The sequence below is a fragment of the Poecilia reticulata genome, chromosome 23 (genome assembly GCF_904066995.2).
Source record: "Poecilia reticulata chromosome 23, P_reticulata-male-v2, whole genome shotgun sequence".
NCBI lineage: Eukaryota > Metazoa > Chordata > Actinopteri > Cyprinodontiformes > Poeciliidae > Poecilia > Poecilia reticulata.
The window spans coordinates 14,836,967-14,891,694 of NC_088852.1; the positions used below are offsets into that span (position 1 = coordinate 14,836,967).

The 54,728-nt window shown below is 39.6% G+C and overlaps 5 protein-coding genes across 13 annotated transcripts; 3 read left to right on the forward strand and 2 right to left on the reverse strand.

Moving 5' to 3' along the window:
• The first annotated feature begins 1,117 nt into the window (after positions 1-1,117).
• Positions 1,118-8,924, forward strand: LOC145550225 (GLIPR1-like protein 1). 2 transcript variants are annotated; one of them, XM_081604232.1, is made up of 7 exons: positions 1,118-2,560; positions 6,471-6,654; positions 6,977-7,225; positions 7,724-7,836; positions 8,052-8,137; positions 8,245-8,271; positions 8,368-8,924. In XM_081604232.1, exons 2-7 carry the CDS (start codon positions 6,502-6,504, stop codon positions 8,532-8,534), a joined length of 795 nt encoding a protein of 264 aa, XP_081460358.1. In that variant the 5' UTR covers positions 1,118-2,560; positions 6,471-6,501; the 3' UTR covers positions 8,535-8,924. The 2 variants fall into 2 exon arrangements, with proteins under 2 accessions (XP_081460358.1, XP_081460357.1); XM_081604231.1 differs by lacking the exon at positions 1,118-2,560 and having other exon boundaries at positions 5,421-6,654.
• A 3,297-nt stretch (positions 8,925-12,221) lies between these two features.
• glipr1a (GLI pathogenesis-related 1a) lies at positions 12,222-17,813 on the forward strand. 6 transcript variants are annotated; one of them, XM_081604234.1, is made up of 8 exons: positions 12,246-12,348; positions 14,836-14,933; positions 15,198-15,381; positions 15,739-15,984; positions 16,602-16,714; positions 16,928-17,013; positions 17,137-17,163; positions 17,260-17,813. In XM_081604234.1, exons 3-8 carry the CDS (start codon positions 15,229-15,231, stop codon positions 17,424-17,426), a joined length of 792 nt encoding a protein of 263 aa, XP_081460360.1. In that variant the 5' UTR covers positions 12,246-12,348; positions 14,836-14,933; positions 15,198-15,228; the 3' UTR covers positions 17,427-17,813. The 6 variants fall into 6 exon arrangements, with proteins under 6 accessions (XP_081460359.1, XP_081460363.1, XP_081460362.1 ...); XM_081604238.1 differs by having other exon boundaries at positions 15,219-15,381; XM_081604233.1 differs by lacking the exon at positions 14,836-14,933 and having other exon boundaries at positions 12,222-12,348.
• A 538-nt stretch (positions 17,814-18,351) lies between these two features.
• On the reverse strand, positions 18,352-22,393 carry krr1 (KRR1 small subunit processome component homolog). Its single transcript, XM_008401375.2, has 10 exons — positions 22,244-22,393; positions 21,620-21,795; positions 21,050-21,184; positions 20,815-20,940; positions 20,406-20,489; positions 19,842-19,898; positions 19,363-19,530; positions 19,118-19,195; positions 18,867-18,960; positions 18,352-18,789 (listed from the first exon to the last, which is right to left on the reverse strand). Exons 1-10 carry the CDS (start codon positions 22,317-22,319, stop codon positions 18,638-18,640), a joined length of 1,146 nt encoding a protein of 381 aa, XP_008399597.1. The 5' UTR covers positions 22,320-22,393; the 3' UTR covers positions 18,352-18,637.
• Positions 22,394-23,168: 775 nt separating this feature from the next.
• Positions 23,169-54,243, reverse strand: LOC103459628 (uncharacterized). Of its 3 annotated transcripts, XM_008401374.3 has the most exons (19): positions 31,468-31,579; positions 31,331-31,383; positions 31,193-31,253; positions 29,960-30,114; positions 29,806-29,870; positions 29,601-29,694; positions 29,149-29,412; positions 28,763-29,056; positions 28,282-28,533; positions 27,843-28,157; positions 27,634-27,755; positions 26,883-27,099; positions 26,640-26,792; positions 26,001-26,191; positions 25,675-25,826; positions 25,327-25,584; positions 24,311-24,464; positions 23,485-23,602; positions 23,169-23,305 (listed from the first exon to the last, which is right to left on the reverse strand). In XM_008401374.3, coding segments are annotated over exons 1-19 (3,045 nt in total). In that variant the 5' UTR covers positions 31,470-31,579; the 3' UTR covers positions 23,169-23,180. The 3 variants fall into 3 exon arrangements, with proteins under 3 accessions (XP_008399596.1, XP_081460354.1, XP_081460355.1); XM_081604228.1 differs by lacking the exons at positions 31,193-31,253; positions 31,331-31,383; positions 31,468-31,579 and adding an exon at positions 54,170-54,243; XM_081604229.1 differs by lacking the exons at positions 31,193-31,253; positions 31,331-31,383; positions 31,468-31,579 and adding an exon at positions 32,480-32,568.
• LOC103459627 (cAMP-regulated D2 protein) lies at positions 32,743-47,352 on the forward strand. The gene is made up of 8 exons (XM_017302703.2): positions 32,743-33,198; positions 33,959-34,160; positions 34,401-34,534; positions 35,431-35,558; positions 35,735-35,853; positions 37,164-37,304; positions 37,487-37,659; positions 43,007-47,352. Exons 1-8 carry the CDS (start codon positions 32,743-32,745, stop codon positions 43,457-43,459), a joined length of 1,806 nt encoding a protein of 601 aa, XP_017158192.1. The 3' UTR covers positions 43,460-47,352.
• Positions 54,244-54,728: the final 485 nt, after the last annotated feature.

The window sequence follows — 54,728 nt, forward strand, 5'->3', positions numbered from 1 at the left end:
ATGCTATCTGCAAGGAGAGAAAAGATAGGAAAAGGAAACTGCTGAAGAAACCTGCTGTTCCTTTAGGTAGAAGCATCTAAATGAAACTCCCCCCTTCCGCCCTGGTAACAGCTTAGCAAAGCCATACTGAATTATTGCACCATGACCAGGTAATTCATGCAAAGAGAAAAGAACAGCAACCAATTATTGAGCCCTTATACTAGTAGAGTGCAAACTTTTTCAGCAACTCTCCCTCTTTGCTTTACAAATGCACCATATTTCATTAAAGGATATTAGATTAGAATGGGCTTAATAAAGATGTTTCCTGCACTTTTCATATCTTTATAAGTAAAAATATTTAATAAATCCATGTAGCATGTTCTCTTCACAATCACAATATTCTGCTAAACTTTGTGAAGCGTTTTCATATAAAAGCCCAGGGGAAAGGAAAAAAAAAAACCCTTCACATTTGGCTAGTAAATGTAAAATTTGACCTGCTTACTCTAACAAGGCCTGTGACGCACGCTCTAATAAAGAGTGAATTCAGTTCAAATAGATACCGAGTTATGATCTAGTAGCGTTTAATCCCTCAGATTAAAAAGAATACTCAAATGTTTGAAGATCTCAGGAGAACTAACTGTAGATTTTCATAAAGTCTACTTCAAGTGGTGAAAAGTCTTGGTCGGAGTGACAAAATGTGTCTATTGGTGGAAAAGTCAGATTTATGTGTGGCCACATAGTTACAAATCCAAAACTCCATTAAAAATTATCCAAGAAGTAGAAACCCAAAGATCCTGCACACACAGGCTGGCAAATATTCTAGTCTATTGTAGAGGAATATAATTATATTAATAGTTAAAAATTAATGGAGAATGGAGTTATGTTTCATTTCTTTATTAATGTATTCCATGAGTTTAGCACCTTTAAATTTCTCCATATTATCAGCTTTCCACTGCCAAGAGATTCAGCTCACTGAGCACAACCATCAGATTATACAGCTTCAAAAATCAAGCATTATTCCCAAAGGTGTCCAACAATCAATTGAACTAATTGACCAAAATATATATGACATTTAGAATAATATAGAACAATAATAATAATAACAATAACAAGATGGAGTCCTGTCTGTTTCAAGAGTGCAACTGTTAGAATAATTATTCTTAAATGTAAATATTATCTTTTGTCAAATGTCTGTTTAAAGTTTAAAAGTTCAGCTATGAGACATTGGTTGAGGGGAAAAGTTCAGCTCAAGTTGTGGGTCACTATAACCTATTACACTTTTTCTTTCCAGGCGCTTGTAAGAGGAGTTTCGTTTCTGCAAGCTGGTGCACTGCACCTTTTATGTTTGCTTGCCTGTAAGAACTGATCAAATTATCTCAACTGGTTTCTCCCCTCCCTTTAGCAGTTGAGATAGCATGTAACTAGGGCCTTCCTGAACTAAATAAAAAGCTTGTGAGAGCGGAACTGTTTTAGAGTGTAGTTGGAGATTGTGACTGAAACAGTTTCCGAGCACCCTCCTTGCAAGCATACAGCTCATATTTGTCTGTGTCTCTTTATTGCAGATTGGTGAACAAATGTAAGGTTTTAGACCCAACAGCAACATACATATGTTGTGCCATAAGTCTTTTTTCTTGTAAAAAGACTTTACCTTTCTTCTGAACACTATTGGAAAACTAAACAGAAGATTTTTCTGAGTGCCCGTGTCCCAGCAGTCGGATGGGGTGACCTGAAACACTCTCGACTGCCTTCTATAAACAAATGGCTGATAAAAGCATGTGCTGCCAGCACAGTGACCTTCATCGATAACCACGGGATCTTCTCTGAACGTCTCCACCTTTTCAGACATGACAGACGCCATCTCAATAAACATGGGATAAAGCAATTCTCTGCAAACTTAATTCATTTCATCAACGGGAGCACCAACACGGCCACACAACAACCGGCTGAAGGACGCCCAATTAGGATGGGACCCACTGCATATCAGGAACAGGCTGTTCCTAAACAAATAAAAAAAAAAAAAAACAACTGGAGATGAGTTGGTATGTAGCTTTCATTCTAAAAATGTAGATATCATTGATTCCATTGCCCTGATTAAAAGTGAAGGTTGTGACTGGTAGGATCAGAGGTGGGGACTCGAGTCATCAAAATCAACGCTTGAGACTTGACTTGAAAAAATGCTCAAAGACTTGGACTTGACTGACACCATCGACTTGGGATTTGACTTGAAGCCGTTTACTTGAAAAGACTTGATATTTCACTCAAGTCAAAAATTTAAAACCCTGCTCATTTTACTCATTTCGTATTAGCATGCGCAGACCGTCCCTCTGTTTTTCCACACTCCGTATGTATAGTGGTTTAGCTGCAGCACAACCAATCAAATTAACAGGATTTAAAAACAACAACGGGAAAAAGTGAATCGAAAAAACGCTCAAAGATATGCCCCTGTGAGTAATTTCTTTTGGGTACATCAATTATGAAATATCCAACTAAAAACGGAGTGAAACATGCAACAATTGCAAGACCAAGATCTCAGATAAAAATACAACTTCCAACTGTTCGGCATTTGAGGTTGCACAAAGAGGTAAGCGGTACATTTCTTTTACTATGAGACAACTGACTAGCTAAGGTCGTATTAGCAACTCTGGGTTACGTTGGTGATATTGCTCGTCTTTCACTTGTATGTTGTGTTTAGTCATGCTGTATCCACAAATAATGTGCTCCGTGTTAGCTCAGGAAGCTAATGTGCTCCGTGTTAGCTCAGGAAGCTAATGTGCACCGTGTTAGCTCAGGAAGCTAATGTGCTCCGTGTTAGCTCAGGAAGCTAATGTGCTCCGTGTTAGCTCAGGAAGCTAATGTGCTCCGTGTTAGCTCAGGAAGCTAATGTTCTCCGTGTTAGCTCAGGAAGCCGGTTATTTACTGATTTGCAGCTTTACTGACAAATGCACATTTCTCTGATTCAGTGTATCGCTCTCTCCCAAAATGAAAAAGATTTTTCCTAAACATGTGCAAAATGTAATGTTGACTGTATGTTCCATGACAGGGGTGTCCAAGGTGGGTCCTGGAGGGCCGGCATCCTGCATGTTTTAGTTCTCTCCCTGGTTTTACACACCTGCATCAAATGATGGCTCATTAGAAGGTCTAAGCAGAACACTGACTTGCTGAGGTTGTTGTTAGAACCACTAGGTAGAGAACTAAAACATGTAGGATGCCGGCCCTCGAGGACCGACTTTGGACACCCCTGTTCTATGACTTTGTAATTTTGTGTTTTTATAATGTAAAGCACTTTGAAATGCCTTGCTGAAAAGTGCTATACAAATAAAATAAAATTTGATAACTGAAGATGCCGCAGTTCTCCTTTAATTCACTTTATTAATGAAAGAAGTCAGGCTACAGAGGCAGAAGGTGTTGCGTCTTGTAGTACTCTGCTCTTGTGCCCGTTTTTACAAAGCGTAGAACTCCACCTACTGGCAAAATAGGAACACTACATGTGGCTCAAAATGCACCAGGCTCTCGTAGTGAAAAGCAGTGATGACGGCTAAAAATAGCCCAGTTTACAGCTATAAATGCTAACGCTCTCAATTGTTTTCACGTGCTAATGGTGGTAGTTATATAAACGCTGATTTACTGAAACCGCATAGAGTTTTTAAAGTCTCACTGGCTTCCTGTAGCTCAGAGAATAGACTTTAAAATACTGATGTTAGTGGTCACTCTGGAAGTGACGGGATCCTCCAGTTTGCAAACTGCTCGGACTGCAGTCCAGTCTGCTCGGACTGCCATGGTCTAAAGAAGATCTGATTCAGAAAAATGGTAACATGAGTAGAAAATTATCCCATTGCATCAGGGTATTTAAAGTATGAGGCAGCTTTCTTCTGTTTAGGTTGACTGATATTGATACGGAGAACAGAGTTAAAGCTCTCTCCCTTTTTGTTGACACCAACTGACAAACAGACTCGCCGTTTCAGAGTGGCAAAAAAAAAAAAAAAAATCCTAACAGTATTTTCAAGCCTCTTGAGGAATCAAGCTCTTTACTGTTGAACAGTTATACTCAAAAAGCTGGATGACATGCTGCCACACATGCATTAGGTCAACAGAACAACGTGGTGCTTGACTTTGATACTTTGTGAAAACAATGTAGCTTTTATGTATAAAAAAAAAAACAAACTAAAACTTAAGCAAGTTCACAATCTCTTACAAGCCGTTCTCTTACTGGAGTAAAAGGCTGTTAAAGTTCTGAAAGAGTACAAAGAAAATGAAATTATTTTGAAAGCTTAGCTAAAAGTTTTGGAGGAAGAGAAGCTAAAAAAAACAGGCATCACAACTAAGAAATTGCTGACGGGGTCAGCTTGACCAATTCAAGAACAACAACAGACTAACATGTCTCACTCACCTGACCGAATTACAAGGACATTCAATCCGACTGAATTAAGAAGATGGAAACAAGTGGAGGAATTAAACATGGAACCTGGTGTTATATTATCCCCATATTACCACAACGTTAGAACATCTTAGCCACAGAAATACCATCTCCTCATGAAGCTCATGAGGGCAACACAGTGGTCACCCAAATGTCTTCAGCAAGTTTCAGTTCCCCATTTTATGCACATAAGCAGGCATGTGAACTAAAAGTTGAGTTTTCCCTTTAATTAAATGTTGAAGGAACTCACTTAAATTAGCAGGCTTGTAATTAAATGGGAACTGCAACTCAGGTTGTCTGAATTTGTGAACCTGAATAAATTATAGAAAGTTGTGGATTAAGTACGGTCACTGAAAATTAAATATTGTTTCCGTTTTGCTGTATGAATACTACCAATTATTTATGGTTGTTCAATATACCTTCTCATGAAGCTGAAGGCAGGACTCAGAAATCCAGGATAAGAGAAAAATTTCAGTTTGATACAATGCGATCAGTTCAACCTGAATTAAGCCGTTTCACAAAGGCCAAACGTCAAGCCAGGCATAAGTAATTTGGGTAAATGTGCATCCACAGATTTCTTCAAGAGACCATGGTATGAACCACAAATTCACTGAAGCGACAACAGAAAAATTGTGTCAAACATTCCCGACACCAAATGAGCATCATCGTTTGATGGAGGATTATGAAAAATATCAGAGAAAATTGCTGTAATGGAAAATAAAAGATTGAATGCATAATCAGCTTAAAATATTTGTTTGACAGCCACTACTCTTAACTAAAGGATGTCTTAATTACAATCAATACCATTCAATGATTTTCCTGTCATTTGAACAACTTTAAACTTAAAAATGAACAGTGGAAGCCATTATTTTGGCCTGTGTGAATCTGACAGATTTCATTCATTTTTTTTTTCTTACACACCTTATCAGTATTTATACATTTATATACAAGGCAAACAACAATGTAAAAACAACCAAAAAACCGGTATTGGCCTGTATCACCCTTAGTTTATAATATGTTTAACTTCCTGTTTGAGGTAGGATGCTTTTGTTTTGAAATGATAACTTCCTGTTTAACATTTGGCGTATATGCAGCTTAACGGCAAACAAAATACAGGAGTAATGGAGCTTTTATAAAGGTATTTTATTAGCTGCTCCCTTTATAGCAGCACAAAGTATGTTTATTGACGTAAAAAGTGTATGTTTGAAATATCTGATTTAAACTGTGCTTTTGCATTCCAAAACGAGGAGTTATTTTAGGTTAAACGATATAATATTGGCTGTATACATTTTTTTTTAACTAAGCGGGTTTATCGCCATTAAACCTAATTATTCATCAGGTTCAACTTTCATGGCTCCCAACGGAAATTAGACAGTGGGGTAGTTAAATAGGATGAAAATAAAATATAAACTTCCAATTGAGTCATGATCAGAACAGGGTGAGAGCGACAGAAGAAACCATCGACAGACAAAAGCAACCGCTCAAATACTGAGGAGGTTGACACAGGGGCGCGTGCAGGATGACCATCATCACCGCTTACGCTCAAAACTATCACTGCACCTGATCCACATGAAGACAGCCACAACCCCAACATGCATAAACCGTACAAACCTCCTAACCCACTCCAATACCACATGAACGCGAGGAACAGAAACCGCAGATCTGTTCCACACAAGGCCCAACTAACACGCACAATGCAACACACACAAACTAAGCTTTTTTATGCTTATTAATGTAAAAGTGTGATGCACAACACAGATGGCAACTTCGATATAATGTAGTATATTTGAAAACGGTGCTAGACGTTTCATACATTGCTTCACTTTACTGTTTGAAATATTTCAGCTATTAAGCGGATATAGAAAAAGAGGAACATCTATTCCCGTTTTCATTTTTGCAAACTCCCAAGTAGAAAGTTTGGCAATCCCTGTAACATTTTATCACATAGCTACTTTTGAAACCTGCCAGCTGAAGCACAAGATACATGTAGAAATTGCCCACTAAGATTTCTAATAACCACACTACATCCTGTTTCTGAAGAGCGAATCATTTCCTGTGTTCGTTAAACTCCTTTCAGCTTACAGACGGCGTTTTGCAGAGAACTGGAGATGTTGCTGTGGGTCGTTCTTGTCCTGGATTTGGGGGTTTCTGCCGTGACGTTACCAGAAATCACGGATGAGAAATTCATCGCCGAGTGTGTGGAGGAGCACAACAAAGCCCGCTCAGCTGTCATACCACCTGCAAACAACATGCTGTACATGGTGAGTCCTGCACATCACACTCCTTTCTCACTGCCAAGAAAGGAGAACAGACTGGTGGCTTTGCATGATGTCATTGATTAAAACTGAAATTTGTTTGTAATTAAATGGAAAAAGTGAGAAAACACTGTAGTTTGTGAAGATCCAACAAGTGGGTGAAAAGTATCAACACAGAGGCAGCTGTGAGTGAATACACATCGCCTAAATCAATGAAACCACCAGTTTGGTCACTCATTTTTATAACTTCCTGTGTGACACTTAAAAGTAACTGAAGTAAAAAAAAAAAATTCTCATTTTGTTTGCGCATGTGCATGATGTCATAAAGTCATGGGATGAGGCATTGGCCATTACTGCCAGAGCGTGGGCGAAACATTGTGATTTTAAGCACAATGTCCACCTCAGGGAGGTCGGCCGCATGCACCCCACATTTACCTCTGTGGGAGAGAACATCTGGACGGGCTACCCACCGAATACGTTCAGCGTAAAGAGTGCCATTCAAAACTGGGTGGATGAAGACCAGAATTACAGCTACGTGGAAAACAAATGCACAGCTGTTTGTGGCCACTACACACAGGTATGTGCACAGAGACGCTGCTCTACAGATAAAACTGCTCTGTATGAAAATCACATACCCTTATTTAATTAGTGTCTGACATTAACACTGAACATTTCCTGTTTTAGGTCAGTTGGGATTATAGAAATAATTTCTATTAGCTAAACAGGAGAACAATGACAATTGTACATACATAAAGTTTACATATATTAGGATTAATATGCCTTGAAACACGTTATGATGTGATGACTTGAAAGTCTCCTGAGCTTTGCTAAATATGAAGGAAGATACATATATACATAGACAGACAGATAAATGTACGGTAAACATTTTACTTTGACAAAAGGTAAAAAAATAAAATAAAAAAAACATCCTTCTGGAATTTAGGTTAGCTTGGATTTTGGCAATCCAAGCTAACCAAAGACAGGAAAAGTTTTAATGTTGGGGGGGGAAAAAAAAAAAAAAAAGGTTGTGTTTTATACTATATGCAAGTATGTGCTATCCTTTGTCCTTTCTCAGGTTGTGTGGGCACGAAGCTACAAGGTTGGCTGCGCTGTTGTGCACTGTCCACACGGTGTCAAAAACTTTCATCATTCTCCGAGTGCCATTTTTGTATGCAACTACGCCCCAGGGTAACTTGATCTCTTTCCTTATAGACTTTACATTGATACATTACAACATGTGGTATAAACCTGAAGTGGTTTGATGAAGCAGGAAATGGTTAACCATCAAATGAATCAGCAGCAACCACATAGCATAAATATCTAAGCAATATCTTAAAACCTGTAAATACACTAAGGACAGGTTTGACTCCAAAGGTTTTTGAACCAGACACTTCCTTTTGCAGTGGAAATATCATCGGACAGCAGCCTTACGCAACCACTGGAAATCCATGCTCTGGATGCAAAGAAGAATGTGACAACAAATTGTGTCGTAAGTATGACATTTCTATGTTTAAAAGTCATGGCCATAACAATGCAAATATTGGACTAATTTCCGAACCGGGAAGACTTTGCTAAAGCATTTGTGTTTTGCTGCAGGTAATCTACAACGAGAGTCCAGAAAAAGTATGTGACTGGGCAGAAAATCCAGAATCCTATCAAAGTAAAAGTGACCAGTTGCACTCTTCTGTAAATCTAAAAACAGATGCTTTGGTCTCCTAGGTTACAACTGGGCTCCGGACTGGGACACTGCTACACCTAGAAGCAGCGCTGCACCTACCAACACTTTTCTGGATATCCTGATCGTGCGGCCCATCGGCGTCATCTTGACGTGCATTGCTGCATACGTAGTTCATTACTTTTACCCCAATCTCTTCTGTTATGAGTAGTATTTTGGTCTGATGGGAGACCCAGATGGATGTCGTCCCACAATGACCTCCAAATGTACTAGTGGAGTATGCAAATGATATTGCCAAGCAACACAATTTTAGAGCACATCTCTATTATCTCAACTACAACATGTTACCACAACATTATATTTGTGATTTTTCTGTGGATGACACTTGTACAGACAAAATCTACCATACAATAGCACTTTGAAGTGTTTGACCTAAATCTGAATCCCCTTTAACTACCAGTGCTGCTACATTCAGATGTGACAATCAGTTTGGTTCTGAACATTGAAAGCTGCTGGTGGTGGTACAATGGAGTGAGGAATTTTCTTGGAATACTGATAAGATAGCAACTGTATGGCAATAAAAATCACAATCTCAAAGGAATATTTCAAACACTTTGTTGAATCCATGTCAAGAAAAAAAGAATGTAATTCTGAATGCCGAAGGGCATCCTACTGGGTAAGAGTTTACCTTAGACCAGTGGTCAAGGGCTAAAGTCTTGCAACTTTTCTTATGTTTAAAGGTTTATTTTTGGCTCAGGCACTCTTTGAGAGTGGGGATAGGGTTAGGTCATCAGGCCGGGACTCAAACCAGTGACGTCCGCTTCGAGGACTAAGGTCTCCATACGTGTTTTGCCCACAGCAAAAGCACAACCTACAACTTTTAGATGTGTCCCTTGTCCTCGACACTTGAATTAAATAATGAAAGGCCTTCACTATCATGCAATCTAGCGCTACATTAGCTAATGAGCTAATGTTGGAGCCAGGTGTGCTGAAGCAGAGACACATCCAAAAGTTGCAGGACACCGACTCTTGACGAATATCCTAGAACTTAGTAACCATCACCTTCTGGTGAAAATAATAGCATAATGTGTAGTGTAACATTGATGACAGAACTATTTAACAGTATTCACATCATTAGAAAAAAAACTTTAATTTTACATTACTGAGTGACTCAGCATCCTCAGTGACAAGCAAAAACTGATGAAAACTGTTGAAATAGACAGGGAAAGAAGACACCTTACAGAGATAAGAGAAACTTACAAAAGGCCATGTTGATAACCTGGTTTTGGGAGAAGTTAATAGAGTATTTAAAGATGCAACAACTCTTGTTTGAGTCTTCACCAGAATATTATCTGACTTGCTGAGTATATATATATATACTGCTCAAAAATAATAAAGGGAACACTTCAGTGTTCACTTAAATGTTAAAGTGTTCCCTTTATTTTTTTGAGCAGTGTATATATAAATAAATAAAAGCATATATATATATATAAAAGCAGAGATTTTATTTGTGCCACTTGTTTTATTTATAAACAAGTGGCATTTTTTGAGAATGGAGGTCATTCAGACAGATGGGGTGTTTTATTCTCAGCAGGAAGAGAAAAGCAAAGGGATCTTAGAAAGTAAAGAGAAAAATTCAAAGTGCTAAAGGGTTTCCTCCAGTGTATCATAAGCCTGGTGGCCCACCATGCTTTACTAGCCCCCCAAGCCAGACTAAGCATAGCTTGTTTGTGTTTTTAGGAAAATGATAATAAAAATAATAATAAAAGAGCCAGATTGCAAGCATCTATGTTGCTCTGAGCATTTCACTGGCAAAGCAGATTTGTTCCTAAAAGATAGGTTTATGATTGATGCATTTGAACGCAGGAGAGCGGACCAATTAAACAATTGGTGCCTCTGCGTGTTGCCCCTGAAGTTTACTTAAGCAATCCAGTTTCACTCAAACTGGACACAGGCTGACCTGTATGGATATTTACATAAACCCCCTGTGAGGAATTATGTTTCTTTGGCGAACTCCACATCAAGATAAGAGCCTAAACCCCATCGTGTTAGCTCTGGCTGTGCAGCTTTATGTGAACCAAAGGAATAACGTAGTCAGAGGTGCACGTTGAGCAAGTAGTGAGGATGATTTATCTTTGTGATCAAATAATTATGTGTGGCATTTACATCCCATCTCGCTGCCCAGCATGTTGCTCCATCTTCCCTGTAAAGTTTATGTACGTGGTCTCGGTTGGCCAGAGCGTTTGTGGTTAACGAACCAGCACTAACCTCATCATGTGGTGAGGCTGGTGAGGAGCTTTCGCGCAAGTCTCGTAGTCACACATCACGCTGGTTTTATGTTTCATTATTGTTTCTATTATTATTTTCCCGGTCACATGAAGCATTAAACAATATCAAATGCTTTGTCCAATTAGTCAGCCAAAGTTAGTGCGTGCAGCCACACAGAGATCTGAAAAACCATAAACTCAAGCAACCAAAACACTTTCTGTGGCACCTATTAAACTCAACAAATACAAAATATAAGAAGTACTTACGTCACATTAGCAACATTAAATTAAATATCCCGTTTGTTGCGCATCTCTGCGCAGTGCAGCAGATTTAACTCATCATGCAGGGCCGGTCCAAGGCTGTATGAGGCCTGGAGCAGAATTTGACTTGGGGGGCCCCTCTTCCTGCTAAAAACATCAGCACAATAGGTTCTGTGTTAGTTTTAATCTGGGAGAGGGCGAATAGTTTAATTGGCCAACCTAAAAACAATTGGTTATAATTGCAGTTTACTAATTTGTATTTCTGAACAAACAGAGCTCAATCTCAAAGATTAAAGTCAGAGCATCAGATTGTAGCTGTGGTAACAAAACAAACTATGAAGATTGCTCTTTGAACTTTTACAAAGTAAACTTGCCAGCTCCTTAAAAGTTTACATTTAAATGTTAAGCAATTTAAAACATTTTAATTCATTTATGCTGAAACCATTAAATCAAACTTAGCAGCAATGATAATTTCAATAAACAAATGTTACATTTATACATCTGTAGTCTGTGTTAAAATGTTAGCATTCATGGGGCCCTGAAGTGCTGGGTAGGCTGACTTTATTAGGATTAAACAAAAGTGCAAATAATTGATATTCATTTTAAATCGTATTTTTTCAATGTCTTCCTGTAACATAATTGGCAACATTTTTACATTTCCTTTCTATTTAACATCTTTTAATACAAAAACACGGTGGACTGCCTCAGCTACCCAGCCACCGGGCTTTGCGAGTTTTCTGGGGGAAACCTATAGTGCTGATTCATTCACAGATCTGGAATTGTAGGTTGACTTCTGTCAAAATTACTAGCAACAAGCAGATATTTTACACCACACTCAGAATTTTAAAATTGCACTATGTGCAAATTGTGGCAACACACATAGTGCAAATTGGATGCACATTTGAGTAAATGTGCATCCACAGATTTCTTCAAGAGACTATGACATTAACCACAAATTCACTGAAGCAACAACAGAAAAATTGTGTGCATCAGATCTCCCACCAAATGAGCATCATCTTTTGATGGAGGACTATAAAAAACATTGAAGAACATCACGCAGAGAAAATTGCTACAAAGGCAAATAACAGAGTGAATGCGTAATTAGCCTAAAATATACATTTGACAAACTTAACTAAAGGACGTCCTAATCATACCATTCAAAGATTTCCCTGTCATTTGCTCAAATTAACTTTAAACTTAAGAATGAACAGTGGAAGCCATTATTGTAGCCTGTGCGAATCTGACAAAGAAATCATTCATATATCTTTTTTGTTACACATCTTAATATATACATTTTCATATAAGGTTGATAATGTAAAAAACAATCTCGCCTTTAGATTATAATATGTTTAACTTCCTGTTTGAGTAGGGATGCTTTTGTTTTGAAATGACAACTTCCTGTTTAACGGTTAGCGTAAATTCAGTTTAACGGCAGAAAGTTGTAACGGAGCTTATAAAAAGGTATTTTATTAGCTGCCCCCTTTATAGCGGCACAAGGTACGTTTATTGACGTAAATAAGTATGTTTGAAATATTGTGCGATTTAAACTGTGCTTTTGTTGTTGTATTCTAAAACTAGAAGTTATTTTAGATTAAACGATATATTAGCCGGTAAAATTATTTTTTAACTAAGCGGGTTTATTGCCATTAAAGCCAATTATTTATCACGTTTAACTCTCATGGGTCCAAACTGAAATTAGACGGTGGGGGAGTTGAAAATAAAATATAAATTTCCAATTAAGCCATTATCAGAACAGGGTGAGAGCAACAGAAGAAACCATCGACGGACAAAAGCAACCGCTCAGATACTGAGGAGGTTGACACAGGGGCGCGTGCAGGATGGCCATTATCGGCGGTTACGCTCAAAACTATCACTGCACCGGATCCACACGAAGACAGCCAAAACCCAAACACGCATAAACCGCACAAACCTCCTAACCCACACATGAACGCGATGGGCATGGCACAGAAACTAACGATCTGATCCACACAAGGCGACACACACACAAACGTATATGCCCGCATAGCTTTTGTCTTTTTATTAACAAATTATAAAGACAGGAAAGCAACGCCTACTTGTGTGATGAGGAGGACGCCGATTCCCAGGTTCCTGTGGTTTATTTGAGACTTCCCGCGGAGGATGTGAAGCGACTTCATTTATACTCTGTGACAAACGTTAGGACTAGATTTAACTGCTTAACTCTCCCAGTGCAGCGTGACCCAGAGGAAGAGCGGGCCGGCAGACGATGCCCGTCAGCGGCTCAGTTCCAGAAACTACTAAAGAAAAAAAAAAAGTAATAATAATAATTTAAAAAAATAGAAAGCTCATAAAAGCGTACACATGCAGGATAAAAAAAAAACTCAGTTGGGGTCGCATTGACCCCTCTTAGAAATACGTCAAGGTTAAAATGTAGTGAAAATAAAAAGCACAATACCTATCTTTTTTCTTTTGGGGGTGGTAGGGGAGGTTCCACTCTGAGAAAAATCTCAAGGTACATACTGTTATAAAGCTGCACGCGCCCGTGATTACTGACGTAGAAACAAGGTAAGCTTAATCAGACGAATACGAATCAGCTGGGAGACAATGCAGGGCAGAAAAAGTGGGGGAGGGGGAATGATTAATAAACAGAAAACAAAAGTATCAACAAAGCAAAAAATAAAAGGCCCACCACGGGGATATATCAATGTCTATGGTAAGACCCAAAACAACAGTAATGAACAACACCCATGGGTCATGACATTAAGGCGATGCAATATTAGCATATGTAAATGTCATCATTTCATTAAAGTAATGAAATATATTTCCCTTGTTAAATTTAATTTAGATAGAAAAAAGTTACCATATCCAAACTTCAATGAAAAGTGCTTAACCTGTTGCACACATGCACAAAACCATTCAGGTAATAAAAATAAAATAATAATGCGTTGGATTTTATTTATAATGTCCTTTGTATGTTGAGACCTCAAAGAGCTACAAAGATTGAAAAATAAAACAAGCAATTAGAGTTAACAAAAGTACATAAATGAATAAAAGAGGTTAAAAATAGACATCTAAGAACCAAAAATGTTGATAAAAAGAAATGTCTTAAGTCGTCTTCTTAAACTCTTAAGACTTAAGCAGAAAGCGTCAGCACAGAACGCCCTAAATCCCCATAGTCCCGAGTTTGATTTTGGGTATGTGGAGAAAGTTGAGCGAATTGTGTTTTGTGGATTAAGCAGTTGTGTGGGATAGGTTGGGGCATTTGCATAAATGCACTGGCGTGTGAGGATTAAAATCTTGTATAAAATAGTGGGGGAAACATGAAGCCAGTGGAGAGAGAGGAGGATGGAAGTAATGTAGTCATGAAAGTGCACTCTTACCAGGATCCCAACTGCAGAGTCGTGGATGTACTGGAGCCTTTGCAGGCTCTAACTAGGAATTCTAACAAAGGCATAGACCAGTTTTTGTTGTCTGAGACGGAGAGAATGGGACAAATTTTGGAAATGTTTCATAGATGATAGGAGGAGGTCTTGCAGAGGTGGTTGATATGAGATCCCAAAGAGAGATGGGGGTCCTTCTTTACACCAAGATTTGTGACTGCTGATTAAAGAGGAATACCGGACCCAGAGAAGAAGATGCTGGTTATGGATGGTGATAGGGTCTGACGAGCAGTGACCCAATCTAACAAAGGCATAGCTCAACAGCTTCAGTTTTGGAGCTGTTGAGTTAGAGAAAGTTGTGCTCCATCCATATCTCTATCTCCTCTAGACAAGTGGTGAGTTTTGAGAATGCTGGTGGTGAAGAAGGCAGGGTTGGTACTTACATGAAGCTGTGTGTTATCGGCGTAAGCAGTGAAAGGAGAAATTATGATGGCTGACAACCTGGCCAAGGGGAAGAAAGTAAAGGATAAAGAGGATAGGACTAAGGACTGATCCCTGAGGACCACCACATGTGACTGTCGATTTGCTGTGAAGTGACCCATGGAGATGAATTCTGTCCCGTTAGGTAAAACTGGAACCAACAGAGGGCAGTGTCAGTGCATTAAGTGTAGAAGTGAAGCCTGTTGAGTAAGATGCCATAGTCGACTGTGTCAAACACAGCAGGTAAGTGCAGGAGAACGAGGGGGCAGGGAGAAACTACACTGAAATTTTTCATGCAGGTTATTGAGTTTCCAAACTCCCAAGTGAAAAATTTGGTCTTTTGGCAATCCCTGTAACATTTTATCACATAGCTTTTTTTGAAAGCTGACAGATGAGTTGGACGCACAAGATACATCTAGAAGTTGCCCAGTAAGATTTAAAATAATCTACTCTATATCCTGTTTCTGAAGAGCGAATCATTTCCTGTGTTCGTTAAACTCCTTTCAGTTTACAGACGGTGTTTTGTAGAGAACTGGAGATGTTGCTGTGGGTCGTTCTTGTCCTGGATTTGGGGGTTTCTGCCGTGACGTTACCAGAAATCACGGATGAGAAATTCATCGCCGAGTGTGTGGAGGAGCACAACAAAGCCCGCTCAGATGTCAGACCACCTGCAAACAACATGCTGTACATGGTGAGTCCTGCACATCACACTGTTTCACTGCCAAGAAAGGAGAACAGACTGGTGGCTTTGCAGGATGTCATTGATTAAAACTGAAATTTGTTTGTAATTAAATGGAAAAAGTGAGAAAACACTGTAGTTTGTGAAGATCCAACAAGTGGGTGAAAAGTATCAACACAGAAGCAGCTGTGAGTGAATACACATTGCCTAAATCAATGAAACCACCAGTTGGTTTCTAAGCATAACTTAGAATTAGTTCTGTTCATGGTCATTTTTATAACCTCCTGTGTGACACTTAAAAGTAACTGAAGTAAAAAAATAATAATGTTTTGTTTCATTTTGTTTGCACGTGTGCATGATGTCATAAAGTCGTGGGATGAGGCGTTGGCCATAACCGCCAGAGCGTGGGCGAACCATTGTAATGACCGACACAATGTCCACCTAAGGGAGGCTCATAAAATGCACCCCACGTTTGCCTCCGTGGGAGAGAACATCTGGACGGGCCCACTGGATAAGTTCAGTGTAAAGAGTGCCATTCAAAAGTGGGTGGATGAAGAAAACCATTACAGCTACAAGGGAGACAGATGCACATCTGTCTGCAGCTACTACAGACAGGTATGTGCACAGAGACGCTCCTCTACAGATAAAACTGCTCTGTATGAAAATCACATACCCTTATTTAATTAGTGTCTGACATTAACACTGAACATTTCCTGTTTTAGGTCAGTTGGGATTATAGAAATAATTTCTATTAGCTAAACAGGAGAACAGTGACAATTGTACATACATAAAGTTTACATATATTAGGATTAATATGCCTTGAAACACTTTATGATGTGATGACTTGAAAGTCTCCTGAGCTTTGCTAAATCTGAAGGGCAAAGGTTGAAACTTGCAGTCTGCAAAGACCACCTCAAGTGTAAACTTGTGGGTTCGAAGGACTTTGAATGTTGCTGCCACTGTGTGTCTGAGGTGTATGAGCACACATTCCAGGTGCAAACCAAAATCCCTGCAAACTATTGGGAGATGGACAGATGGTAAACATTTGACTTTGAAGAAAGGCAAAACATTTAAAAATGCACCCTTCTGGAGCTCCGGATATCTTGGATTATTTCATTCCAATCTAACCTGAGACAGGAAAAGTGTTGTTGGTATTTACATCAGACAGAAAAAAAATAAGGTTATGTGTTTTATACTATATATGTAAATATGTAGTATCCTTCCTTTCTCAGGTTGTGTGGGCACAAAGCTACAAGATTGGCTGCGCTGTTGTGCATTGTCCACAAGGTATCAAAAACTTTGACGGTCTTCAGGGTGCCATTTTCGTATGCAACTACGCCCCAGGGTAACTTGATCTCTTTCCCTATAGACTTTACATTTGATACAACACATTACAACATGTTATAAACCAGAAGTGGTTTGCTGAATCAGCAGCAACCACATTTACTCTTTCAGTACAAACAACCAAGCAATGTCTTAAAATCTGTAAATACACTAAGGACAGATAGAGGGAAGGTTTGACTCCAAAAGTTTTTAAACCAGATGCTTCCTTTTGCAGTGGAGATATCGATGGAATTCATCCTTATGCAACTACTGGAAATCCATGTTCTGGATGCCAAGGCGAATGTGACAACAAATTGTGTCGTAAGTATGACATTTCTATGTTGAAAAGTCATGGTTATAACAATGCAAATATTGGACTAAATTTACCAGAACCACATTTCCGAACCGGGAAGACTTTGCTAAAGCATTTGTGTTTTGCTGCAGGTAATCTACAACGAGAGTCCAGAAAACGTATGTGACTTGGCAGAAAATCCAGAATCCTATCAAAGTAACAGTGACCAGTTGCACTCTACTGTAAATCTAAAAACAGATGCTTTGGTCTCCTAGGTTACAACTGGGCTCCAGGCTGGGACACTGCTACACCTAAAAGCAGCGCTGCACCTACCAACACTTTTCTGGATATCCTGATCGTGCGGCCCATCGGCGTCATCTTGACGTGCATTGCTGCATACGTAGTTCATTACTTTTACCCCAATCTCTTCTGTTATGAGTAGTATTTTGGTCTGATGGGAGACCCAGATGGATGTCGTCCCACAATGACCTCCAAATGTACCAGTGGAGTATGCAAATGATATTGCCAAGCAACACAATTTTAGAGCACATCTCTATTATCCCAACAACATGTTACAACATTATATTTGTGATTTTTCTGTGGATGGCGCTTGTACAGATAAAATCTACCATACAATAGCACTTTGAAGTGTTTATTGACCTAAACCTGAATCCCCTTTAACTACCAGTGCTGCTACATTCAGATGTGACAATCAGTTTGGTTCTGAACATTGAAAGCTGCTGGTGGTGGTACAATGGAGTGAGGAATTTTCTTGGAATACTGATAAGATAGCAACTGTATGGCAATAAAAATCACAATCTCAAAGGAATATTTCAAACACTTTGTTGAATCCATGTCAAGAAAAAAAGAATGTAATTCTGAATGCCGAAGGGCATCCTACTGGGTAAGAGTTTACCTTAGACCAGTGGTCAAGGGCCAGAGTCCTGCACCTTTTCTTGTTTTTGGCTCAGGCACTCTGAGTGGTTAGATTGGAATAGGTAATGAAAGTAGGGGAAGACGTGGCAACGGTCATCAGGCCGGGACTCAAACCTGTGACATCCACTTCGAGGACCAAGGTCTCCATACGTGTTTTGCCCACAGCAAAAGCACAACCTACAACTTTTAGATGTGTCCCTTGTCCTCCACACGTGAATTAAATAATGAAAGGCCTTCACTATCATGCAATCTAGCGCTACATTAGCTAATGAGCTAATGTTGGAGCCAGGTGTGCTGAAGCAGAGACACATCCAAAAGTTGCAGGACACCGACTCTTGACGAATATCCTAGAACTTAGTAACCATCACCTTCTGGTGAAAATAATAGCATAATGTGTAGTGTAACATTGATGACAGAACTATTTAACAGTATTCACATCATTAGAAAAAAACTTTAATTTTACATTTTTGAGTTACTCTGTGTTCACAGTGACGCATAGTCTAAGCAAACAAGAAATTACATCTGTCCAAAACTGTCGAAATAGACAAGAAATGAAGACAAGAAAGGAAGAAACATTTATGTACATCATCTCTAACACTTTGCATCCTGAAATCTGGGAAGAATTTAAACCCTTCCAATCCTCTTTCGGAATGCTGCAACTGTCCAACAATTACCAGTCCTACAGTACATGTTTATATGACGGGACTTGGTGAACTGTTAGCCTTTGTCTTTTGTTTTTTTCTTCTTTTTGTCTGTGGTGCTGCTGGTGGGCGGAAGAGGGATCACAGGTGGAGCTCCCAGTTTTTTCGTTTTGGCCTTTTTCACTTTTTCCTTGATGGCTGCGATGTCCAGTTTTCCTTCTGTGGGAACTGTGACACAAACACTCAAGTGGTTAATCAGGACTTTACAGTCACCTTACAGAGAGAAGTCCTCTGATCTCAGCTACCTTTAGCTGTCTTCATTAACGGCTTCTCTTTGGGAGGAATGAAAGCTTTGTTCCGCTCTTCTTGCTTCTTGGTCAGCGCTTCCGCTTGTTTTACCTGAAAAAAAGAACAAACACTATTGTTACATTTCTTCAGGGTGATGCATCTTTACTTCATATGTTTCAGTTCTTTTTTAGCAAATAGTTAAGAAAGTCTCTTTTACATGAAAGTGGCTGCAGTTAAGCAACAGAAAAAAAATGAACAAATGGGTTACCTTAATTTCCCCCATCTTCTTCCTCCTTTTCACACTTTCACGCAAAAAGAATTCACCCGAGGCAAGCTCCTGATCAACCTGTGATGGAATCCAAGCAGTTAAAGTCACAAATTTATCTCAATGCGAGATAAATTAGATACAAGACAGACATTAGGTCAGTTAGATGAGACAAACAGACTTAGGAGGTGTGATGATATCAAGGTAGTTGCACAAATCCCTTTTTTCACATGCTAACGCCACCTGACCTTGCTTTCTGGCTGTGGAGGAGGGAACGGGGTGTACTTCTTCACGCTCTTCTTCTTGGGTTCCTTGCGCTTGGAGAGGTTCTTGTGGCGGAACTTGGGCAGGAAGCGTTCCCAGTTCTGCATCCGCAGGTCTGGGTCTTTAGAAAGCTCCTGTTTGATCATCAATGTCTGACGGTTCAGGCAGTAAGAAAGAGAAAATTAGAGCGTTGACTGATGGAACAGAAGAGTAAAAGCTACAGAATGGTGTACTCTTTTAATGACCAGTGATAATGGCATTTCCCACAATTGTAAATATTTCCAAAACAATTTTTTTTTTATGCCCTCAGCTCCAGGTTGAGCCAGCCATGGCATTCAAACCCAGAGGGATTTGTTTCCGTCAGGAAATCAAGAACAAGGATGGAGAAACTCTTCATTGGACATGAATGTCTTAGACTTTTTATCCTTAAATAGGAAGATGTGTCTGAGAGCAGCTAACATACCTTGATGTTGTAGATTGGGTGGATGTTCTTCATGGTGTCCATTACCACTTTGCGTACCTGTGTAATAAAATAATTATTCTTTGTTCTGCGGTACTTTCATTACACTTAGAACCATAAAATATAAACTTTGCAGTGAATCAATTTATGTTTGGTTGAGTGTGCCTTTTAGCAATATATCTAATACTGCTAGAAATCCTGTTTATTTTCCTATACAGAGGCAGTACTTTGTAAAATAGACTTTTTTGAGCTTGTGATGACTTCCGGATGGTAGAGTTTCAGAAAGAGCAGAAGTTTTAAAGAGACAGTGGCCCAATTTCTCATGCGACATTTGTAACTTTTTTTTTAACAGTTCAGAGTTACTTGATTGTTTTATATGCTAAGTGATACTATTGACGGAAAATACATAATACTGCCCTTTTAAGTTGTCAATCTCAGCCTCTGTTAATAGCAGAAATGTATCAGAATCAAAGGTTTGATGTATGAAACTCTATTTTTGTTTAATTTAAACATTTGAGTTTTCCAAACATATTGCAGACTTACAGCAGGCCACTGTGACACACTTACCTCTTTTAGGCCATTGTAAGGCCCCAGTGCTGACACGGTGTTACCCTGCACCATCACATAGCAGTTGGTTAACAACTCTAACGCCTAGAAAGCAAAAGAAAAAAAGTGCATTATGAAAAAGATTATTTAATAAGTTAATATTTAAAAATTGGTTCTAGAATAATTTAGATTGTAATACAATTACAACTGGTAAACTGAATTGCAGAGGGGAAGAGAAAATATGTAGCTAAAACACTCTGCTGCCACCTGGTGGCACTTTACTAATAATTCGCTTTCACTGATGAATATATATATATGTGTTTTACAAGAAAGATGTAGAATATGTATATAGAGACAATATTTACACATGCTAAACTTTTTTTGTTGAATTGGCTCTGATGCAACAAGCCAAATTAGTTTTAGGTTTTACCTTTAAGGTGGAGCCCTTGGGGCCAATCAGCCGCTGCCTCCGCTTCACAAACCGCTCTCTGTTCCTCACCATAGTGCCAATTTTTATGATGTCACAGGCCACATCATCTTGTAATATGCGGACAGCCTGGAAACGAGCAGGATGACAGTGGAAGGTAATCCATGTTTTCAGAGGGTGGTACAGGTTAGGGACTGTGTGAACCAGGTCGGTTGTGATAAACAGCAGAGGCCTTTACCTGCTCAAATGGGACGCTCCTCGCCAGCAGCTTAATGAGGTCTCTGGCTTTCAAAATGGCGTACGGATCGAACGTCTTCTTGGTGGTGCTGACGGTGACACTTCCCTCGATCAGGTCCAGAGAAACTTTGATGTGCTGAAAGAAACAAGATTTAGAAACATTTGGACCGCTGCTGGGAGTGGGCTGAAAACCCTGGCCCTGAAGCAATACCAATATGACTAATGAACAGGCATCTGATTAAACCTAAGGCTTGAGCTTATTTTTATAATTTATTGAAAATAAAATAGTCCCAATTCCAGTCCCTGATCTCAGCTGTTCACACTAAAGCCAGCACAACATTTAATTTCAATCTGGAGTCAATATATTTTTTTAATTGACTCTTTGTAGCAAAAGACAAAGCTGTGTGTTCAACATGTTCTTTTTGTCAATACAGTGCAAAAATAAAAAAATTCACACAATTATTTGGTGTAAGATATTTCCATTAATCATCTTGGAAGTTACATTTTTCATTGAATATCCAACAAAAGCTCTGAAAAAATGGAAATCAGTGGGATGACTGTGTGTACATACCAAGTCTCCCAGAGCCTTCTCCACCAGCGGCCAGCACTCTTTCAGGTAAGCTTCCCTGTATTTGGGGAACAGCGTGGCGAAGCTGCTCTCCTCCAGCAGCCCCCTGGGGTTGTCCTCTCTGCTGAACGCCGGCTCCTTCCACCCATCAGGAACAGTCAGGAGTTCAGATTCATCCACTGCGAGGCACACAAGAAATCACATTCGGTGAAAGTATGTCACTACAAGTGACAAAAAGATATGTAACGCTTGTTGATACAAATTGCGCATCAGCCAGTCACAACTACTCAACGCATTTAGGCATCTAAACACCTCGTCAAAGGTTCACCTAATAAAGTTACGAGTGTCGATGGGAGTCCATTATATTTAAATCCCGTCAGAGGATCTGTAACAGACTTCTATATTTTTTAATGAGTTTCATTGTCGCATTGTTAACTTTATTATACAATATGTAAACAGTTAATCCACTCCATTTCGTAAACCGACTGGAGTGGATTACAGCGTGCGTCATGATGGGTAACGAATACGTCAACAAATTTGGAATAAAAATGTCTTCCATAAACAATTTTCTTTTGCTTCCTGCACTAGCAGCCAACAGTCTGGAACTCTGTAGGATCCAGAACTTACCTTGAACTTTGGCCTTTTTAGGGCTTTTAGCTGTTTGGGCTCCACTCATGCCGTCTTTAGCGGTGGAGGCCGCCATTGTTCAGAAACGGCGGAAGTGACGCAAATCTTTGCTTCTTCCTGTAAACGCAACTGTTTACAGGAAGGACGGTTTATATTAATATTTCTAAATATAAAACCGAGTTTTAGGCAACTTCCATCACTTGTATATAAACTGCATTATTTACAAGAAAAAAAAGATTTGGTTATATATATATATAATAAAATCAGTGTAACTGCATTTTTATATTAATAAAAAAATTACGTTAATTAGCTTCTATTTTTTTTCATTAGCATTGCCGCACCGCTCTCCATAGTAACAAATTGTTTTTTTAAACAACTATACATATTTACAGTATATAATATGAAAACATAAAACAAAAATTAGATTAAAGAGAATCTTCATAAGGTGGTTATGGTTTTTACTTCAGTTTCAGAGTTAAGATCCCAGAACAGAAATGCAGACATTTAAAAGCAATTCAACTTCAAATAAACATTTTGCTGGCTTTTGTCTCTTATTAATCTCCATTTTTTATTTTATTTGAATTTTTTTTTTTACCTTTTATGAATCCTTACACTTTATTTTGTAAACTTTGGAGGTTTTTCCTTGACCAGTCACAGAGCAACAAGTATGTGAAAAATAAAAGACCTTTATAATCACTGCTGTCTATTTTTCCCCAATTTTAATCTTCACTAATTCACCAGCATGGAAAAATATCAGGACATTTGGGTAGACCGCAGCAATCAAAATGTGGCATTTTCTATTAACTATGTTTTGTTTCTGTAACCCGCCTGTCCCCTCAAACAGCTTTCAGATAACAGTTAATGGCTTTGATTTGCGGGGGAGCAGTTTCCATGGTCACACCAACACAAAAAGGTCTCAGAGGTGATTTCAAGCTTTTTATTGAAGCCGTAGCTTCTCATAGTACATCATCACTGCCTTAATGGCACTCAATGAGAGCACAGAAATTCCTAAAAAGCTTATCAATGCAGCAATGATAACAATCATGCTCATGTGCTCTTCCCCTGAAAGAGAGAGAAATAAGTTTACCCGAAACACAGAACATTAGGAACATTTATTGTATGATTTTAATTAAAATATGTTAATTTGAAACAAAAAAAAAAAAAAACAGAAAAAACTACAAATTACATCAGGTGATCTTGTGTCATAATTCATTCTACTTAATCTGAGGCGGTAGACTCACAGTTGGACTTCACCCTCATGTTGACCGTCAGTGGTCCAGCAGACACAACTGCAGCTTGTTTCTCCTGTCTGTCCGTCTGGCCTGCTGACCTTTTCGGGCGCAACTGGATGCTGCAGTTCTGTAATTAAATAAGGGTCAGCTAGTTTCTTTTAAAGCAAGGCCACGACATATAAAAAGTTAAAGCTTGTAAATCTTCTCCTGTTTCACAGAAAGAAAAAATAATTCCTTGGATGATCAGAAGGCTTAAAAGAAATTGACCGACGTTTGTTATACAGCATTAGAATAATCAATTCTTCATAAACTGATATTAAAACCAACTAAAATAAAAACAAGTTTGGTTTTAATACGATTATCCTGAAAAAAAAAATTGTCAGTTTGATATCTTCAGGATCAAATATTTGGCTTGAATAAATATCCAGGATGTTGTGGCTTGCAAATAGATACGGGCTAATTCCCAGTACGAATGTATGGCAAGATTTTAAATAACTCTGCTTTCAAAGCTGCTAACATGTTTGACAAACTCCTCTTACAGTTTATCCTCTTAATGATGCTAAAGAATATGTTGCAAACTGACCAAATAACATACCAGCTGTGTCTTGGTACTGAGGTTTGAATTTCAAAGCTCAGAGTCAGAGGTCAATTGTTTGATTTGATCACCACCAAGGTTTTAATACAAGGCTAAATAAAACCCAGGATGTGGACAGATTAATCTGGATTTGAAGACGCCTTACAGTTGATCATAGTTCATAAGGAGAGTGCATTTTACATGAATCAGGGCAAAGCTCTACGCTCAGTGGATCAGAAGCCATTATCTGCACAGTCTTACCTGAGTGCAGTCTTCTTTATGCCCACATATGTTGGTCAGGCAGTGGAAGTAGAGCGGTAGGCCTTTGGGCATGTGGAACATCTGGATGGAAAACCTGCTCCTCTGTGCCAGGCCGTTAGCAGAGAGCCACTGGAACGTGTTGTCAGTGGGACAGCTGAAGGGAAGCGGTGGAACAAACAGTCTCCTTAAAAGTAAATATTTGAAAACAGTATACACGAGGTAACTTTAAATAAAACTTATAGTGCCTCACAAAAGTATTTATACCAGTTTGTATTTGCAATGTAAAACTGTTCAAATTTAAAAGTATTTTGTTGGATTTCTTTTTTAATAATTCATGTAATGGGATAAAGACAAATTAGTGCATAACTGAGGTACATGCTGATGGTGCATTATCAAATTTTTAAGAAGCGGGGCATGCTAAATAAATTCTGGTGTAACCAACTGTGTAGAATGCAATCTCACTGTATAATCGTTATGTTCTGTAAAGGAGTCAAAGTGTTAGTTAGATAAACTGCAAGCAGGCTAGGGAGAAAGTTGGGGAGAAATTTAAAGTAGGATTAGCTAACAAAAGGTTATCCAAAACTTAACATCTTACAAAGAACCGTTTACCATCTGAAGATGGAAAAGCACATGTGAACCTTCAAGGGAAGGCTTTACACCTCATGTGTCAGGCTGGAAAAGGGAAAATTAATCAGAGGAGGCAGAAAGGAAAAACCAACACTGAACGTTTTGGGATACAAACAGAGCTCTGTGTCTGGAAGGAAACCAGTGACCCTCCTCACTGTCCTGCTGTGTGGAGGCTTTTCTTCAGATCCGAGTTTGAACTATGTTGTAGAAACTAATGAGTAAAAATGTCAGCCTCCATACGTAGCAACATGCAGTCTTGCCAGTTGCACAGCAGTACTCCACCAACACTAGGATGAGGTGACGTTTTGGATGCATCAAAATTGGTTTTGATACTGATAATTTTTAGATTTCCAAATGAAAACAGAACAACAACAACAAGAAGATCGTACCCATCTTCAAGAAAGACAGCCTGGACTGCGTCTTGTGGGTCGGTGCTCTCGGTGGCCCAACAGGACTCCACCTGCAGCAGCACATCTGAGGCAAACGAGCGGTTGGTCTCCAGAGCCACCTGGAAGTACAAGGTGTCCTCGTGTCCCAGCTCTATGGGATCCATGTAAGCACGGCTGTAAGACTCATCCTTAAACAAGTGCATGGTCAGACCCAGCAGCACCGATGAGTTAAACTCCACCAGGGAGAGTGAGGACAGCCTGAAACCAAACAAACAGCACACCCAAACTCATCTATTTCAACTGATTTCATCTTACAAAATTAGGAAAACACTAGGATGTGTTCCTCACCATTCCATGCTGGCAACAACTTGAGCATTTCGGACATAGTGTCGAGGGTAGATACACTTCCAGACAACCTTGAGATCTCGCCGGCTGATTGCATGCTCTTTACTCAGACTGATGCTCAGAGTATTTTGGAGCACGATGTGGGTTTTATTCCCCTGGATACACACACACGCACACACACTACTATGCAAACCATTTAAAAACATCCCCCAAAAAAGCAGCAAGTGTCAATGACACTTTCCATCATTGAACAATTAAAATGAAGTAAATTTGAAAACAAATGCAGTGGCTAAAGCAGCATTTTCTTCTTAAATGCAAGTTAGTTTGACCTCTTTCTCCATTCCACACCCTGGTGGATGCCGCGAGGTGTTGAAGTAGTACACAACCTCCGTCTCATTCACTGGACACCGGCCGTCATTCAGTTTGACCTCAAGCTTTCCCCCAAACAGAGAGGTCAGGTAAGCCTTTGCTATTCCACCCTTCATAACTTCCTCTAGACACTGGCTGAAAAGTCCTTTATCTGTTTGAGACAAGAGATGCTGAATTTTTTTGCAGAACTTTTACAGGCATTTTTTATTTTTTTTTGTGGATGTCAGTTCAACAAGAAATCGGTCAGAGCTCTGAACTGTAGTCAGTAATATATTCAGAAGTTTACAGTGTTCAGACAGATGGGTAAGTCAAAGGTTTTCCACCAGTGTATAATCTTTATTGCAACACCATGGACTTGACATATCATGGGAAACCTTCCTAGATTGATGGATAGCAACAATTGTTCCTCTATTGAAACTTGTTTAACCCAGAACTGCAAAGTGCCAAAAATCCTGAGATCTTTTTATCAGGACTTTAAACTATCCAATATAAATAACTCATGAGTCAAACCTTTCCTTTAAATATCAGTCAAGAGTTGGACCCATTTCAAGTGAAAAGCAAAGTGTTTTTAGAAAAACATCAAGAGTACTGCTTTGTACCTTTGCAGACTGGATGTGAAGCTGCAGGCAGATGAAGAAAAGAGCCGACGTCATAGTAACCGTCCTGGCAGACACACCTGTATGAGCCCAGAGTGTTGACGCATACAGAATTACGGGGACAGAAAGGTTGCATGGACGCACACAAGTCTGAACCTGAAAATACAAAGAAAGCCTCAAAAATGGGTTTGACTGAGAATAACGTATTGTACATGAGACCAAGGTAAGCACTATGACATCACTTACCATCCCAGTAAATGACTCCATTCTCTACACTGATGTCAGACATGTTGAGAGAGCTAATGTGTCTGAGCTGGTCGTCAACTGGTAGGTCGACGTTTTTTGCGTTGGAGGCATCAAAGGACCTAAAAATAACTGATGTCCTTGCTGGCTCATCTGCAGGTCCCAGAAAATCCAGCTCAATGCGGGCTGGCCGCTGATAGTCCTTCAGCAGTTCCTCCAGCTTAAAGGACACACATAATCCTTCAATTATGGCAGAACCATTTTAGTTTGTTGCATATGAAAAATGCTGATTTAAATTAAAGTGATCATGTGTCTTGTATACAGTAATTTATAAACTATAAAGTTCTTTGCCAATGCATTCAGAACCTTTAAACTTTTACTTTAGCATATATGGATAGATGAAGCACTTTTCAGATTTTAGTTTGTAAAAGAAAGATTTAAAAACTACATTTCATTTGATTTCCACTTCATAAAGTTGTACTACTTTGTGTTGGTCTATCAAATAAAATCTTAGTAAAATACACTGAAGCTTAATTTTGTGCAGTTCAGAAACATGATAAAGTTTAAGAGGTATGAATAATTTACTATCAATACTATCAAAACCGATACCCATAAGTTTTTTATAAGTCTATTGGTTGTGAAACATGTAAATATCTGACAACGAATCACCTCAACAACATAATTGACTATATTAAATTTCACTACAACATGAAAACTTGTTTTGTATATATTCCAAGTTACACATTTGTCTCACCTTAGTCTTTAAAATCTGATCCAGCTTGGCTCTAGATTCTGATGGGTCATTCTGTTCATCATCAGGCAGAGACCAGGGAACGACCATCCTAAGACCAATGTTGTTTAAATCAAACTGAAGCTCTACAAAAAAGGCCCAATGTAGAAAGTTAGCTTTTGTTTCTAAACACAAAGTCTACCTTAACAAGGTCGATGGCACCTACAACTGACCATTATTGTGAAGGGATTCAATGGCCCTCACATCAATCTCGAACGTTGAATTGACTCCTTCAAAACCCAAACTGGACGGTTCAGGCTCCCACAGGCCGTTGCACTCCTCCCATATGTCCAGGATGTAGGATTTTCCAGCCTCCAGCCCTGGAAAAGGCAACTCGTTGTTGAACACACGGCTGCTCTCGATGACGGAGCTGTTCTCCATGGAGAGCTTGTATATGTAAGCCACCGCCTGCTGATTAGGGAGGCTAGGTGTCCACACAACTGTGGAATCACTGGCACGAAACCTGAGCTCAGACACACCACCAGGTCCTGGACAGACAGATTATTTACCATTTACAACAAACAAGAATAACAAAAATGCAAAAGGTGAGTTGTGCCACCTGAATAGAGGGTGGGAATACAATAGAAAGTCAGATGCTCAGATTTGTGTTACCTGTGTGAGCTGTGATTGTCCTAACACTCATGACCACGTTGTCGCCACACACCGCCGCCACCTTGGCTTGGTACTTCTGGCATGGCAGAAGCCCCGCCACAGTGTGCATGGTCAAGAGTGTGGTGCCCTTCAACGCCCCCTCATGGTAAACTCTAAACGTGGAGATGGACGAGGTGTTCTTTACCTCCCAACTTAGAGTGTAATTGCTGGGCGCAAACAAAGTCTGGTGCAAGAAGTAAATGTTGGAGAACTCTGGCAAGAAGACAGGAACACAGATCAGGTTTCCTGACATCAAAATCATAACTTTTAACAATGCTGGTTTTAAAAATGAAAAGCCTAGCATTTCCCTAGAAAGTAAGAGCTTGGTGACAGCTTTTGAGTTGATGTATAAAACAATCCTAAACACACTGCCAAAGCTATAATGGTATGGTTTAGATCAAAGTATATCAATATACATGGTCTGGTTACAGTTTAGACTTACCAGAGTTTCCTTCATTCAGGACCATTCTACTGTAGCGCGACTCCAACCCCAACTGGCAAACAGTCTGCAGGCCAAACTTCAGCCTGACACAGGGTTGCAGGTCAGACACCGTGAACGTGAAGCTGTCGTCGGTCATCCACAGCTCTGCCTCCTCTGTGACATGGTCCGTACCGTTAAGGTAGAAGATCGTGACGAGGAAGACTGAGTACTTCAGGTTTTCAGGGCAATCCCACGCCAAAGATATACTGCTGCTGCTCCACGACGTTACTTCGAAATACTTCGGAACATCTGGGTCTAGTGGGGGCAGGGAAAATTTAATGAGCCTGAAATTCCTCAACTTGCATATTAAAATACCGTTTTCAACTGTAAGGTCTACATGTTCATACCTGAAATAGTAGAGAGGCATGTGAAAGAGTAGGTGTCGGCAATCTCCACACAGACCATGTAGCGGGTGCAGGGGTCCAAGGCGGTGAAGCGGTAGTGGTCCAGGTTGGTGGTGTCCTCAAAGAAGGGGTTGTAGGATCCCATTTCAGTGTGGTAAAGGGTCACCATGTGAGAGGGGACATCTTCTGGATTGTTCACCAACCAGGACACCAATAACATGAAGGGACTCCTGCTCTCCAGTTTCATGGGGAAGCGCAACGTATGACCTCAGAGGAGAGAAAATGTTCATTCAAGTGGTTGGCATGCAGAGGTGACATCGAAACTTTTTCATCCCAGAAGCGTACTTTATCGCGAAATGTGAAAAACTTCAAGAGGCATTAATATTTGTGACCCATTTTATAAGCTCAACTTTCAAATAATCATCCTCAAAGTGTTAGTGAAAATTTCTTTATACCAACAGCGAGGAAGAAGTTCTCATCCTGGTGGAGGAACATTGTGCCGCTTTCACATGCAAACACCTCAGTAGGCTCGAGCAACTCCAGGAAGCCCTGAAGAACAAATACACAAGTAAATTTTGTCCCGATGAAAGCAATGTATAACACTGTAACAATGACATTCATCTTTGAACAAAAGTAAGCTTAAGTATATGCTAGCAATACCTTGGTCGCATTTGCTGGCTGCTCTAAGGGTTTGTGTTTGCCTGTGATTTTGATCATCTTTGTACCTTAGGGTGAAATTGAGAAGGTTCTTACAGGGTACAATTAATTGATAAAAAAAAATAACACACACACACTTTGGCACTTTGGTTCTTACGTGGGCTGATTGTTAGGGTCCATCTCTGAGTAAAGCCTCCATACTGCAATGCAACTTTGTTTTCTACAACTGGAGACACTGTTATAGAGGTAACTCGCCCTGCTTTTCTCATTAAGTTCAATGAAGTGCCGTTCAGCCACAAGTTTCCATTTTGCCTGAAAGAACAAAAATACTTTAAAAACAAGTCTTTATACTTTAAAGCAATAATTGTTTCCTTTACAATTCATTTAATATACACTTCTGATTTCTTTACATGCCCTATTCCAAATACAAAGAATGTTTAAGATATACAACAGTAAAATTATTTTTCAGGAATTTTGGCTAGATGAAGCTTTAGCTTTGATTCAGACTAGCAAAACTATCAAGCATCTTAAATTATAACTACACAATATGATAATTCAGAAATGGTTTAATAGTTGTTGGTCCAACAATTTTAAAGATAAGATGAAATGTGCAAAACATTGTCCATTAATTATAAAGATGGTTTCATTCATTATGTAAAGCTAAACAAGACGTTTTCCATTGATTTTAGAGAAGAGTACCACTTTAAGCAAACATAATTTATGCTAAATGTAAATAAATTACTCTTTATCAAAAGTGATAAAGTTAAAAGTTTTGAGAGATCCCCGTCTCATTTTCAAATCATAAATTAAGTTCTAGGTTGAATGACAAAAACTCCCAAGAATATGAATATAGGCAAGTAACAGTAGAAAATTTGTACTTTATACATCTTAGCAGAAATTCTACACAACTTTGTTTTTTATGTTCAGTAGTTTAGTTGCATAAAAAGTCTGCCTCAATCTAAATAGGCAACATGTTCTAAATCCAGCCCCGTTCTGACATTTAGGAAACGAAAAAAAAATAAAAGAAACCTCTTTGTGACGTTTTCACTGGAGATATTTTAACAGCAGTTAAAGGCAACAGTTAAAACAGTTGAACTGTCACGAGACTGACAAAGTTGAAAAAAAGAAAGAAAGAAAAACCGGTGAGTGCATTTGTTTTTACTACGCTATGTTGTGTGTTTTTTATTCGCTACCGAAATTCCGCTACTCGTCATTTTGTGATAGCGTTATATTTTAATTTATGGCCTATAGTTGGGGAGAAAAGCTCGTGACAAAATACTGCACAGGAGCACGAGAGCGCTGTTGGCCGACAGTTACTTTTACTGCTGCGTCATGAGTATTTCAGCAGCTAGTTTTACTACAGGTACATTTCTGGTGATTTTTTTTTTACCCATTTAAAGCGTCCTCCGTGTCCAGCCAACAAAGTGAGAATAGCATGTCGTAGCATCTTCCTGTATTTAAATAAATGTAAACATGTACCAAGTTATCGTACACATACTTGAACAGAAGGGAGTAGGTCCATACTTACCAAACGAATGAGGCACCAATATGAAAAATATAAAGAAATATTCTAACGAGTTCCTAAAAACATTAAAATACATATTAAATAACATAATTAGGCTATGTTTTGGTATTTAAACTCGCTTTGAATATGAATTTCCTTACATTTTCTTTCTTTTCCGAGTATCTACCAAACTGAGAAGCAGGAAAGGACAGACAGGCTGTTAATAAGAGACAGGTGTGTGCAGAGCTATGCCTCACCTGTTCAGGTTTTCTGACGTCACAAAAATGTTTGAGAAAAAAGGAAATATATTAACGGAACGGTTCTTTGTATCGCTGTAAATGTCGTTCATAAATACAACTTTTAGTTATAGCCTACGATTGTTGTTTAAATGTCAGTAAATTAATTGTTTTTACTTCGTTTTATTGTTTGCTTTGCGGTGTTTGCGGTTTTGTGGCATTATTTGTCATTATTGTTTAAATGTCAGTAAATTAATTGATATAAATCAATCTAAAAATTCTAAATATAAAAAAATCCACAAAAAAATCTTCAGAAATTTTCTATAAAAAAAAGTCTGAATAGTCAAAATTCTTTTAGAAAATCTAAAATTTTCAGATTAAGCTGATAAATTTTCTAGAAAAAAGTAGAAACGTCTTGAGTTTCAAAGTTGAAAATTTTTTTACCTTTGGACTCAGAAAACATCCAAAAGTAAAAAAAACGTTTGCCTTTTGAAGTGCAGAAATGTTCGGGTTTTTTTCTAGAAAATTTCTTAATCTCAAAACTTCTGAGTTTTTTTCCATCTACAATGGTCCTAATAGATCGTCATATGCTCTGTGGATAACGTGCAATAAAGAGTGAAGGTGTAACATGACAAAATAAGAATAAGTTGAAACACTGAATGTTTTTTTTTAATTTGCAAATGACTGTTTTCTTTTCTTCATACAGATGACCCCATGGTGACCTCCCAGATTTTCCAGTTTTGTGTTGTGCTGCAGGAGACCAATAGATGGCACTGTGTACTTTACTGCAATTTCACTTAAAGCTACACTAAAGGAATGCCCCGACACCGAAAAAGATATCTATAAAATAAAATGTATCTCACAGAAACAAGAAAGGGCTTTTAATAAACTTCCAAACCTTGTTTTGTCCCCCATAAATCCAGAATATTCCCCTTACCTTGTTTGTATGAATGTGATTAGCCTGGATTAAGCAAATGAAAAGCCAGTGGTCTTCCATTAGTGGTCTTGGATTCCATTTGTTCAGAGTTAATTCAGCGGTCAGAGAAGGCACCTTTTGTCTAAAACAGAACCAGGCAAATTATAGTCACGCGCCGCCTGTGAAGAACTCGAGGATCCCCTCTGCCTCATCTCATTATTCAAGTCAAACCATGATCTAAGCAGTGAGCCGTCCACAGCTATAAGAAGCTCCGTGGTGCGATTATGGAGAGCCAGCAGTGTCTGCTGCTGCTGCTGACAGCAGTTACTTTAAGGCCTTGCCCTGGAGAGCCAAGGGGAAATGATGATGGCGTCGACCCCATCAGCCTTCTGAGAAATATTTACGGCGGGCTGCTGGTGAGGGCCGAGCCGTTCGTCAGGGACTCTGAGCTTAAAGAGCTGAGGCGCCCAGTGGACCCTGCAGTCACACAGCAAACTGAGGGCAGAGCCGGCGCCGATGGGCCAGTGGCGTTTACCAAAAACGGGCAGATCAAGGGCGTTACTGTGGATAAGGCCCTCGTATTCTACGGGGTGCGGTATGCAGACCCTCCAGTCGGTGCCTACCGCTGGAAACCCCCGAGACCTGTGAGCCCGTGGCCTGGGGTCTATGATGCGTCGTTCCCTCGGCCAGCGTGCATGCAGGTCTGCAGAGGATCCAACTCCTCGGAGTGTCCGAAGATGGTGAGAAACGCAAACATTTTTTGTTCACTGCTGGGGTACTTTTGTGGGGTTTTAGTACCTAAATGCCTTTTTCATATTCTGAATATTTTAAATTTTTTAGCAAATTTACATTAATTTTATTGGTGGTGTATGTAACAGTTTGTGCAAAAAAATGTAAGAATGTATGGCAACGAAATTTTTCTAAACTTTTTCCTTATAAAAATCTGAAGAATGGCACACTTTTGTATTCAAATCTCTTCATTTCCCCCAGGTGTGTAAATCTAAGAACCTTCTCAACATGTTTCAATTTGATTCAAAAATACTTTACTGAGCCTAAAAGAAAAGTAAATGTTGTTGTATACCATAATAATTAAAGGTTCTTCAAAAGGTGTGGTAGATTCTGATGGTTGTGGGCAGGTAGGATGTCCTGTAGCAGTCTGTATCACAGCACATTTGAAGAATCCTCTGACTGAAGGCTCATCATTTTTTATATGAAGATGAAGATGCTCAGTGTTGTCCATGAATATAGTACATAATATATTAATTAACAGTATACACGAAGATTGCTGTAAAATTTAATGTAATATTTACTATGTATTTCTAGCAAATATTTTACAAGAGGCATAAACTTTAAACTCGAAAAAAAAAAAACTACAAGGAGATGGGGGGGAAAAAGTAGGAAGAAAAAGTGGACAGGAGGAATACATGTGAATTTGTGTTTATTTTAAACTGCAGTCATTTGCTAGCATAGGAAGAGCTAAGTGACCTGCGTCCCTAACAGGTCAGCGAGGACTGCCTCTACCTCAACATCTTCGTGCCTCTGGATCTCAACTTCACCTCCCCTCTGTGGCGCCCCCTGCCTGTCATGGTGTGGATCCACGGGGGCGACTTCATAGCCGGCTCGGCCTCCAAGCCCGTGTATGACGGACGCTTCATCAGCAACTTCACTCGCACGGTTGTTGTGAACGTGGAGTACCGACTAGGTGAGGAACACTGGTGGTGTTTTAGCACAAGATGTTTCTCCAGAAATGTGTAACACTATGTGTGAGCGACAGAAAGCAGGAGAAATTAACGTGTAATTGGATTAAATGGTCTTCCAGCAGGCGGGAAATGGGGATATGTGATTGGTGCTTTGGAATTCAGAGGAAGTGAGCGTCTTGCCTAAGTTGATTTGTGTTTTTGATTTTTTTTTGCTGATGATGTGAACTGGTCTCTGGCGGAAGGGGCGTTTGGATTCCTGGTGTCGGGTAAAGATCCTCTGTCCTCCACTACGGGGAATTATGGGATCCTGGACCAGCAGGCGGCGCTCTTCTGGGTGCAGCAAAACATTGCAGCGTTTGGGGGCGACCCCAGCAAGGCAAGCAAAAATGCACACGAGCACACACCAATGGTTGCGTTGGGTAGCCTTCCAACATAAAATATTCACAACATTTAGTTCATTGGAATGCCATTTTCTGAAATAAAAAGTCACAAATAAGCATTTTTTAAAAGGAAATTAACGGAGATGGAGATGTATTCTTTGTTGTTCATATTAAATGTGACTTATTATGCTTCCTTAAACAGGTTAGGCTAGACAAAACAAAACATGTTCGTAACATTTTTTGCACAAAATCAATCTTAGATAATGAGATTTTAGTCCGCTCAGTTCTGCCTGTGTTGAGCTCCTTTTAGAATCAGCTGATTTAGGGTCTCTGTCACTTTAAATGCAAATAAGCTGCTGCTGGCAATGCTTTCCTCAATTCAACGTTTACACTCACATGTGAGAAAAGAGTACAAACAGATGCACAATTCTACAACCGTAGATGTTTGAAAAGCAGAAGTGGAGCCTTCAGCACAACCAACAATAATGCAGCAAGTGGTTTCTGGGTGGTATGTCAACAACAAAACATTTTTCTTGTCCAGCAGCCATTGTAGAGCAGTAAAACCAGCTGACCAAACGTGCTGGAGCTCCACTAGGGTTGCTAGGTGACAGTGTGACTTAAAAGTTGGGAGGTTTTTGAACCAGCTTGTTTTCCAGACATCATAAAAACATCTAGATTGTTTTTTCCCTCAGCATTTGGGTTGTTTTTTTAGAAGCAGTTGAGACCTGAATGTGAAAACAAAAACGTGCAAAACATGAACTTTGCATAATAAGTCCCCGTTAAATAAAAAACAAATAGCCTCTCAAAATCTGAAATTAGCTGAAAACTAAATACAGCATATACATTTGTTGTGGATTTTCTTATAACAGTCTTGCCTCTTTTTGTGGTTAAGGTTACGATATTTGGAGAGAGTGCCGGCGCTCAGTCGGTGAGTCTTCACTTGATGATCCACAGCAGCAAACCTCTGTTCAAACAGGCCGTCCTGCAGAGCCTGCCCTTTTCCATCCCACTCAAGACCAGGTAGGAAACAAACATCTCGAGGTCAACCATGCTCTAAAAACAGAATCTGATGCCTTCGCACTCGCTCAAAGGACTCCACTCTGCACCTAGCCCTTTCGGCGTCTTTGGCACGGCTCCAGATAACTTCAAGCTGCGGACTAATTTATTCCCCCCTCCCCCCCTCCGTCTCTTTCCAGACATGACGCCCTGAGGCTGGGGAAAGACTTCGCTAAAGAGACCAACTGCTCGGCGAGCGACTTCGTCTGCCTGCTGTCTCTCGCTCCGCAGGCCGTCCTGGCTGCACAGATGAAAACAAGTAGGGCGCCACAAACCCCCACCCACCACCCGAATTTAGAGCTGCCCACACACTTACATAAGTCAGACAGCAGGACGTGGCGTGTCTATCTGGGAAAGATGATGAAAAGCTTTTATTTATCTTGAGTTAGAGGAAGACAAAATGGGTTAAAGCGAACTTTTAGCCCCTAAAGGAGCTGTTTGATGGGTTTTACTGCCTCACAGCAGAAAATGAATGTCATCTATCTACGGTTGGCAGGTTTATTGATCAGTATCTTTAAATCCGGGATTCTGCTCTGAGAGACGGTTTTCACTTTTACTTTATACTAAAAAAATAGAGAGAAAATTCTCCTTTTCATTAGCCACTTTTCCCGTTTTTTCCAAAGCAAATTCAGAACCACACAGGTGGTTGCTGGGGTCTTTGTAAAAACATGTTTCTTGTTATATCAGTTATATTGTTCTATTTATTTGGAAATGTGGATGATTTTAAAATAACTGATAATTAGTTGATTATTTTTGGAGGGTCAAAATGTCAATATTGTGGTAGTTCAATGATAACTTGGAAGATTTTAATAGAACGGGAAAAAATGAAGCATAAGTCATGAGATTGTTATGAGCAAAGTGTTAAGTTGAGCCACTTTGTTTTATTGTTGATGTAGCTTAAAAGAGGCTGTAAAAAACATCTTTAAAACTAAGTTAACTCATAAGAAGCCATCTGATTGGTTGGTCAGTCATCCAATCAGACCAGTAGATTTGTCATCGTTTATTTAATTTGTCAGTAGCGAATAAATATTGGTGAATAGTAATGAACTTGATTGATTTTGGCAATCAGGTTTCTCCAAGAAATATTTTGTCTTTTGTTCAATATGTAATAATTATCGCTTCCTGCTAAGATTGGGTGATAAATCAATATTATCAATTAAATTTTCAGTTTTTTTTCTGCCTGGGTACTCATTGGGCTTCCATAGTTCGGAGTGATGAAGGCAGCCATCTTTTGTTTTCTTTAAATTTTTTCCAGGCATGTTGTACAGTTTATAATCAGTGGGATTTGGTATTATAAAAGCAAGTTTTGGGAAATATTTTCTGTCATTTCTCATTTCAAAATTAAGAAAATAAATCGATTTGAAATTGGAAATCAAATTTGGTATGAAAAAAAAAATCAGATTTTATTTTTAACCCATATCGCCCAACTCATGCTAATAAAAATAATCTATTTTCTTTAATTCAGAACAGTAATGTAGTTAGTTAGCTTAATGTGCCTTATCTTTAAGCTCCTTCCTCCGTTTTGAAAAGCTCACTTCCAAATCACTATGGTGTTCTTTCCGTTCGCAGTTTCTAAGGTCGTGAACCCGTTCAGGTTCCTGGAGGTTTTCGAGACGTGGGGCCCGCACATCGACGGAGAGCTGATTACAGAGCAGGCCATCACCGCCTTCCAGAAGGGCGACTGGCAAAAAGAGAAGGCGTTGCTGCTCGGTGAGACAACAACAGCAGCAGCAAATTCTAATGTCTTATTATTTTTCATCCTGCTTCCTACTGGACTCCCACAGGTCCTCATTAAAAATCCGTCGATTGCAAGGAACTCTAAAGTCGGTGATATTCTTTTGGAGCGACAGCGCCGCAACGTTTGTTCCTTTGGACTGTTTTCTGCCCCGCAGGAACGACCTCGGAAGAAGGAGTGCTGTTTGTTTACGGCGTCTTCGCCAAGCCGGTGTCTGTTGTGGAGGCCACCGTGTACATCGCAGCCATCTTTAAGCAGCACTCTCTGAGGATCCTCCACAAATACCTGCCGCTCTACAAGGAGGCTGACCGCAGAAACATGCTGACACAGGTAGATGAAGCTCAGCTAAATCCTCTCCTTTAGCCGGGTTCAGTAGGAAACTGGCACACTTAGAGAAACCTAACGGATTTAACACCGTCAAACAAACCTAATTATTTGAAAAACCTGTTCACCTCCTTGCTTGCAGTGGCGCTGCACAAAGAACCACTGAAGGAAACAACACAAACACCTTGTTGGATTTCTACCTCTTTTAGAAATCAGTCATTTCTCTTGACTCTCTCGTTTGCTTTTGCTGTATTTTCCCAGAATTCCCTGCGCTGTAGTCTGCTTCCTACTTTTGGAGCGGTCTCTGGTCCGCTTGCATCCACATATACATTCGAACCACACCAAAGTTCACTTCAACCAAACCAAAACCTGGGTATTTAGGCGGACCAGAGTTCAAGTTTTTTGTTCCACATCAGAGTTTGGTTGCGTATTCACACCTCCCCAAATGAACCAGACTTTCTAGGTAAAGAGCCTGGAGTTGGATTAAAGCGGCCTAAACGGGACTGGTGTGGATGCACCCTTAGAAACTCTTGGAACCACAAAGAAACCAGCAGAATGAAAACATAAAAACATGCTGAACTGTGCCTTGCAAATGTTTAAATGTCTTGAAAATCTTTGCATTTTAATCCCATACATCAGTGTATTTTATTGGGATTTTATACAAGCCAAAGTGATGCAGGCTGATTGTGTCACAGCACACGATGAACCTCCGTCCTCGTCTTCTGAGAAGAAAAAACAGTGATTAGTTGTTCTCACTTGCTGCTAAAGTAAAGTAAAAACTCGCAGCATTCTCCAGCAGTCAGCAGTTCAGACCGTCTGAAAATGGCCTGCAGTGGGCGCTGTAGCTCCAGCTCCGCCGCTCCAACAGCTCTAACCTTGAGTGACAGGCTGTGCTTTTCTCCGTCTCCATCATTTGCATGGATGCAGCACGCAGACCACCTGAAGCCAGGACGGTTGTCTGCTTAAGATGCAACCCTGACTGCTGCGCTAAACAGGGACTCCATTCTCATGCGGGTCCTTGGTGACGGGTGGGATCAGCTGTGGAATCATAGATCAAGACCGAGGCCTCACCAGAAGAGGAAGCACTCACTGTCACTACCAGAGGAGAGTTGGATAAAGAGGCAGCGTTTCAGAAACGTCCAAAGTCTGTGAAATTAGCAGCTTTTATTCAAGTATTTTCAACTCAGATTATTTATGTCATAGATTGCACAGCAAAATATCCATATTCTTTAGCAATCACCCTTTTTTGATTGGTCAGACGTTTTAAGAACCAGATTTTTATTTTGCTTTCATTAGACGTACAAATAAATAAAATCAACCGAAAACAAAAGCACTCAATCAGTGTGTAATGTAGCTACTTAATGAGTTTCACTTTTTGAGCTGAATTAATGAGACACGTCGTATCTGTTCCAATTTATTAAGATGTACCTGTTTTTCTAAATTTACAAATCAGAAGTCTAGACTGCGACACAAACGTTAAGTTTTGCTGTTTCGTCATTTTTAAATAAGTGCGCTGGAAAAGAATTCAAAATATTTGATCCAAGTCAAGTAACTTTCTGAAGCAAACCTGCCATTAATAACAGCAAGCTCTGCTATGGTGGCAACACAATATTGTAGCACCCATTCCCACCCATTTATTAAAAAAAGACATTTGTGGATTGAGACATCTGGGAGCCTCAAAATTCACACATAAATGCAGCACAACTCACAGGCCAGAAGCAGCTTGTAAATCAAGATATATTTGTGTTTGCATCAAAAATACAAGTGTGAATCTCGTTCTGTGTATTTATGAATGAGATTTAGCTCCATAGAAGTTGGTCTCAAAACTCCTTGTGCACTCGTAACCAGATCTGTGCGTAAATACAGTTTTGCCTGTGTGTAACAGGCGACTCGTGCTACTTATTTAAAATTTGTAGGCGTAGGAGAAGGTTTGAATTCGTAATAATCAGATTTGTGTGGTTGAAGTTAAAAAATTTGTGTGTGGAAATGTAACATTTGTAGAAATTGTAATTACGTGTGTGCACTTTTGTTTTGTATTTGTAATTTCTTCATATTTGTGTATGCATTTGACCACATATTTGCAAGTACTCGGAGTTGGACACAAATATTCTTTTCACGGTTTACAAATCTTTATAGTCAGGGTATTTATGGTTTACCAAAGATGCTTACACGGATTATGAATCCAGTATTACACACACAGGTGCACGCACACACACGCACACACACACACAGGTATTTTAAGACTATTTTCACTCCATAGTGTCTGTCCATCAATCACACTGGCAGCCGCAGCAGGACATAACTGCAGAAAGTTACTGCTAAGAGCTAAAGATGCTCGTCATAAAGGAGCTTAGGCTGTAATCTTGAATTAAATATAGCATTATGTATTTTGTATATATATGTGTTGGGTTGCTTAATTTCTTGCAAACCGCCGCAAATTTATCATTTGACCTCTCAGCCTTATGTCTACTTTAATCACATCTCCTCCCCTATGTGGGTTGGTATTCCAGCATTTTCTGTGTAAGAAGCAGTGAGAGGGTCATGTCTCATCTGCGCATATAAGCCCAGTCTGTGTGATGGGTCTTGATGTTCTTTAGCTTCAAGACTCAGACAGAGCCAGTTTTCCACTGGAAGAAGTTTTGTTTCTCAGAAAGACGAGACTTCTATCTCAATGCTGCATACTTTATGTCTTCAGAGACCCAAGCACATCAATTAATCATGATTTCTGTACCAAAATGATGCCCCGACTTTACACAGCCCGACAAAATATGCATTTCTATTATTCAGTCACACTTGGCTGGTCAGTAAGGACGCTGGAGCTGCAGCCAGAGCTGGCCCCACTGCATACTCCTCATGTTAATGTGAGTAAAGGACACTTCTCCACAGGAACCGGGGTCAGAACACCCACTTGCCAGAATATGGATTTGAACGCCATGAACCAAGTGTGATGCATTTTAAAAACTATCTCTACATTATTAGACATATTTTATTCCTGTACATGCGATCTTGCCTAATTTTGACTGCAGCATCCGATTTCAGTAATGGGATGTTCTTTATGTAATATTTAGAAACGATTTCCAAACGATATCTAAAATAAAAGTTGAGAAGGTAATGTAGCTAACCTGCAAACGTTGGATCCGACACAAAAACTAGCAACCAGCTAGCAAACATGCCACATACCATTTTGCCTGAAAAAAAAAGTTTGCACAAGTAAATTTTTGGAGCTCTCCCAGTTACAGTAGGTCCCTTGGTAAAGTTTTCCTTCCACTTCACAATAAGTCATTGCAATGTTGGTCAATTTCAGAAAGTCAAATTAAAATGCTTTGAAGTTGTAATTGTAGTACACTGTATGTTGGCATGGATTAGAAGTTTTTTGTGCGAGAGTCACTGCCACTCGAAGGCAGAGGAGGAGTTGTTACATAACACCGCATACCCACTTGATATCAGCATTCAGGTGCAGAATGTGCCTGTTCTGAGTTATTACATTTCATCTTGAGACAGTTTGGAGCAGACATAAGCCTAATATGAGAAAAGAGAGAGGGTGTATGTTTGTGTGTGGGTTTGTTTTTTTGTTTTTTTTACTTTTTACAGGAAGCCTGTTTGTGTTCAGGTGTGAGATGTGCAGCTGTGTGGGCGCAAGTCGCACACTGCCCAAAAAGACACACTGGTTTCCAGGTAACAGGCAGGAGAGAGGAAGTCTGGTTTCCACTTCTGTTGCTTTCCTTTAGGCAAGTGGGAACACCCGATTTTTTATAATTTTTTTTTATTTCTCATCTCTCTGCCCCAAGCTCGTCTTCCCGTAGAAATCCCACTAATTAGTTCTGCTCACACTAGTCTGTGGGACCTTTAAAGAGCAGAGATGCTTAAACTTTTCTCTTTATTTTTTGCCAGATGCTTTAATAATCAATAGATGAATGCGGGACGTTTTATTCCCCCAACTTGAAACTGGTCACAATATGCAACAAGCAGAATGAGGAATTAAAACACTGAAATACAGCTAAACTATATTTTTAATTACGGATTTGTTATTTTAATTATGGCTGTAAAACAGTAAAACAAAAAGCAAATATTTTTGCATATCTTCAAATAAAACACACAAAGCAAATAAATATCTAGCAATAACTGGACATTTGCTGCAAAGCTCAAAACTAGTCGTACCAATGACGGATTGAGACTTGTAGGAACATTTAATTGAATAAATATATAATGCTCAAAAAAATAAAGGGAACACTTAAACAACACAATATAACTCCAAGTAAATCAAACTTCTGTGAAATCAAACTGTCCACTTAGGAAGCAACACTGATTGACCCGGAGGGGCCCCGTTGTCAATCAGTGTTGCTTCCTAAGTGGACAGTTTGATTTCACAGAAGTTTAATTTACTTGGAGTTATATTGTGTTGTTTAAGTGTTCCCTTTATTTTTTTGAGCAGTGTACTTACAGGGAAACCCAGAAAGTAAAAGTATTCAAATATTAAGTAGGTTTTTGTCAAAGGTCTTAAGAGTTTCAGGGGCATCTATAAAAAAATACAATGTGATAGGAAGCCAAGTGTCATTTGAAATGGTAAGGCTGACGGTGTGAGAGGTGAAAAAGAATTCTAGGGTTACCAACAAGGCAATCCTGAAGAATGGAGACCAACCTTATGACAACGTCCCAAAGCAGATAATCCAGCAGATACTGTGTACTGATGGAGTCTATGGATCCTGAGCAAGAAGGAAGCTACCACTTAGCATTTGCAAAATCCCATCTGGACAATCAAGAAGACTTCTGGTCTTGTGTTTTGTGGTCAGATGAATCAAAAATCGAATTGTTTAACTCCACTGGTGGACCCTCTGTTTGGGATAAAGAAGAAGATGTGTCCTACCCCAAGAACATCATGCCCACAGTCAAGCTTGGTGGTTGGCACATGAGGTTTTGGAAAAAACAAAAAGACTAAAGATTCTCAACCCCATCCATTGTTTGGTAGCAAAGAATGTCTCAACGTGACAATGATCCAAACGCCCAGCTAAAGTGCTGACGAACTGGTTAGTCAACAAAAATATTGTTTCGCAGTGACTTAGCCAGAAAACAAAGAACAAAACATATTTTAAGCAGTAGAGAGAGCACCATGAGCATGAATTCAAAAATATGGCCCAGCTGTCCCAGATATAACAGCATGTAGAAAACCCTGAAGGCGTCCAGAACTTAGCAAAACCATGTAACAGGCTGAACTGACAGAGCAGTTTGGAATTTGTCAATTAGATTGGCTCATGCTTTTCATGACATTATCGTCACAAGAAAATAAATGAATCACAATGCAGCACCTAGTCGTGGTGAAATCACTTATCTGAGACTATTTTATTTCTCGTTTCAGATCGTCACCGATTACGTCTTCCTGTGTCCTTCCAGGAGGTCGGCGCGTGCTGGAACAGCCGCTGGCGGTCATGTATGGATGTACGTGTTTGACCATGTGTCCTCAGACCGCAGCGTCTGGTCCGGTCTCACCTTCTGCTACGAGCACGTCTGCCACGGGGCGGAGCTGCCCTTTCTCTTTGACTCTGCCCCGGTGGCCAACTACTCCCTGACCCTGCCTGAAAAGCTCCTATCTAACCGGATGCTGTGCTACTGGGGGGCTTTTGCCCACACTGGTGACCCATCATCAAGGGTTCAGCAGACGGTTTTCTGTCGTGAGCAGCGTCTTCCCGTTTGGCCACGTTATTCCGACACCAGCGGCTGGCTCGTCATGAACCTGACGGTGCGGTTGCATGCGCAAGTCGGAACCAGAAACCATATATGTGACTTCTGGGACCAGCTGGGCATCTACTAGCTGGTTCCAGCTGGTAGAGAGATTAGGTTGGGTCTCAATGAGCAGCATTGCCAAATTTTACAACCTAGGAAAGAAGTCAAGAAACTCAACTTATTCAATGAAGGTATGCAAACCTATTTTATTGTCTCTTCCGAAGACTTTGACAGTCTTCGGACAGTCTTAGAGCAATACATAGAACATCTAGAAATCAGTACAAATGTACAGGGACGGCATTCATGTCATAATGTGCGGAGCACCATGCTAACTTGACCGTACCATGCTAAAGTCAACATACAGTAGGTTATAGACTAGACAATGCAATGATTCTTTCTATGCAATAAAACATAGTCAGAATAAGGCCTGACAAACAAGAAGTTACAGACCTTAAAAGTAAGATTATTAGACAATAGCTTCTACTTTGCCAATTAGATTTACTCATGCTATTTCCTGTCTAGCTCTTCCGTTTCCTGTTTATCACAGAATCTGTCTGATATGAAAGAAAAATAAACTTCTTAGCATAATTAATGAAACCCAGTGACAGTATCCTGCACCTATCTGTGGTATCTGATCCTTGACATTTTCCGGAGGGGGATCCTCCAAAGATCAGACCGGAGGACCCTTCGACTTACGATCAGGCATCTTTGGCGTTTATGCTTTAAGCTACACCAGCGTTTCCTCTTTTTCACTCAGATAAAACAGACTTCAACACATATGTCCCATTCTCATGAAACATCTTTGTTTAATGCCTTCCCCAAGAGGCTGACACCAGCAGAGAGGTGAAAAAAAAAAAAACATGATTCATTCATGTGGTTCTGTTGGCATCATCGAACCATGACCTTCCATGTGCACGGGAGTGGTTGAGAGTCAGCTGCTCCTAAAATATTCTCTATGTCTGGACTGAGAAGAAGGAATGAAGATGGAAATCTTTTCTTAAGAAAAGATGGCTGACCTCTCCTTAGAGTATAAACTGACATCCATGTTTCCCTAAACTCCCTTGTGGACGACCAGGTTTGATGGAAATACAGAAGTGGGGAGTACCATGCATAGATCCGATGGTTTGTCCGTATATTAGCCAAGAGATTATCCTCTCCCCAGACTTTCAGCTGGAAGACTTCTATAAACTCAAATGTATCTTTAAAATCCATTTTACTTGTGTTTGCTTTCTGAAGCAACATTTATCTTCTCAAATACTCCAGTGCCTCCAAAAACAAAAAGGACAAACTTTAATCCAAAAGACCTGTTTTTGAGCTTGAAGTGACAGACTCATGGAGAGAGAAAAAAAGAGAGAAAGAAATCAAACAGTATTTTTCTCTATAAAAGGAAAATCTTGTTACCCTCAGAGCAACAGCAGGCTATTCCCTCTTTACCAGCTGACTGTGTTTGGAAATCAAATATTCTCTTTGCATGAAAGAGAAAACTTTAGATGTTTAGAAGTTTTGACAGTACTGGGCTACATTACAGCTTCCCAGACTTGCTTTTTTCTTATTTAATCGGGTAATTAATGAAGAAAAAAAGAAAAAAAAATCTTGATCTTTGTATGGCTTTGATTTGAACGCTGTCTTTGGGCGTTTTTTTTTTTTTTTTTTTTTCCCCCTCCGTCTTTCGAATTCCCTTCACACACAGACCAACACGGCAACATTGCGGTCCGCGCTTATCCAGAATTGGCAGAGCGTGCCCACTACTTGTCAGGAGGTATTGCTGATGTCAAAAAGACCTTCATTCGCACAGCTTTTTGTTTGCTGCAGAGAAAACACAGCGAGGGGGCCCCTCTGGGGAAATAACACACCATCTACAAATCCCACGTAATGTCAATAGTTCCACACCACTATGTTCATTCATGTGTCGGGCCTTCAGAGAGGGGCGGCGGGGGCACCTGTCAAAACATCTTGACAAGGTAATGGAAACAACCCGCATGTTAACTTGCTCTGAAATAATGCAATCCTAACCTGATGGAGTCAATAAGCACGCTGTCAGGAGACGCACCAGGCCCTTCGGCGGCCATGTTGGATGCCCACGGCCAGCCTGGAGACAGGCATTTAATCGGCTTCACTGTCTTAGGAGGACGCGGCGTGTGTTAGCTGCACCCAGTTACATCCTTTATGGAGTCTTCAAACAGATGGGATGACAGATGTTGCTGTCAATCACACGTTCACTCATAGTTTCTGTCATTACTTGTTGCAGCGATTTTTATTTTATTTTATTTTTTCTCCTCTGGTTGACACTGAATCAGACTAAACATGTTCTTGTTTTACGTCAGTTAGGATTACCTGATTTATTCTCATTAGCTAAATGGCAGAATAATGTTCACATACATTTCTTTAGTAGTTGGAAGAATTGCTTTAAAGGGCAATATTGTGTAATTTCTAGCACAATCAAGTAACTATGTTACCTTCAGTTGGTTGTTATAAAAATGCTTATGTATTGAATATAGTTTGAAAAAAAGTTTGACTTTGTAATTTAACGCCTTGAAATTGGGGTTAAATTACCTTCATTTTAGGAGTTTACAAAGGCATTTTTGTCCACTAGGATAAAATCATAGTAATCTCGGATATGTGTACGTTTATTGTATCATTTATCGTGATAAATTTATTGTCATGATAGAATTTTTGATTTATTGTTGCGACTATAAATTAAAATTATGTCTAATATCACCAAAATTGTTCTTAATGTCTGGATTGTTAGTTTTAACATTTTATCCACTGTTTTTTCAAAGATAGAACCAATAAATATCAATAAATTTGCTATTACCTAAAAATGGTCACTTTTACTGTTATCACAATAATACCACCAAGTTTTTTGTTAAAGCTTTAAGTCCACATCGCCAACCCCCAATCTCTGTGTACGTAAACTTCTGACTTCAAAGATATTGACAAAAAAATTAAATAAGCAATAATCTCCCATTATTCTGGAAACCAACAAATGAGATGGTTTCCATCAAAGGCATCAAACCTCTCCTATGGAGAGCATCTGGACATACATCACACCCCACGTCAGTGACGGCCTCAGATATATCAAAGAAGTTTTTGGGCATCCCAGATTATCTTCTAATATTCCATCAAAGGGAATACTAAATCAGTTATTGATGAAAACGATAACTTTTTTTAATCTTTCGAGATGGAAGCGGCTTGTATGGTGTCTAACTCCACTGCTACCGGTTCATCTTTGGTCTTTTATAATTATGTCTTTGGGCCCCAACTCTGTTCCGACTGGAACTAGAACATTGGTTTTATTGTTTTGTAATGATGAGAGGCAGAATTATTCTCTGCACATAATCCTTTTATGGTAATTAAATGTGTAGCCCTGTGCACCAATCAAACTTTTGTATAAGGGTATAAGGGGAATTGTGTTAGCTTTATGGCCTTTCATGTGAGATACACTGATGCAAATAAAACAGAAATGTAACACAGAATGATAAAAAAATCTTATTGCTCACTTGTTCATTCTGTTCATGTAAAAGCCATTGTAAGGGCTGTAGCACAACTCGATGTTTCAAGAAGTTAGAAAAGTAGCCAACTGAAATTTTCATGGGTTTTTGCTGGTGTCGGTTGAAAAGCTGTTTACAGATTTTCTTCCACATGGTTAACACTTTGGTACGTTATTGTTGCATTGGCTATGTTGAGTGGTTTTTTGAGTTGCTAAAGAAATCTGCTGCAGTTGCAGTACAGGTTCTTTAAGCAGTCACGTGCTGCCTTTGTTTGTGGGGAAGCTATTGACATGTCCAGGCTTACAAAGTATTTCATCCTTTGTAAATCGATGCTGCAGTCTCACCTGAAACAATGTTTTCTTTTGAGCCGATCTACAGGAGTCCACATTGATTTTAAGTTTTTTTTGTGATGCAGAGTTCTCACCCTTCAGTTTAAGAACAGGTGAATGGCATTAATAAACATGTGTACCGCGTTTCCGCACCTTCTAAAGGTTGTTTCTGCATCATTTTATCTGGTGATTTTCACCTTTTCTTCTCTCCAGTCTAATTTAAGGGACAGAACAGCTAATGGATCCCGTTGTAAACATCAGTCGCTGAAGGGTTGCTCTTCGTTTTTTGGGGGGTTTTGCATAGTTTAGTTTTTTTTTTGCATCAGCAATCATAGTCAATCCTGTAACTTCACTCACTGACAGTTAAGTAATCAATTTAAAGTCCCTGCTGTCTTCCTTTCAGAGGATTCAATGACATCGCAGAGAAATTTCTATTCTGTTAATATTGATTTGAGCCCACCAAACTGGAACTAAGACTAAAGACACAACCCTACAAATCCATAGTCATTAAAGTAGTTGTGTAAATGTGCTGCTTTGATCTGAAACAACTGTTTTGACTTGGAGATAAAATGATGCAATTGGTACATTTGGAGTTATGGGTCCTTTGGAAAAAAAACTGGATTTTATGTGATGGACCTCGACATGAATTTCAAAATGTTGTGGATGGGATTTGAATTCAGCCCTTTGCTGAACTACACTCCACTGCCATTACAGCTGCTACGATCAATCAAGTGTTGCGACTTAGTTGGGTTTAACACTGGACTTTGACTAAGCCATTCTAACATAAGAACATTTTGATCTAAACTCCTCCATAGTAGCTCTATCTGTAAACCTCTAACAGGCTTTCACCCAGGATTGACCTCTATTCAGCTACATCCAACCTCTTATGGCAAATTAGCAAGGATGGTGGCGTCGACTAAACTCACTGTCATTGGTTGCCTAGCAACAACCCGTTGAGTAACTTGCGCAGCAGCAGCTTTAGGTTTGGCCCCAGCATGGAGTGAAACTGTGGATAAAACAAGAAAGGTCACACCAGCAGTTTGGCAGTATCTCAGATATTTGTACAAAAAAAAAACATATTAGTTTCAGATCTGTTCTCCTCTGCTCCAACAACACTGAAATCCGATGCATGACTTGTTCAACCTTTTTTTTTTTTTTTTTTACACACTTATAGTGTTCGTTGATGCCTCACTGTGACCCTCCATGAAATACGAGCCGCATCCAGAAATTTGAAGTCCGCCAATACATGTGGTTGCCATGGAAATCACAACACTCAAAGGTTGCAGAGAAGCCTTTGTTTTATCAAATGGCTACAAGGAATAAAATAATGCACAAAGGCGTCTAGCTGGAGGGGACGTTCAGTCGGGTTTTGATTTATCCCTCCTGCGCACTCTTGATTTGTGTTCATTTTTCTTAAATTGCTCCAAAAAAACGTGGTTGTTGTGCATCTTTTTCCCAGGGGAATGTCCTTTTCAAGGACACAGCGGGGGATTTCATTACCTACAAATGTTGCAATATTAGAGAAATACATGAAAAAGACAGCTGCCCTGGGCTCCCTGCATGAATCTGTGCTTAAAAGCTTCAAAACCCCCAAAAAAGAGTGGAAAAAAAACAGCTTTTTTTTTTTTTTTACTTGCCTGTCAACAAGTCCTTTGTCGTTCTTCGGCGAAAAAAAAAAAAAGAGCAGTGGCTTTTGTTTGGCAGCAAAGCGTTTGTCTTTTCGTTATCTGTTCTGTGGCAGAGAAAGACCATAAAAGCTTTGTTCAAGTGAGAAAATAGCAGCCTGTTATGAAGTCTTTGTTAATTTTCAAAGGATTTTTTTAAATGTCTCCTCTTCTTCACCCCCCATCCACCCTCTTCATTAGACTTGCACGTTTTTATTTTGTTTTTTTTTTCCCAAGGTATAATTACTACTACAGTCTGGAGAATGAAATAAAGCCACAATTTGAAGTTTTAGGGTGAAAATTGCTGAGAAAAGTTTGGAAAACTGTGACCTAAATGCTTCCTGAAATGGTGACATTTTAACTGAGTGCACATGTTGCTCAAACCTGATTGAAAGTTCCCCGACAATATTAGTTTTAGCAAGATTTTTGGGGGAACAGAAAAGGAAACTTGGTTTCAATTTTTTCCTTTTTTTAATTCAAACAAATAGTTTCTGAAATAATTTGTAGATTTATAAAGAATTTTGTTATGCTAACAATAACCATGCATTAGTCACTTTATTAGTTTCACGTCTAGTGGAAGTCAATTTGACCTGAGCTCCAGTCATTGGTGTGAAAGTCCAAGTCACGTCTTTTGTGAGCCGTGTCAAAGGTCAAACAAACTCGTGACTGCAGTCTGACTCGATTCCAAGTCGCATGACTCGAGTTCACGCCTCTGACAAAAACTGTGAAATAGCTGTTAGCTGAGCGCCGATAAGAAGCTTCAGAGGAGGCTGCGACTTTAGCGGCGCCACGTGGTTTTTTTTTTTTTCTACAAAATGAAAACACACAAAGTGTTTAAAGATACAAGGTAGTCTTCACTGAAGTAAAACTAAAGGTTTAACTAACGCGCAGGGACACCAACATAAGCCCAATCGGAAGCAGTTTTACATTTCCTGAGGTTCAATAGACATCTGATTGCCCTGGTAGAGAGACAAAACGCTTCATTCAGAAGGCTGAAAGACACGCCTCCTTCGACCTCAAGCTACGGCTGCCTGTCACTCTCAGGTGTTCTTAATCAAGTCCCGGAAGTTCCTCAGTTTTATTGTTTTTAATTGCTGTAATTTTGTTCCCAATACGGACATGTTCAGCTCCTGGTGAAAACATTTATGCAACAAACACATCAGTTTGTTTAAATGGCATTTGATTTGATGTACTGACAAGAATATGTATGGCTGTTTTATGGAAGGATAAGTTTATTGTTTTTGTTTTTACTCAAAGAATTGATTGATTTTGGGTGCTGTGGTGGCGCAGGGGCAAATCACAACCCATGTATTAAGGCCTTAGTCCTCATGCCGGTGGTCGCAGGTTCGATTCCACAATAAAAAAATCCTATTAATTCAATTCAAAATATCAATTAAATACGTTTTTGATAAGTAAAAGTTACTTTGAAGCTAAATATTTAGTTAGCAAGCTAAATATTTAAATTGCTAACTAAATATTTAGCTTACAGTTAAATAAATACATTATGTATATAAAATATAACTGAAGCAAACCAAATATTTAGCTTGGGTCTAAATATTAAGCTTGCTAACTAAATATTTAGCTCCAAGCAAAATAAACTAATAACACAGCATTCGTGACGAACGGCCATATTTTCCCTCATACTGCAGGGTAAATAACCCAAACTACTGATGTCAATTTTTGACTGTGTAACTTTACAAACGGTTTGGATGCAGAGCCACATCTAATGTGAGCTCCGTTGACTTCGCACCAAATTAACAACCCGGTTCATTTATGAAGGATAAGATATTTAAATTTAGAGTTTTACTCTTTATGAAGAGATGTAAACCACCCAATCAGAGACATGATCAGTTACATATTATTCTTTTTTGTCATGCTAACTTGATTTATTGCTTGCATATAGAGTCTGTGCCTTTGTGCGCTTAAACTTCTACAAGCTACTTACAAGGCAGGATGGGAGGCTGAATACAAATGCTCCCGTTTCTAATCGTCTTTTGTGGACCATTTGAACATTGTGTTGGTTTATCTGATGAAAATCCCACTAAAATACACGCATGTTTGTGTTTGTAAAAGAGCAAAATGTGAACAGCCTTTGCCAGGAACCTCAATCTCTGCCGCCTCAACAGCTAAATTGAATCCTTAAATGTGAAGGGAGCTAAATTAGACATAAAAATGCAGAAACTTGCTTCCCGTGCCCCCCGTGAATATGACAGATTTATTTCTGTCGCGATAAATCAAGATGATGCAGACAGAAGTCGGGCCTCTTGCTCCGTGGTGTACAACAGGGATCAGCTCAAATTAAACACAAGACATCTGCTTTGGCCGTAGCGCTGCTGAAATGCTAATGTTTGGGCCCCGTACGTAAAAATTGATATGGATTAAAACAGGGCTCAATACCCACTTCCTGGGTTATATGTGGCACTCAGATAGTCACTGGCATGTTGGATTTGGGTTATTTAATCAACGCAAAACTGCTCTTTCATTCTGTTGAACAAAGTGAGGCGGACAATCCTGAAAATGTGCAGATTTAATAGAATCTTCCAGAAACCAAGGCGAGAATAATCGCAGATAACCTGGGATCCTCTCATGCAGCTGACTTTCAGCGACAGCCACCGCCGCGTTGAGGCACTGCTATGCACATGGCGCTTGGGTTTTTAATTAACCGGAGCTGCACCGAAACGCACCGGGCATTCTAACCCTGGGTCGAAAACACTCCAACCCCCACATCGGCCAGGCAAGACTGATGCAATTCATGCAATTTTATGATCGGCTGAAGGCAATTACCGGACCTGTCAGTGTTTGGGACGTCCTTTGTCTGTGATGTATGCACTGTGCAGACTCAGCCCCGCTCCGTTTCTCTCTCTGCAACTCACAAGCACACTCACTCGCTAATTTAAGGTAAATATTGGCTGTGCAGAGAAATGCCGTCCGCTCATGTGAGCTATTTCGGTCTGAATCAATATATACACTCCTAATTTATTTATTCTTTTATGGCTAACAACAAAAAGAACCTGTGTTTTACACTCCAAATCCGGGTTCTTTACCTTAAACTGTAAATACCATTTACCATGTTGGCAGAGGGGATACTTTTTTATTCATTACAAAAAAAATGCAATTCAAATATTTATAGCATAACTATGTTCTATCTGAGCACTGTGCCTTGTGTCAACAGATAACTTCTCATCATAGCAAACAGAAGTAATGCTTGGGGTACCCCAAGGTTCAGTACTGGTATGCCTCCTATTTAATATCTACAAGCTCCCATTAGCTCAGATTTTAAGAAGAAAAAAAGAGTAGTTCCTCACTGGAGTTCTGTAAACATTGCCATGTTCGAGAAACTAACTTACACCACCAGCAGCCTGAACAGTTGCAACAATATGGAAAAGATCCGTGGTTTTATGTCGTTTGCACCAAATTCTTACTCCTCCACCTGAATGTCACGGGTGAAATCAAGACTCATTAAACCAAAAAATATTAATCTTTTCCTAAATTTCCTGAAAACTGCAAAACTGCCGTCAGCTGCAACATCCGTTTGTGTTTCCGTTGCAGTTTTGTGAGACGGACCAATTTCGACAAAGCGAACAAAAGCCCACCTCATCATAACACATAAAACTTATCAGAAAATGAAAGTTTTATCGAAATTGTCGTGTTCCCATTTGGCAAATTTATTTTCAAAATGTCAAATTGCGCAATTACATGGTCAATGGAAACGCATTTACTGACATCAGTACTGTTCTTTTCTTTCTAGTCCATCACCAGTCCTGCCACGTCTGTGTTTCAACATGGACTTATTAGAATGCGCCCGGCCATTTGTCAGTGTTTAACTTCCACTTTTACAGCAGCGCTTCGTGTCCCCCCACCTATTCCGCGAAGCGATCTGTTCACACACGGCGACAGGCCGTCAGTCGGAGTCAGACGGTTCACTAAGAGGCCGCCGGGTATCGACTCCTCTGAGCTTCAGCGTCCCTGTACCTGCTAAGCTATCCTTGGATGTTGCTATGGAAACTGTTTAACAGGCCAGGAGCGCTGAAGGCTGACATTTTTTTCTTCCCTTTTCCACACACATCCAAAAACACACACACACACGCATACACACATAGGGCACATCACTCAATCCCTGGAGGGGAGTGCCGGGGATCAAATGTGGGAGCAGACCTTCCGAGCTGAATCCAATATTTGCAGGCAGAGAGAGGATAGAAGAGGAGGAGAGGAAGGAGGCGGAGGAGGAGGAGAAAGAGTGGGAGGGCGTATGTGTGTTTTCTGTTTTTCCTCCGTCTCTTTTTAGCACAATCTGAGGTGTGAAGACGCTGAGAAACAGAGACGGCTGCGGCATCTGCCGTCACCCTCCCTCTTTTTGAAAGCCACACTTCCCACTGCTTCCTTTTCCTCTTGGAGAAAGTGGAAACAAGACGGTGTGACAAGAAGAAAATCAAAAGGAGAGAAGTGAAAATAGCCTGTTACTGTCTATTTGGGAAACTGTGAAGAAAAGGCCAGATAGAGGCTTCGTTTCCCCTCACAGCTTACATTGCTGTCAGTGTCTCCTGCTTTGTGTTCTCTTGGTCTCCACGAGCGACACCAACATTCGATCTCTTATATGTTCTTGTTCACTATGCGTATTTGAGCTGAAAAACCAACATGTCACCATTACAGGTGCTGGACCATTGTTGTCATGAGTCCCATTCAGAAATGCACTAATTTCTGTTAATTAAGGTGTAAATGTCTGAGTTTGTAGATATTTTGCTCCTGCAATCAGATCAGGGAAGATCTACTGTCATTCTCAACATGAGTTAATCTGGGCCGTTATACAGAACCTTGCAAAAGCATTCAGAAACCCATTAACTTTTTCACATTTTATCACATTCACAGTCTTCGTCAGCTGTGTTTCCATTGGTCAGATAATTGACATTTTGAGAATAAATACGCTAAATGGAAACATTAACTATGAAAAAAACTTGATTTTCAATAAAAAGTTTTAGCGACAGGATGAGAAGGTAGTTTTTCACCTGTATCAAAATTGGTTTATTTAGCAAAATTGCAATGGAAACACTTTTTTTCGCCTCACACAAGTCACCTCATCAACAACCGGATGTTGCTACTGGCGGAAACCACAAAAAAGACGATGACTTTTATTGAGATTTAATGTCACAGACCAATCCAAAAGACAACAGCAGTGTGAAGTGGAAGGAAAATGAGTCTGTATTTTGGTGAACCACTTTCTCACAGGAGTGTATCTGTTCATATCTGTACCGTCACACTTTGCAGTATTAGGTAAAGAAGCTCATTTGTATGTTATTTCTGAAACCTAAAGTCATACCTGATTTAATCTCAGCAGTGCTCTTGGTCCTTTTCAGAAGTTTTTGTTTCGGTCGTAGATCGGAGCTGAAACAAGAGGCAGGGGAAGTTTTTCCTCTGTTGGCTTGTTGTCTGAAAGGAAGAAACACAGTTTTTATGTATTTACTTCTCAATTCCTTATCTGTAGGTAACCAATTAAAAACAATCCACTGGTTGTGGGAATAATCCTGTTTCACTTTGGGTGTTTGGTTAACATGAGCCTGCTAAAGTCACGGGTTAAGCTTTGTCTGATTGAAGGTGCAAAATGCAGAAAAGTTTTCTTCGGGGGTTTAGCGTCCAAACATTTTCTGTTCAAATACAGAGTTATCTAAATTCTGTATTTAGATAACTACAGAGTTTAGTACTGAGCAGTAATGCTGGAGAAAGACTGGTTGACCAAACCAGGGGAAACTAAATAAAATAGGCTGGGCTCATTAATAGCTGGGCAGAACTTCTGGGTAAAACACATCTTGATGCCAGCAGTCATTCTAGTCTACATACTTAATGCCAACTAATGCCAACATTGTACCCTAAAATACAGT

Excerpts from the sequence above, each read along its gene's own strand:
- LOC145550225 (XM_081604232.1), top strand. The coding sequence starts at position 6,502 with ATGTTGCTGTGGGTCGTTCTTGTCCTGGATTTGGGGGTTTCTGCCGTG. Across the intron at positions 7,226-7,723 it reads TTTGTGGCCACTACACACAG|GTTGTGTGGGCACGAAGCTA; the intron begins GTATGTGCACAG and ends GTCCTTTCTCAG. Across the intron at positions 7,837-8,051 it reads GTATGCAACTACGCCCCAGG|TGGAAATATCATCGGACAGC; the intron begins GTAACTTGATCT and ends TTCCTTTTGCAG.
- glipr1a (XM_081604233.1), top strand. The coding sequence starts at position 15,229 with ATGTTGCTGTGGGTCGTTCTTGTCCTGGATTTGGGGGTTTCTGCCGTG. Across the intron at positions 15,382-15,738 it reads CAAACAACATGCTGTACATG|TCGTGGGATGAGGCGTTGGC; the intron begins GTGAGTCCTGCA and ends GATGTCATAAAG. Across the intron at positions 17,164-17,259 it reads ACAACGAGAGTCCAGAAAAC|GTTACAACTGGGCTCCAGGC; the intron begins GTATGTGACTTG and ends TTGGTCTCCTAG.
- krr1 (XM_008401375.2), bottom strand. The coding sequence starts at position 22,319 with ATGGCGGCCTCCACCGCTAAAGACGGCATGAGTGGAGCCCAAACAGCT. Across the intron at positions 20,490-20,814 it reads CCAAGGGCTCCACCTTAAAG|GCGTTAGAGTTGTTAACCAA; the intron begins GTAAAACCTAAA and ends TTTGCTTTCTAG. Across the intron at positions 18,790-18,866 it reads GTTAATGAAGACAGCTAAAG|TTCCCACAGAAGGAAAACTG; the intron begins GTAGCTGAGATC and ends TTTGTGTCACAG.
- LOC103459628 (XM_008401374.3), bottom strand. Across the intron at positions 29,413-29,600 it reads GAACTTCTTCCTCGCTGTTG|GTCATACGTTGCGCTTCCCC; the intron begins GTATAAAGAAAT and ends CTCTCCTCTGAG. Across the intron at positions 25,585-25,674 it reads GTTGTTGCCAGCATGGAATG|GCTGTCCTCACTCTCCCTGG; the intron begins GTGAGGAACACA and ends GTTTGGTTTCAG.
- LOC103459627 (XM_017302703.2), top strand. The coding sequence starts at position 32,743 with ATGGAGAGCCAGCAGTGTCTGCTGCTGCTGCTGACAGCAGTTACTTTA. Across the intron at positions 33,199-33,958 it reads CCTCGGAGTGTCCGAAGATG|GTCAGCGAGGACTGCCTCTA; the intron begins GTGAGAAACGCA and ends CGTCCCTAACAG. Across the intron at positions 35,559-35,734 it reads TCCATCCCACTCAAGACCAG|ACATGACGCCCTGAGGCTGG; the intron begins GTAGGAAACAAA and ends GTCTCTTTCCAG.